The sequence below is a fragment of the Salvelinus namaycush genome, chromosome 31, assembly GCF_016432855.1.
Source record: "Salvelinus namaycush isolate Seneca chromosome 31, SaNama_1.0, whole genome shotgun sequence".
NCBI classification, from domain to species: domain Eukaryota; kingdom Metazoa; phylum Chordata; class Actinopteri; order Salmoniformes; family Salmonidae; genus Salvelinus; species Salvelinus namaycush.
This window is the reverse complement of record NC_052337.1, coordinates 39,636,917-39,707,984: the sequence shown is the minus strand read 5'-3', so window position 1 is coordinate 39,707,984 and position 71,068 is coordinate 39,636,917. Positions and strand designations below refer to the sequence as shown.

Here is a 71,068-nt window from a genome sequence, read left to right as displayed (position 1 = left end):
AGGCTGGTCACTGCCACCACGGGCAGCAGCACGGGACAGGCCGGCAGCCACTGCACCAACTCATCCATGACCGGTAGGAGACAGACTCACCATCCATAGTACTTTGTAACATCTGTTGATGTAAAATTACGATTGATTGATTGACCATCCACAGAGACTGGCAGGGGTAGTCTTTTAGGTCCAAACAGAGCCATAATATAGAGAAGCATTTACCATAGTGTGCTGGTATTTCATATGACCTCTCTTCCTTCCACAGCCAAGCCCATGGTGGTCAACACAGCCCAAGTCAGGATGTCTGTCCCCATCATCCCAGCACAGACCATGAAGCAGGTGAAACACACACACAGACACACACACACAGACACACACACACTCACACACACTCACACACACACACACACGTTACTTACAGATGGAATTGTTCCCTTACTCATTAATTCACTTGGCCACAACAGCTACAGACATGCACTCTCAATTAATATAGTGTAATTTAACCTTCATTACTCTCCCCCTCTCTCAGGTGGTGCCCAAGCCCCTGACGTCATCGGGCCAGGTGCTGACAACCCAGACCCAGCAGAGGTTGATCATGCCCGCCACGCCGCTGCCCCAGATCCAGCCCAACCTCACCAACCTACCCCCGGGCACCGTGCTGGCGCCTGGGTCTGGGAACATGGGCTATGCTGTGCTGCCCGCACATTATGTCACGCAGGTATAGGGCTGGGTTTTGTGTTGGAGGCATTTTAAATGTATGTGTGTGTCCGTGTTCTCACGTCTCTCTCGCTCCCGTTCAGCTCCAACAGTCTGCGTATGTGACTTTGGCCAGCAGCTCTGGGTTCCCCACCCCTACAGGCATCCAGACTCAGGCCAGACTGCCTCTCAATGGGTGAGCACAGCAAAGCATCACACAGGGGAAATCTCCAACTAGATATGACCTGTGTTTTGATTGGAAAGAAGTCCTTGTCAGTAAAAATGCGGTTTGCGATCAAGCACTTTGTTTTAATGTTTGAAATGCTATGTTTATTTATTTACAGAGCTCCAAAAGTGAAATGACACTGACTATGAGGCTAAAGTGTACTGTCAGCTTTAATTTGAGGGTATTTTCAAAATTACAATGCTTTGTACATAGTCCCTTCATTTTATAGGACCAAATTATTGGAACAAATTCACTTATGTGCATTAAAGTAGTACAAAGTTCAATATTTGTGATTCCATATTCATAGCACGCAATGACTACATGAAGTGGGGGACTCGACAAATTTGTTGGGTGCATTTGCTGTTTATTTTGGTTGTGTTCCAGATTTTTGATTTTTTTTGCCCAATAGAAATGAATGGTAAATAATGTATTGTGCCATTTTGCAGTCACTTTTATTGGAAATAAGAGTATAATGTTTCGAAACACTTCTACATGAATGTGGATGCTACCATGATTGCAGATAATCCTGAATGAATCGTGAATAATGATGATCATACCCCCAAGACATGCTAACCTCTCACCATTACATTAACAGGAGTTTGGCATATATTTTTTTTTTGGGGGGGGTGTATGATATTTGTGTGTAACTTTTTCGCTCTTCATTATTCAGGATTATCTGTAATCATGGTAGCATCCACATTCGTGTCGAAGTGTTTAGAAACATATTCTATTCTTACTTAGAATTTAGTCATTGTATCATTTCAAATCCGAAGTGCAGGAGTACAGAGGCAAAACAACAACAAATGTTTCACGGTCCCAATACTTGTGGAGCTCACTGTATTTCATGTTTTGTTGTCACATATGCTGGATAGGTGCAGTGAAATGTTGTTTTACAGGGTCGGCCACAGTAGTACGGCGCCCCTGGAGCAAATCGGGCTTAAGTGCCTTGCTCAAAGGCACATCGACAGGTTTTTATGACAACGTTGTTATAAAGTCAATGCGCTGACTAATCAATGCGCGTATTCCTTCTTCCCACAGTTTATCAACATCAGACGCTGCCTCCAGACCACGGAAGCCCTGCAACTGCAACAAGTCTCAGTGTCTCAAACTGTATGTACTATAACTTACCGGGAGCTCCAACCCACTCAACTGTTCATGTGTAACAGAATTCCTGCTTTAAAAAACGAAAAGTCCTGTATTTAGTGTAGACGTCATGGAGATGGGCATAACCTCAATGTGGTCTTGCTCTCTCTGCAGGTACTGTGACTGCTTTGCCAACGGGGAGTTCTGTCAGAGCTGTAACTGTACCAACTGCTTCAACAACCTGGAACACGAGACCGAGCGAGCTAAAGCCATCAAGGTGAGGAACGGGCCGCCACCACAAGACAAGTCAGATTTGACTCGACTCTGTCACCTTATTTGTCTTGGTTGTTGTGTGGAGAAAAGCTTTGCGTGGCTAATGTACTCCATGATTAGTGTTATCACTTGGTCTTGTGTTTAAAAGTAACCATCAGTTGTATCTGACTACTTGTGTAAAGAGTTGTTTTAAAAGGGTTGTATTATTTCCCCCAGGCGTGTCTGGACCGTAACCCGGAGGCATTCAAGCCGAAGATCGGTAAAGGTAAAGAGGGCGAGTCGGACCGCAGACACAGCAAAGGCTGCAACTGTAAACGCTCAGGATGCCTGAAGAACTACTGCGAGTGTTATGAGGTGGGCCTCCATCTCTCTCTCTCTCTCTCTCTCACCAACACGCCTGTCCTTCTACGGGTGGACGTTAAAGTTGTATTCTATACTGTTCTATTCCATCTTACTTTCACTTGTCCAATCTTTTGATATCACTGTAGATAAAAGGTAGGAAATAATGTGAAGACTAGTATTGTGGCGGTCATGACATTTTGTCAGCCTTTAACTGTCATGCAAATAACTGCAGGTCTCACAGTAAATTGACCGTTAATTAACATAAACGCACTTAGCATCTCCGGGCTTTCACGCATAGCCTACAAGTCACTGATGCAGACCTTTTTAGAACATATACATTTTAAGAAGTTGTAATGTTTTTTTTGGGGGGGGGGGGGTCGCATTGAAAGGCATGCGCTCTGCTCTGTTTCTTGCGCAAGCTGCACACACTTCCTCAGTCTCTCATTTACAATTTGACAAGCACTTGATAATATTCTCACCCATCAGACTATTCTTAATTGAATCTATTCTTTCTTTATTTTAGAATTGCCCACAAAAAAAAACATAATCCGTAACCTGCAAATGGAGGTTACATTTTTAATATACCAGGTGGTTGTAAAGCAGATTTATGTGCTTCATTTTAAGAATTGAGCCATAAATATAGCAGCACGAGAAAGCTGGGATGCTCTTTTAAATAGCGGCCAGTCAAAACTCTGTTTTCACACACGATTGCGCAATGGCTGCTTATAAGATCACATGTTTCATTAGGCTATGGGCTCTCCAACCCTGTTTCAGAGGTCCTGGGCAGCAGGTGATCCTATTCCGCTCAAACTCTGAATGCCAGGGCTCGCATGAAGTGTTTGGTTTGATTTTCGATGGCATTTGCATTGATGTCAGAGTAATTAGATTTTTTTTATTTAACCTTTTATTGAACTAGGCAAGTCAGTTTAAGAACAAATTCTTATTTACAATGACAGCCTACCCCGGCCAAACCTGGACGATGCTGTGCCAATTGTGCGCCGCCCTATGGGACTCCCAATCACGGCCGGATATGATACAGCCTGGATAATGGAGTGCTGAGTACGAGACCATTAGCGACTGGCCGTTAGCAAGTTTGGTAGGCTACTAATGACCATCAGCGGCATCAGTGCGCCTTGGAGTTGCCTGGTTATCGTGACTCAACGGTCACATAGAATTTGACTGCGGTCACGACTCGTGACTGGCGATAACACGGTCACTGTAACAGCCCGAGTGAAGACCTTACTTGTCGGTGTGGGCGCATGGCTTTTGTTCCAGCCAAGCAGTAAAACCAAGCCGTAACACACCTAATTCAGATTCCCCACCCCTGGTTGACCTCATGGAGACGCAGCCTTACTGTTTCTTCTTCTCTCTCTGCCAGGCCAAGATCATGTGCTCGTCTACCTGTAAGTGTGTGGGCTGTAAGAACTTTGAGGAGAGCCCTGAGAGGAAGACTCTGATGCACCTGGCCGACGCAGCTGAGGTCAGAGTTCAACAGCAGACGGCAGCCAAGACCAAGCTGTCGTCGCAGATCTCGGACCTGTTCACAAGGACCACCCCGGCCATCACCAGCGGAGGGGGGAGGTAAAGACTGACTCTGGACTCACTCTCTCCAGCCTCACCTTCCTAGATTCACCCTCTCGCTTCTCACTTGGGTTGCAAAGGAAGGGTATTTTACTGGAAACTTTCTAAGTTTACCAGTAAACTACCAGATTTTTGTTATCTTTCAAGGATTTTATGTAATCTATCGAAACATCTAGTGGCCCTTTTTGGTACTTCAGACTATCATAGTCTGTAATAGTCTCCGGCCCTCTGTGTAGTTTTATCACATGTAAAATATATGAAATAAGATAATTACGTACAGTACTAGTCAGAAGTTTGGACACATCTACTCATTCCATGTTTTTTTTCTTTGTTTTTACTATTTTCTACATTGTATAATAATAGTGAAGACATCAGAACTATGAAATAACACATGGAATCATGTAGTAACCAAAAAAGTGTTAAACAAATCAAAATATATTTTATATTTGAGATTCTTCAGATTAGCCACCTTTTGCCTTGATGACAGCTTTGCACACTATTGGCATTCTCTCAACCAGCTTCATGAGGTAGTCACCTGGAATGCATTTCAATTTAACAGGTGTGTCTTGTTAATGTTTATTTGTGGAATTTCTTTCCTCCTAAATGGCTCAAGTGCAATCAGTTGTGTTGTGACAAGTTAGGGGTGGCTACAGAAAATAGCCCTATTTGGTCAAATACGAAGTCCATATTATGGCAAGAACAGCTCAATTAAGCAAAGAGAAACAACAGTCCATCATTGCTTTAAGACATGAAGCTTAGTCAATTCGGAAAATGTCAAGAACTTTGAACGTTTCTTCAAGCGCAGTTGTAAAAACCATGAAGTGCTATGATGAAATTGGCTCTCATGAGGACCGCCACAGGAAAGGAAGACCCAGAGTTACCTCTGCTGATAAGTTCATTAAATGACCAGCCTCAGAAATTGCAGCCCAAATAAATGCTTCACAGAGTTCAAGTAACAGACACATCTCAAAATCAACTGTTCAGAGGAGACTGCGTGTATCAGGCCTTCGTGGTCGAATTGCTGCAAAGAAACCACTACTAAAGGACACCAATAAGAAGAGACTTGCTTGGGCCAAGAAACACGAGCAATGGACATTAGACCGGTGGAAATCTGTCCTTTGGTCTGATGAGTCCAAATTTGAGATTTTTGCTTCCAACCTCTGTGTCTTTGTGAGATGCCGAGTAGGTGAACGCATGATCTCCGCATGTGTGGTTCCCACTGTGAAGCATAGAGGAGGAGGTGTGACGGTGCTTTGCTGGTGACACTGTCAGTGATTTATTTAGAATTCAAGGCACACTTAACCAGCATGGCTACCACAGCGTTCAGCGATATGCCATCCCATCTGGTTTGTGCTTAGTGGGACTATCATTTGTTTTTCAACAGGACAATGACCTAAAACACACCTCTAGACTGTGTAAGGGCTATTTGACCAAGAAGGAGAGTGATGGAGTGCTGCATCAGATGACTTGGCCTCCACAATCACCCAACCTCAACCCAATTGAGATTGTTTGGGAGGAGTTGGACCACAGAGTGAAGAAAAAGCAGCCAGCAAGTGCTCAGCGTATGTGGGATCTCCTTCAAGACTGTTGGAAAAGCATTCCAGGTGAAGCTGGTTGAGAGAATTCCAAAAGTGTGCAAAGCTGTCATCAAGGCAAATGGTGGCTACTTTGAAGAATCTCAAATATGAAATATCTTTTGAAATGTTTAACACATTTTTGGTCACTCCATGATTCCATATGTGTTATTTCATAGTTTTGATGCCTTCACTATTATTCTACAATGTATAAAATAGTAAAAATAAAGAAAAACCCTTGAAAGGAGTAGGTGTGTCCAAACTTTTGACTGGTACTATATGTGTGTGTGTGTGTGTGTGAAAATAATACTATATATGAATACTTTTTGGGGTTATTCCTGTATAAATGACCAAAGTTATTGCTATAGATTTTCTTTTAATTTCCCAAATTACTGACGATTCTGGTAACTTTGGTAAATTACTGTTAGCTTTGCAACTTCTCACCCCCTCTCCTCCACCCATCCTCTCTAGATGTATTCTGTGTAGCCTCAACCCCTCTCGCCTCCCCCTCTTCAGCCTATCCTGCTTTGTACTCCCACTCTATGCTGTGTATCTTGTGGTAGAACAGTGGCTGATCTCATCCTCTCTCCACCAGGATGCCCTTTACGTTTGTGACGAAGGAGGTGGCAGAAGCCACGTGTGAGTGTCTGCTGGAGCAGGCTGAGCAGGCAGAGCTGATCCAGCAGCCCCAGGCCACCGCAGAGAGGATGATCCTGGAGGAGTTTGGACGCTGCCTCATGAGGATCATCAGCTCAGCGGGCAAGACGGACTGTCCCTCCATCAACTGCTAGGCCAGGTCCATGGGTTCGCTGTCTGTATGTCTCTCACCCAGCCCAGTGAAAACTAGTGCTGGGAGACTAGAAGGGAATAGTGGCCTCCTCTCTCCCCCAGCTTGAGAGCTAAACATTAGGACTGGTGAGTGGTAGTGGTCCTTGGTTTCTCTGCCTCCCGGGCTGGCTAGCTAGCCGCCCAGTCTCAGAGATGAGCAGTGGGTCTGGGAGATGAGGGGAGTCGGCCCTGGGCGCCGTCTCTCTCGCCCACCCTCTGGGCAAAGCATTGGGAAAGGAGTGGACTGTCTGTCTGCGCCACTTACTGCTAGCCATGCCCATGTGCTTTCTCTCCCATCCCCATAGTGCTAGCATTGGATAGGGTGGAGAGTGGTGCACAGTCCCGTCAATTGTTAGCTAGCTAGACCCAGCCACCACCAGGAGGCAAGGACAGTACTGAGCACTGCTTACCTTTTACCCACCCTCATAGATCTAGTGTTGGGAGGACATGAATTTCTCTGGAGCTGGTGCTTCTCCTTCACAGTTAGTGGGAATAGCCTTTGCATAGCCTTGGCTGAAGGAAGGGGCTGTCCCCATGCCCCCAGCCTCCGTGAAAAAGTAAGGATTGTGGGAGAGACTCGCCAGAGAAAGAGGTGCAAGGGGGAACAAACAAATGTTTTTGTGTTTTGTGAAGGGGAGTTGTTTTAGATAATAGGATTTTTAACATTTTTATCTTTTTTTATCACATTTATTTTCTCCATCTTATTATGGCTCTGTTTGCATATGTCCCTCTTTTTCACCCTCCCCCTCTGTTTTAATAATTTCTGAGGGTTCTGGATGCAGACGAGGAAAGAAGGGTCACATTCTGACTGCCTTCTACAGGTAGTAGCCCAGGTTCTAATCATGATGGCCATCTCTCTACAGTAACTACAGTAACTGGCTCTACAGTAACTAGCAAGATATGCTCATGTTACCCACTATTTATTTTCTTCAACCTCTGTTTCAGCTTGTGCTCAGAGCTTCGCAAAATATCTAGGAACAACTAACAAATTCCCACTTTGACTTTTATCACAGATTAGGATTCCATTTGCCATTTTTTAAACAACTAAATAGTATGTATTTTGGTATGGGGGGTTTGTTCAATTGGGGGGGGGGGTACTGTTTCTGACACATTCAGGTAGAGTAAGGTTTCACAATATCAAATCCAAGTTATTTGCGCTAGTAAAGTGCTTATGGTACTCTAAATTCATTGTCAGGGTATGAAAGTTGTCCACTTTATTAGGGAAATATGAATATTGGATGCTAGGTGCCCCTATTTTTTTTTTTTTACTACTTTGTGAATATCAATTTGCCTCTTTCCAAACGCATGGAGAACAGCACACACATACACGTTGGATAACCGTCAAGAACCAGCGGTAGATTGTTCGATTGGATAATTAATCTAGTCATAGTATCACTATGTCCGAAGCACTGCAACTATTTTAGCTTTGCAGAGTGCCTTTATGCTACAGTAAGCTGTTGCTTGGTAGCTTTGTGCTTTACTAAGTCATCACGGATTACCAGGCAACACATGATTTGGCCTCTTGTGTGTCGCACTGTAATGCTACTCATCAAGTGTGTGTGTTCAACAGCATTTGGGTAGTGTTTTGAATAAAGAAAGTGATGTTTTTAAGACCCTTTTGGGTCAGTTATTTCCCTACTCACAAAGCCAATCCCTTTCTATATGTGTTGAGTGTATTGGGACCGTGTGTTTTTAAAAATACTGTTATTAGTTATTGTAGCCTTATTTCCCCCCAGGATACCTTTGCCTTACGTTCTCCACTCTGCTCAGGGCATTGAAGGACTTTTACTACGTTGTCTGTCTATTGTTCTTTACTGCAATGTTATTGAAGACACACGTTTAAAAAAAAAAAAAAAAAAAGAAGAAGAAAAAACCTCCAAGCAGGCGTTTGACAAATGACCCTTGTCCAAACAGAGGACCTTTGTGTGTGTCATGTTTTTCACCATAAGAGATTGAGTAAGACCATGTTATACACCATCACACATGCTTTTCAAAGTTGTAATCATCCCTATGCACTGAAAATGTTGTTTATTGCATGGGTGACCTTGCTGGATGCTGAAGTATTACAAAATTGCTGTACAGCAGCATCAACAATTGGTCTGTGTGTTTGAATGACATGATGCATCCCAAATAGCTTTATTCATACGAGAAAATGAACATTTCTCATGCCTGTTCAGGAGGGTGCAATGTTACAGAACGTTCAGATAGAAATGGATCGTGTAGAAAAACGATACAATTGTATTTTAGGTAGAGGATTGGAATTGTATGTTCTGTTTTGCATGTCTATCTGCAACGTTTGTCTCACCTCATTGAATACACCCCTAGTATCTGTTGTCATCCCACAAAGTGGGACATTTTCAAAGGGCTTCCAATAGAGGAGCACAACCAGAACCCTGTGATGGTGCTAAACTCACTACGTCAATCTGATGGTGAAAGTTAGGGAATAATTTGTTTTAGATTGTCTTCTCACGAAGTGAGACATTTAACAGAATTAATCAATCAAGCTAAACTGCTAAATTGTGCTCTGTTGGAGAACAGAAAAGTTTCTAACAAATCTAGATATTTCAGGAGAAACTTAACCTAACCCATGAAACTTGGTAGTAATAAATGTACACTAAACAAAACAATGGACCTTAAAATGTTTGCAATAACAGGCTTTTTTTTTTACTGAGGGAGTCTGTACTGAACTGTGTAAATCTGCACCTCCATGTTTCAAAGACCATGTGCAATGGATCTGTAGTACTCCTCTGTATTCCGGTTGGTTGATTGTATATGTTACGTGACCATTACCTGTATTACTTTCTAGGTGAAATCAAGTTCTTAAAAAAAAAAAAGTTTTTTTGTTTTTGTCACCGTTCTGGTAAACATCTTTCTGTCAAGAATTATTTATCTCACGTTATCCTCATGATTATAACACAGTATCACACAGAATTAAAGTACTTTTTTATTTTCAGATTTAAAGATTTATATTCAGTAAAGCGTATGTAAGATGTTGACTGTAATGTAAGCGAAGTATGAAGCAAATTAAATTTATACATTTAAGTATGAATTTCCTTCTCAATTGGTACACTAAATTGCATTAATATTTTACAAACAAATGCATAAGCCTGTTGGATATTGTGTCAGATCTCTGATATAACACTTATTTTCTGATTTCAGATCAGTTTATTTTATTTTTTATTTTTACAGTGAAATTAGGTTGATTTGCAAGCGATTTAAACCTATACATTAACACTTCCTATACATTAACACTTTTGTAATTGTAACGCTATTATAGATGTCCATATTTGATATATTTATTTTATAAGTTGTCAGCAGACATCTTATTGAAGTCCTGCCTTTCTCTTGTATTTCCCACACTGCTTTGCGGTGTACATAAAAGGCGTGCGCAAATTACCACCACGAGGTCTGGTCATTTCATTTTGGTTAATAGTACAGCGAAAATCTAGCAAGTCGTGACATCGATGCAAAAAAAAATGATTATATTGAAGAATGTTTTGATAAAGAAACGACTTCGTCATTTGTTGGCGAGATGACGACTGGATATTTGATGCAGATCTTGCAGTAAGTTGTCTTCAGTCCTCTAATAGCATACCTAGCTACTGCTAACATATGCCGATAGTTAGTAGCTTGCTATCTTTAGCCAGTGTTAACTATTGGCTATCAATATCAGAGATTATTATCCCTTGTCCGATGATTTAAATCTTTGCTGTTCACATCATGAACCTCTGTGATTACATATTTTTTTACAACTATGAGGACTCGTAACTAGCTTAAAATTGTGTAAGTCTAGTCTGTGCACGTGGTCTGTAGCTTGACTCAATGTTGTAACAATGTATCAATTTGTTGCCTTTTCTAGTGTCTTTCGGATGCAATGTTGCAGGATGGATGACAAACTGATACAGGACGCATGGTAAGATGTCAAACAACTATAATTCTGAATTGCTTGAGGAATTCATGGAGTCCAACTGAGACCATTTCCTTGTCCTATGATTCAAATCTGTATCTGCTGTTCACATCATGAACCAAAGTGATTATTATTACATTAATATGAGGACGTGCATTAGCCTATAATTGGTATTATTTTGACTAGCTTTGATTGTACTGTATTTTAAGCTTACATTTTGGTGCTGATCCAACAGAATACTGTGGGGTGGTGGAAAGGATGTGACTTGGACCAGGAGTTCAGTATTTTTCCCTGGTGCAACATGGAGGCCTGCATGGGTCAGGCATGGAGAGGCTCTTGATTTCTTCAGTGCTTTGCAACAGCTCACTCTGTGGGTATTGGCTGACAACCGTGGTATATCAGAAGGTATACCAAAACTTTTTTATTTTTACTGCTCTAATTACATTGGTAACCAGTTTATAATAGCAATAAGGCACCTCGTGGGTTTGTGAGATATGGCCAATATACCAGCGACGGCTGTATCCAAGCACATGGTATATTGGCCATATACCACACCCCAGATTTTAATATGGATATGCGTGCAGGCTGTTTTAATGATTACTACCAATCTGACCTAGTCTTCCAAGCCTGGGGGATATTTTTTATTATTGAACTTGAATGAGGGTAGTGTCTTCAATGTTTCAGTTATATGGCCAGGTTATTGTGTAATTGTTATTTAGTATGCAGGCATGTTTTAAAATGGCTGTCAAAGGACATATCACTATTCACACTAACCATGAGTTTCTGTTTTCCCCCCAGGCTTCAGCAAGAAGAGTGCCCTAGAAGGTCTCATGTTTTCCATGGTGAAATTGACTACAAAGATGGCACCTTGTGAAATTGCAGCACAAATTGATATAAGCATTTACTATCCCATGTCCAATTCCAATAAATGTTTTGTGGAAAAACCCTATGTTAATGTATGTTAATTTGAATGACTGATCATTTCAGAAATGTGTGTAGTGTCTCACATAGTGCTGTCTTGGCAATAGAACATTGAAATGACATGTGAGGGTTGCACAAACTCAATTGAAATGCATGTAGGGAAATTGATTAACCTGGTTTTACTAGAATAGCTAAACCATGGTAGCATGAAGTTGAGTGGTTAGGACCAAAGCTTGGATACCCAATACTGTGCAATGAGAGGAAATTAAGATTCACTTACAATGATACTGAGGGATTTACTCACTTTATTCAGCGGTTGACATTTTGTCTGACGCAACAAGATGGAATGGGTTTTCAAATGTCAATGTAAATCCTATAATGATGTTGACACTTACGCAGAGGGTGCACTCCCTCTGCCGTAAGAAGTGAATTATGCAACCAATATGTGTTCGCTACAAATAACGTGTACAGTAGGGCTGCAATTAATTGAGTACATGTACGTACAGCACAACGTTCACCGGAAGTCCCTGAAGGAGGAGGAGATTATTGTGCCACGTTGATGGAGCCGAAGACCAGTGCGGACGTGGAATTTCATTGAATGTCCATTCTGCAGCGGAGAGCTGTCGGCTTGTTTAGTCTTGCACAATAAGAAAAGGGAACTTGCACGAGTGGTCAACGTTTTTGTCGCATATCGACTGTGTATGTATGTGTTATAAGAGCGAACAGAACTGAGAAGGTAAGCACTTTTTGGATTAGCTAGATGTGTGACCCTGTTGGACAGTACTTCGCTTAGCACTTCTAGCCATGTTGCTATTTCTAGCTCACAGATTGCTCTATAACTACAAGTTAGCTGGCTACTGAGTTCATTGTGTTAGGACAGAAACCATTTATTTGCAGCTGTCGGTTTTATTGTCTTACGGATCAAGTGCTACTATCACAACCATAGTCTCCTTGAAATCTCCTACGCATTTTTGGCATTAGCTTTGTGGCTTCTTATTTTAGCTAGCGTACCAGCGAAAAATGTAGGTTACTTTGCTGCACAAACATCTTGTCTGTGTCATCTCCTTTGAATGGGAAGTTCCTTTTGTGTGCCTTGGCGATCTATTCAGTAAAAATGGAACGGTAACTACACGAAATCCATTCAAAATGTCTGTTTCATTTGAATGCACCTTTGCCCTACCTACCCTATTTACAGCCTTATAAATCTATACCTAGTTCAGATACACCATATCCAGTCCCCTTATTCTGTTTTTGTGCACGTTGATTATCAGACGTTAGCCTACACATCTGCCTCTGTATAAAGTGACCGTAGATGAAGATTCGGTAGATTTTCAGGACCGTTTCATGATCTATTGTGATCCATTATTTCTGTGTGCTAGAAGCTTGATACATTCTTGCTTGGGTTGTTTTCTCCCCATCAGAATGAAGCTCAAAGAGATCAACCGCACGGCCATCCAGAGCTGGAGCCCAGCACAGCACCATCCTGTGTACCTGGCAGCAGGTATGTTTTCCTGTTTTGTACACTTCACTGAGAATCTCGGACATATTTCACAGTAGGAAGTAGGTATTTTCTGCATATGCGTTCTTTTGAAGGGCAAACCGGCCGTTCGTGTGCGTGGCCAAAGAGCTCTATTTTCATGTCGTCTGACCATAGCACTGCCTGGAGTTTGCTAAACGGCATTGGCACTTGGATTGGAATCGGTGCTATAGTCATACAAAAATAAAGGTATTTGGCCACGCACACCAGCAGTGTTTGACTTTGAAAGAGCAATGCAGAAAAGACCTAATCCCAACTGTAAAATATGTTGAAGGATCTTTGATATTATGGGGTTATTTTGCTTCCACTGGTCCTGGTGCCTTTAAGGTCAAAGGCATCATGAACTTGACCAAGTACCAGGACATTTTAGCCAAACACCTGGTTGCCTCTGCCAGAAGGCTGAAACTTGGCCTCGCGTGAATCTTCCAACAAGACAATACCCGAAGCACACAACAAAATCAAAATTTTTCAATGGCCATCTCAGTCTCAGGGCTTAAACTCAATTGAAAACCTGCGGTTTGAATTGAAGAGGCCAGTCCGTAAGCACAGACAAAGGATATCAAAGATCTGGAAAGATTCTGTATTGAGGAATGGTCTAAGATCCCTCCCACTGTGTTCTCCGATCTCATAAAGCATTTTATAAAAAGGCTCAGTGTCGTTGTCCTCGTAAGGGGAGGGTGCTGGATTATTGAAAACGGGATCCAATCATTTTTAACCCCCCCCCCCCCCCCCCCCCCCCCCATTATTACTTGTTACACAAAATCTATTTCTCTGAGCAATTTTTTGGTATCAAATATAATAATTTCCCAAAATGTGTTTGCATACAATATAGCTCAGTATTTGTGTTATTTATTTTATACAATCTTTTTTTGCTTATCATCAAGGGATCCCATAATTCAAGACCCCCAACTGTACATGTTGCACTGACGGTTGATGCGTCAATTTCCCAGATGCATTTCAGAAAGTGTTCAGCTGCAGGGGCAGCTATTCTCCTCTCTATGTTGGAGTCATAGTCTCGTCATGAGCCACAAAAGTTTTTGAATATCCTTGAAAACTATGACAACCGACTCGTTGAATATTGGTTTGAACAGCTGTCCCCGTTAGTGCGTCTACCTGGTCAGGTATTGCTGACCCCCTCACCCGTCTGTCTCTGTGTCCAGGTACATCAGCCCAGCAGCTGGATGCCTCCTTTAGTACCTCCGCCTCTCTGGAGATCTTTGAGCTGGACCTGGCCGAGCCTTCTCTGGACATGAAGCTCCGGGGAGCTTACTCCTCCTCTCACAGGTAGGGAAAACCCTAGCACTAGCCGTAACCCAAACCCAGTTGTATTTTTTTATTTAACCTTTATTTTACTAGGCAAGTCAGTTAAGAACAAATTCTTATTTTCTATGACGGCCTAGGAACAGTGTGTTAACTGCCTTGTTCAGGGGCAGAACGACATAATTACATTTTTACATTTTTACCTTGTCAGCTCAGGGATTCGATCTTGCAACCTTTCGGTTACTAGTCCAAGGCTCTAACCACTAGGCTACCTGCCGCCCCAAAAGATGCAGTGCCTTAGACCGATGCGCCATTCGGGAGCCCCATTCTTTCAACAGGATTCTTAGTAAATTATATTTCTTCAGGCATCTCAGGTAGTATGGTAAACCCAGGTAGGGAATAGTAGTTGTGAAAACTGTAGTGGTTAAAACTCAGGTTACTGGAACAAACAACAAGTATAGTCAATTAACAAAGAGTGGTGAAGGGTACTGACAAGGGTACAACAATAAGCATCAGAGCAAGTCAACTCTTGGGTAGGTTTAGAAAACGTACGTCATAGCTTAGACTGCTTTTATCACACTCAATCAGATACCACAAGCTGGCGTGGGGTCCCCACGGCATGGATGCACAGGGTCTCCCGTCTGGAGTGCTCATCGCAGGGGGAGAGAACGGCGACGTCATTCTTTACGACCCGGCCAAGATCATTGCTGGACACAGTGACGTTGTCATCGCTCAGAGTAACAAACACAGCGGGCCAGTCAGAGCCCTTGATGTCAACTCCTTCCAGGTAGGTACACCGAACTAACTGTAACTATGCTCTCACTAACCGCTTTGGCATTATACTGTTCTGTGCATAATATGCACGTTGAGATATTTCTCAACTCACTTGATCTTCTTGCTTTTGTTTGACCTTTGTTGACTGGTCCGCCAACTTTGTCAAGTGTATCTCGTTGTGTTTGTTACTGTACTTACATTGTCACCCCATGTTAGCGAGTGATGATAATGCATTACTTCCGTCTCCCCTTCCCCAGACCAACCTGGTGGCTTCAGGAGGTAATGAATCAGAGATCTACATCTGGGACCTAAACAACTTTGGCTCCCCGATGACACCAGGCCCTAAAACTCAGGTAAGACCCAATGGCACCAAAACATGTCTCTGCATGGTTAATTAAGAAATCCATAAGTATTGACCTTTTTTTTTTTTTTTTTTTGAGTGCTTTCCTTAAAAATGTTCGTAGGTTATCTAGTCTACGAGGATCCAGCGCCAAGGTCATTTGATAGTAGAGGAACATTTGAGTGAGCAGGCTTTTTGTTTACTTCAGCCTCTAGAGGACATCAGCTGTGTGGCGTGGAACAGGCAGGTCCAACACATCCTGGCCTCGGCCAGCCCCAGCGGCCGCGCCTCCATCTGGGACCTCCGCAAGAACGACCTCATCATCAAAGTCAGCGACCACAGCAACAGGGTACGTACCGGATGGCACGTCTGCTGTTTAGGGCTCAGTCTGCCACTTATGACCACAGCAACAAGGTACCCAGAAACACACGTTTGTCCGTGTCTGTCTGCTGTTAAAGCCTCAGTCTGTAATTTGTGACCACAACAGATGGTACTCTAGATGCATGTCTGTCTGCTGTTAAAGGCTCAGTCTGTCACTTTCATCTCTAGTTTAAAAGTCCTCTCCCTGGCCTGCAGCTTTCTGTAAACTGTGGGGGTGGGTGGGAAGTATTCCTAGCTCCTTCAGTTAAAAGCTCGCCACTTATTTTGGGGACAGACACAGGATTGGCAACCGAATAGGTCTGAGGCTTTTGACATTAGTACAAAACGGGTTGGAACCAAAATTATTTTCCAGAAGTGTTTTTTTTAGTTTCGTTCCACTGGTTCCGATTTACATTGTTTCTTTTTTAAACCTCTGAAATATATTGATATTTATTTTTCCATTTACCTCGACATTTAAATTACTTCACCAATCAGTGTGGATAGAGAAGCTTGCTGTGATTTTTTTTTATCTCTATAGGAAAGTCGTTAAGAGTAAATTGTATTTTGCCATAACCGCATGGTTTAATAATAATAAAAGACACACACACACACTGTGCTGCCAGCAACAGTGTAGGGTGTGAGATGCAAAATACATTTTGAGGAGAAAGGATGTAGGAAGCTTGCCTTGAAGCGCTGGGTATCTTATTGAATCAGGCCCACAGAATTATACCTACGGAGGAGCGGCTTCTATGGAGGAACTTTGAATATCTTTCAACTTCGGCATTGGTTAAACATTGGACCAGAGCAAACGTTAGCTAACTAGCTTGTGTGTGCAGAGCAGCACTAGAATTAAATACACGCCTTACCTTTTTTGTAGTTAATAAATGCCGTGTGAAACGTGGTAACTGTAGTGTCCTTAACTAGCGTTGAAAAAGTAAATCCATTCTCTAATTAAACACCTCTCCCTAATTTCTGAATTACGCTTGCAATGTCGTCAGTAGGCTACAGTAACCTATGCTTCAGAGGGCAGGTGGCCTACACGCGCAGACACTGGCAAAGATCTCCATCTGGCGGGCACTGGAATACATTTGAGTGACAGAGTGAGGGCTTTGCATAGGCACTTCGTTGGGATTTTTGTGAAACTGGGAAAAAAATGCCCAGAACGTTGCTTTTAAATTAACGGTTCCGTTCCGCAACAGTATAAATCACTTTCGGTTCGGGTTCTGTTCCTCAAATCATAAAATTGTTTTCGGTTCTGTTCCCTGAACTGATTCCAACCCTTGGTACAAACATAGTATTAACACCACGTGACAGATGGGCAGAGAGAGAACCACACATTCATTATTATAAGTCAATTAATAGGTAACTTGTGTGTGTTCAGATGCATTGCTCTGGGCTAGAGTGGAACCCTGAGGTGGCTACTCAGCTGGTGCTGGCCTCGGAGGATGACCGGATGCCAGTGATCCAGATCTGGGACCTGCGTTTTGCCACCTCCCCTCTCAAAGTCCTGGAGAACCACACACGGTAAATGATGACTTCAAATGAATCTGGTATCCAGTCTTGGGAAAAGTCATGTCAAAACACTGACTGTCATGGTCCAAACTTTTGTATTGAATGGAATCATGTTCAGCCATTGAGGCTGAACTTTGTGGGAAAACCATGTAGGAATGTGGCTGCGGTATGAGTTTGTTCTTGGTTACTAGAGGTCTCTGGGAGATGGGGAGGACTGCTATTAAAGGAGTGATCAGAACACGCTAATCTGGTGTGACAAGCTAACAAAATAATGGCACACCCAAGACATGTCAGAACTAATTGCAAGTGTTCATTAGATCGAATGTGATCGGATTACATTATGCTAATTAAGTCTGCGGGGTGTGTGTGTTCGTCAGGGGTGTCCTGGCCATCGCTTGGAGCCTGGCGGACCCTGAGCTGCTACTGAGCTGCGGGAAAGACAACAGAATCCTCTGCTGGAACCCCAACACCGCCGAGGTGAGTGTGTGTGTGTGGTCTCGCATACACAGAGCCGCTGTCTCTGTGCTATTCTTAGCACGGTCCCTAACTACAAACTAGTACACTGCTACTAATTATCATTACGGGGACATGTAACCAAAAAGGCATTCCTGTCTGCTCTTTTATCTCCAGGTGCTGTATGAGCTGCCTACCAGTACCCAGTGGTGCTTTGACATCCAGTGGTGTCCCAGGAACCCAGCGGTGCTGTCGGCTGCAGCCTTCGACGGACACATCAGCATCTACTCCATCATGGGGGGCAGCAGCCAGGCTTTCAGCCAGACACAGGCAGACACGGTGGGTAACAGTTTCACATATGAACACTGTTGAGGTTGGAAACTGGCCTCCGTGTTGGTGGTTACATTCACGGTTCCAACGAATTCTGAGATTTGGAGTGGAAACTCGCTTCAATTTTAGCCCATCATTGGAGACACTTTATATGGATGAATGCATAATCTGTAAAAAAAAAAAAAAATGAATTTTGCCGCTCTGTGGCATGTCTATGTTCTAGATCAGCACGTCATTTGGCAATATGGATCCATTTGGGATGGGACAGACCCTGCCCCCCCTGCAGCTTTCCCAGGCCCCGCCCGCCTCCACCACCATCACCCCCCTGAAAAAGCCCCCCAAGTGGATCCGCAGGCCCGTGGGGGCCTCCTTCGCTGTGAGTCACTATCTTCTCTGCCTGCATTTCTTTGCTGTGTTTGTCAAGTCGGATGTATGATGTACAGTGTGTCATCTCTCCTCCTGGCAACTCTTTGCTGCTGGTTCCTGTCTCTCTGACCAAAGATATTCTATCGATATGTTGAAATGGTGCTAATAAGTTCACCCCCCCCCCCCACAATCCAGTTTGGTGGTAAGCTGGTGTCGTTGGAGAACATCAAGCCCAACCCCCAGCAGCCTACGGCCCATGTGGTTTACATTAGTCAGGTGATTACGGAGACGACCTTCCTGGAGCGCTCTGCCCACCTGCAGGCCACACTGGCTGCAGGCAGCTTCATTGACTTCTGCCAGGAGAAGATGGACTCTGCCCAGAACGAGTTTGAGAAGACCGTCTGGTCTTTCCTGAAGGTAAGGATGGGAACTTGGACTTGTATTGTTTAAACAGAAGTGTGTTTCTTGCTGTACTTCACAGTATTGCTGGTCTTTGACTACCAAAGTTAAATTGTGTTCTCAGGTGAACTTTGAGAGTGACGCTCGCGGAAAATACCTGAAGCTTTTGGGATACAAGAAGGAGGAGCTAGCAGCGAAGGTGTGGTTTGAAATGAACTGTCACTGAATGTCTTCAGGCCATGTCAGTCTGTTGTCTGTCTGGTCCTAATGCTGTCTCAGCCTGGTTTAATTCTGCTGGTGTTGTTCGTTTGTTCACAGATTGCAGCAGCATTAGAGGGAGAACCTATTCAGCCCGAGGAGGTAAGGACTTTGTGTGTGTGTGTGGAAGAAACATATATAATTCCTTAGTTGTGACAATTCGATGAACAACATGGAATGCGGTCCAGTATGCGGTAAAGTTGATGGTAATGCAGAGCAAATATATCTGCTCGTTCACTCTCTGTAGCTTCGGTCTCATTGCTCAAACAGGAAGTGGTAGGGGCGTTGGGAAAGTGTCCGACTTCACTAACTCTAGGTTTCACCATGCAGTTTATGTGAAGTAAGAAAAAGATGCGGTTCTTATTCATGCGCTGAACATCGTTGAATTGCTTTCCTGACTTTTGTCATAGATGTTTTGTGACATTGCTTAACCCGGGCTCAAAGGTAACGGTACTAATATCTCAATGGACACAATCAATGACATTTTTATGAATATTGTTGGGTTTCCAACATGTCAGTGATTCTGTTGATAATTTATCTACGACTCTCAATTGAATGGCTCTATCTGCTGAACTCTGTGTGAATCTGGCTCTCCTCTCCTACTCCTTTCCCCTCCTGCTGTATGAATGTATGCAGCCCGCCCCTGCTCCTGCCCCCACCTCTGATCCTGAACCAGGGGTAGTGCCCATTCCCGCTCCCCAGCTCAACACGGAGCCTGAGGTCCTTCCTCCCGTGCCTGAGGCTGCTGCTGTTGAGCCCACCCCCGAACCGCCGCTTGAGCCCGCCCTCCAGCCCGAACCCGGACCCCAGCCAGAGCTTGCCCCCCCACCCAGCGGTGACCTTTCAGCTTCTGATCCTATGCCTGTCCTCCAATCGGAGCCTGTCCTTACTCTTGACCTCAGCGCAGAACCCCAGCTTCTTGCCCCTGTTGCTCCCGTTGCTCTCCTGCCAGAGTCTGACCCTACTCTGGCCCCTACTCTGGCCCCCCCAGCTCTGGCCCCCCCAGCTGACCTGCAGCAAGCACCCATGTTTGATCCCACTGCCTCCTTTACCCTCCAGCCTCCAACAGAGTTCAACCAAGTGAACTCACTGCCTGTATCTGAATTTGACCAGGTAGCTTTGCAGCATGTATCTGAATTTGACCCGGTGGCCTTGCAGCCTGTATTTCAGTTCAACCAAGTCGACTTACAGCCTGTTTCTGCGTTCAACCAGGTGGACTTAGAGGCTGTATCCGACCTCACCAACCTGCAGCCAGTACCCGGCTTCGACCCGACGTCAACAATTCCCAGTCTGCAGTCGGCAGTCCAGCTGGACCTGGCTCCTCCTGTCCCCACCTTGCAGCCTCTAGCAGACCCTGGACTCCCGCCTGAAGACGCATTTGACCTCATCGCTGCTACAAATCTCCAGCCAGCAGCGGAACTGGAACTCACACCTGCTCCGGAACCAGAAGCGGAAAATCCATTTGACCTCATCGCTGCTGCAAATCTCCAGCCAGCAGCGGAACTGGAACTCACACCTGCTCCGGAACCAGAAGCGGAAAATCCATTTGACCTCATCGCTGCTGCAAATCTCCAGCCAGCAGCGGAACTGGAACTCACACCTGCTCCGGAACCAGAAGCGGAAGATCCATTTGACCTCATCACTGCTGCAAACCTCCAGCAAGCAGCGGAACTGGAAGTGACAGGAGCTCTGGAACCATTGGCAGCAGAAGTAGACCTGACAGAGGCCCTTGGAGCTGAGACCATCACCCAGGAAGAGATGCCAGTAAATGAAGAGATTCCTCTGGAGGAGGTACCTTCTTCTCATCCCGTCAGTCCATCCCAGAGAGAGAGTGGCACATCGTACTGTTATTGCTTTGTCGTTATCGTTGTTCATCCCTAAAACTGTAAACCTATTACATTGGTGCTGCTATGTCATTATATTGCTCCGGTTATGTTGTGACATTGCTTTCACATAGTGTCTAATCTCTAACTATAAGTAACTCGCCCAAATTTCTTTTATCCCCCTATTTTCCTACAACTTCAACTTTCTCTCTGGGCTAGACTCACACCCGTTCATTTTGTTTCCCTTTGTTTTATGGTTATATGTAAAGCTCTGAGGTAGATGGTATAGCGGTACGGAATAACAATTGTTTTGCGTCGTTATGCTTCCGAGTAAATCTCCCGTTGACATCAACAAATTTACGCAGTAGTTGGAATTGTACTGAAACTCCAGGGACGGTACTGCTCTCGGTCAAATAACATTGATCAACTCCCTCTCTGGTCTGTCAGGAAGCGGCTCCACCAGTAGAGGCCAGCCTGCCAGGGGAGACCCCAGTCCCAGAGGGCATTAAACTCCGCGTCAGTCAAGGTAAAGATCCGTTAATATCAATCTGAATCTATATTTGTAGTCGTTCACAGTTTAGGTTGACTGCGTGCTGCTGTTTTTTTGTTGTTGATGTTTTAAAAAGCAAACCGTTGTTGGTTTGTCCCGTCAGGCGTGGATGGCCTGATCACCCAGGCCCTGCTGACGGGGGACTTCCAGGGCGCAGTGGACCTCTGTCTCCATGACAACCGCATGGCTGACAGCATCATCCTGGCCATCGCCGGAGGGGCGGAGCTTCTGGAGAAAACACAGAGGAAGTACTTCACCAAGACTCACAGCAAGATCACCAAGGTAACCCAGCACTGGTCACTGCAAGATCACCAAGGTAACCCAGCACTGGTCACTGCAAGATCACCAAGGTAACCCAGCACTGGTCACTGCAAGATCACCAAGGTAACCCAGCACTGGTCACTGCAAGATCACCAAGGTAACCCAGCACTGGTCACTGCAAGATCACCAAGGTAACCCAGCACTGGTCACTGCAAGACCACCGAGGTGACGAGCACCGTGACCATCATGTCAGTCAGTGTCATGGTCATGTGATAAGGTAGTTGTTGATCCGTGGTATTGGCTACTGTTCTGCTACTGATTTACTGTCGGTGTATCCCGCGGCAGCTGATCGGTGGGGTTGAGGAACTGGCAGAGGGACGTGGACAGTATTGATTATGGCCGTTATTGGTTCTCGCAGCTGATCAGAGGGAGGTCTACGGTATTGCTGATTGTGTTTTTTTTATTAACAGCTGATCAGTGCGGTGGTGATGGGGGACTGGCGTGACGTGCTGCAGACCTGTGAGCTGCAGAACTGGAAGGAGGCTCTGGCTGCAGTCATGACCTACGCTCAGCCCGGGGAGTTCTCCTCTCTGTGTGGTAGGAACTGACACACTTTCTCTCTCTCTCCCTCTTTCACGCACTCTCCCTTAAAGCCAATTTATGCTTGCTCCTGCATCGCCGGGCGCCTCCCAGATTTTGTACATTTGTAACAATGCGGAGGAATCCGTATAGCGTCGCGTTGACGTGATAGGTTGGTGGCGGGAGGTCCTGTATAAACACAAGCTCACTTCCTTCACAACAGCTCTGCGAAGCGCAAGAAGTATGAATGCCCTGCCTTCTGCAGAGGCCGGATCACAGTAAATGCTGCATGGTCAATGCAGACGACGGATTGACCATACGGGGCCTTTCACGCTCTCCCTCACTGGCCACCCCCTTTCAACGTTTCTTTCCATTTCTGTCGCGTTTGCTGCCGTGTGAACCAGTTGGGATGTGAATTTTGAACCCAACTGTGCTGCTGTCTCTGTAGACCTGCTGGGCTGCAGACTGGAGGCTGTGGAGGACAGCACGCTGCAGGCTCAGGCTTGTCTGTGTTACATCTGCGCTGGCAACGTGGAGAAACTGGTGTCCTGCTGGACCAGAGCACAGGACGGACACTGCCCTCTCTCTCTGCAGGTACGCGGGCGTGTGTGTGGAGTGTGTACGTCCGTTTTGTGTGTGCGGCTGCCTTCGTCTCTCTCAAGACATGGTTGTGTGTGTGTGTGTGGGTCTAACTCTATGTAATGTTTGTATTGCGGCAGGACCTGGTCGAGAAGGTGGTGGTGCTCCGCAAGGCAGTAGAGCAGACCCAGGAGTCTGGTCCCTCTGCTGTGGGGCTTCTACTGGGAGAGAGGATGAGTCAGTATGCCAGCCTGCTGGCCTCGCAGGGCAGCCTCACCAACGCCATCGCATACCTGCCCCAGAACACAGAGCAGGTCAATGATACACACGATACATTTGCCCCACAATCTGCCTCGGATTACTCGTTCAGAACCGGAATGTAATGTCCGTTCTACCGCTTCTAATTCGGTGGTATTTTCTCCACGGCCAGGTTGAGGTGCAGCAGCTGCGTGACCGTCTCAGCAGAGCTCTGGGTCAACAGGCTCCTGCTGCAGCCCCGGTAGCCCAACCCCAACTCCCATCCCCTCAGCCCACAGCTGCCCAGCCCAGGCAGCTCTTCACCCCTGCCCAGCCTTCTATGGTGTCCCAGCAGCCCGCTCCAGCCCCTGTGCCTGCCGCTGCCACCGCACCGCAACAGTATTACCAGCCGGTAAGTGACAGTCACTCACACAGCCTCCTCATTAGCCCCTACGTGGTTGATGATCCTCTCTTGATTCTGACGCTGTTCTGGGTGCCCTTTTGGTCTTGTTCCTACATGTTGTGTGGCCGACGGCCGCTGACTCTGTTGGTGTTGAGTAGAGGTCGACCGATTATGGTTTTTAACGCCGATGCCGATTTATTGAAGGACCAAAAAAGGCCGATACCGATTTTTTTTTACAACAATACTGAATGAACATTTATTTTAACTTAATATAATACATCAATAAAATCAATTTAGCCTCAAGTAAATAATGAAACATGTTACATTTTGTTTAAATAATGCAAAAACAAAGTGTTGGAGAAGAAAGTAAAAGTGCGATATGTGCCATGTAAAAAAGCTAACGTTTAAGTTCCTTGCTCAGAACATGAGAACATATGAAAGCTGGTGGTTCCTTGGATGGTCTTATAGGCACTTTAGTATTGCCAGTGTAACAGTATAGCTTCCGTCCCTCTCCTCGCCCTACCTGGGCTCGAACCAGGGACACCTGGACAACAGCCACCCTCGAAGCATCGTTACCCATCGCTCCACAAAAGCCGCGGCCCTTGCAGAGCAAGGGGAACAACTACTTCAAGGTCTCAGAGCGAGTGACGTCACCGATTGAAACGCTATTAGCGCGCACCCCGCTAACTAGCTAGCCATTTCACATCGGTTACACCAGCCTAATCTCGGGAGTTGATAGGTTTGAAGTCATAAACAGCTCAATGCTTCAAGCATTGCGAAAGCTGCTGGAAAACGGAGGAAAGTGCGGTTTGAATGAATGCTTACGAGCCTGCTGCTGCCTACCACCGCTCAGACTGCTCTAACAAATATTAAATCATAGACTTAATTATAATATAATAAACACACAAATACGAGCCTTAGGTAATTTAATATGGTCAAATCCGTAAACGATCATTTCGAAAACAAAACGTTTATTCTTTCAGTGAAATACGGAACCGTTCTGTATTTTATCGAACGGGCAGCAACCCTAAGTCTAAATATTGCTGTTACATTGTACAACCTTCAGTGTTATGTCATAATTATGTAAAATTCTGGCAGATTAATTACGGTCTTTGTTAGGAATAAATGGTCTTCACACAGTTCGCAACAAGCCAGGCAGCCCAAACTGCAGCATATACCCTGACTGCTTGCACGGAACGCAAGAGAAGTGACACAATTTCCCTAATTATAAGAAATTCATGTTAGCAGGCAATATTAACTAAATATGCAGGTTTAAAAATCTATACTTGTGTATTGATTTTAAAGAAAGGCATTGATGTTTATGGTTAGGTACATTGGTGCAACGACGGTGCTTTCTTCACAAATGCGCTTGTTAAATCATCACCCGTTTGGAGAAGTAGGCTGTGATTCAATAATTTAACAGGCACCACATCGATTATATGCAACGCAGGACACGCTAGATAACTACACATGGTTGATGATATTACTAGTTTAACTAGTGATTATGTTAAGATTGATTGTTTTTTATAAGATACGTTTAATGCTAGCTAGCAACTTTCCTTGGCATCTTGCTGCACTCGCGTAACAGGTAGTCAGCCTACCACACAGGCTCCTCGTGGAGTGCAATGTAAGGCAGGTGGTAACCGGAAGGTTGCAAGATCGAATCCCTGAGCTGACATGGTAACAATTTGTCGTTCTGCCCCTGAACAAGGCAGTTAACCCACCATTCCTAGGCCGTCATTGAAAATAAGAATGTGTCCTTAACTGACTTGTCTAGTTAAATAAATAAAAAATTCTTCAAACGTCCACAATATGTGTCCAAAAATACCGATTGTTATGAAAACTTGAAATCGGCCCAAATTAATCGGCCATTCCGATTTAATCGGTCGACCTCTAGTGTTGAGCTGGGGTTGTTTTTGTTGGGGCTCCTCTGTTGTGTGTTCATCATTGGTGTGTGTGTGTGTGTACCATGCGGTCTGTGTGTATGTGTGTGTTCTCCAGGTGAGGTCTGCCTCTACAGTTACCTCCTGGAGTAACCAAACTCCCACAGCTCTCCCCAGTGTCCCTCCTCATCTAGGCCCTGCCACCACAGAGCCCCAGGTACACACACACACACACACTAGCCCTGACTATGGCTGTGACCACACACACACACACACGTGTACCACACCAGCAACTGTGCTTCAGCTTTTTGGGCTTACGTTCAATATTCCTCAATCTTGACTAACTCAATCTAATTCTAGCAGCTAAATAAACACACAGATCACTACGTAACAGATGTTGTTTAAATATTTTCCCTGCTTTCTTTGCCGGTCACTACCTGCTGTAGTTAGTACCAGTAGCTTTCCTCTCAAACTCTTTTCCCCTGGATGTTTTATACGTCTCTTTGATCGCTTTGATCTTTCCTCTGGTTGACTGTCGTCCCATTTTGGTTTGGCTGGTTGACAGTGAATTGATTAATTACATTGATTCAAATGGGATTTAAACCAATGAATTGATTTTCCAATGGTCTCGTTACTAAGGTTTTTTTCTGGACATGCTTTGGTTCTACTATGGGTCAATACGTTGCTACTCTCTTCTGTTGCAAGCGCTTCTCTTGCTATTGTGGTACGACGTAGACCTGACACGTATACGGGTCACAGCCATGTACCCCTGACCTCTCACCTCAGGGCCACTGACCCCCCCCCCCCCCCCACTACTGCATGCCCCTAGTCTGTCTCTCTACCTGACCCTTTACCTCCACAGTCACAGCTCCAACCCCCGTTGTCGTACGTCAGACAGCGCGGCGGCTTTCTGCGCCGCTCCTTGCAACACGCGTCGCTTCATCATGGCGCCGTCTGTTGGATGACAAATCTCCACCCCCTGTTCCCATGATCCCCACACCAGCTGGTCACTTACTGCGGATGCTGTAGTATGCATGTCACCCTGTTGATACCCCAACCCACCCTGGATGCATGTCACCCTGTTGATACCCCAACCCACCCTGGATGCATGTCACCCTGTTGATACCCCAACCCACCCTGGATGCATGTCACCCTGTTGATACCCCAACCCACCCTGGATGCATGTCACCCTGTTGATACCCCAACCCACCCTGGATGCATGTCACCCTGTTGATACCCCAACCCACCCTGGATGCATGTCACCCTGTTGATACCCCAACCCACCCTGGATGCATGTCACCCTGTTGATACCCCAACCCACCCTGGATGCATGTCACCCTGTTGATACCCCAACCCACCCTGGATGCATGTTACCCTGTTGTTACCCCAACCCACCCTGGATGCATGTCACCCTGTTGTTACCCCAACCCACCCTGGATGCATGTCACCCTGTTGATACCCCAACCCACCCTGGATGCATGTCACCCTGTTGATACCCCAACCCACCCTGGATGCATGTCACCCTGTTGATACCCCAACCCACCCTGGATTCATGTGTGGTTTGTCATGCATGTCCGTGTGGAACACCTGATCCAACCGTGTTTCTTAATCCTGGTTCTGGAGACCCAAAGGGTTTGTGTTTTTGCCCTAGTACTACACGGCTAATTCAAATGATCAACCCATCATCAAGCTTGAATGATTTTTAAATTTGGTGTGTATTGCAAAAACAATGAAGTGCATCCCTTTGGGTCCCCAGGACCAGGGTTGAAGAAGCACTGCTCTAAAACATGTCTCTTTCTTCAGTCCGTGTCCTGTTTGTCTCTTGTTTCTGATTCACGCACAGCTCTTGTGTTACACTATTTTGTACATCTATCTAGTTGTCTTGAATATAACTGCCCAGTGTTTCCCCCCCCCCCCCCCCCCCCCCCAAAAAATCTATTTTTTTCCTATGAAGTATGACCTATAATTACTTACAATATGAGTGAAATATTTTTCCCCCGACTAATTGTATTTATGTTAAAATGCAGCTTTTCTGTGTTTGGAATGGTGTGGGCGTACTCCAACAACAGAATGTTGCGGGCATATATCGGTCATAAAAAATATTCATGCAAGTAGACCGCTGATTGGCCAGAATTCTGCTCTAGACCACTGATTGGCCAGTTCATCCTCCTTGGGGAGATGACATGTTCTATGAGGGAATGGCAAGCATTTTTGCAACAGTCTAAGGTGGATTTTTGAAGTGGGTTTTTTCCCCCTTCAATTTATGCTTTGGCCACATACGAGTATAAATACAAAAACGGAGTCAAAAACAGTATTTGGACACAAGTTAACAGAATATGAACTTATAAAAGTGACATTATTACTGGGCAGTTACTTTAAGATCTGAGAAGGGGAGATTCTCTCTGGAATGAAAGCCAGCCCTAGTCGTGGTTATGATCCTGGCTGCTTCCCAAATGGAAGCTTATTCCTTATATAATGCACTTTATAAGCCAGAAAATAAGGCTCTGTTAAAGAATAGTGCAATATATAGGGATTAGGCTGCCATTTGGAATGCAGCCTCCTGAGTCTGTGATGTCATCTTTTGTGTCTGTCCTGTCGATCATTGCAGGTTCAGCCGACACCCCCCATGTATGGGATGCCTCCCTCTGGGTCAGCTGCTCCCCCAGCCTCCTCGTCTGCTGCGTACCCCCCCATGTACTCACATCAGTACCAGCGTAAGTGTCTCAAACATCACTACCACTTCCAGGTTATAGGTACTCTCTTCTTCGTGTCGGAGGAAAATGGCAGCCTGAACACCTGGAAGTGTGTGTCTGCTGCCACCAACCGGTTTGGAGTATACACTGTGTAGTTTCAGGAGCTAATCGTGGCTTCGCACATACAGATGAAAGGGGGAAACCTAGTCAGTTGTACAACTGAAATGTGTCTTCCGCATTTAACCCAACCCCTCTGGATCAGAGGTGCGGTACAGGTGCTAGCCTTGGGTATTCTATATACAGTTAGTCTGACTTCGATGCCCCGTTATTCTACATTTAAACCGTCAAGCATTTTCTGGCGGAGAATGTTTGCCTAGTGTTCTCCCTTTCGAAAGTTATTTGCTAATTAGCTCGGCCTTGAGCCTTCTATGTTTCTAAACCTGAAATATCGCCCTTAATTGAGAATGAGAATGTTTGGCTGTTAACTATCTCTCTGCATGCTGTCCCGTTCTGAATAACAAATCTTTCATGCCCGATAGACTATCTATAAACGTCTGCATACTTTTGAATGAAGTTCTAACAAAGTTGAAGCATTTTTCTGTAACGTTACCATATTGTAATTATTAAGAGGAAATGCTTCCGTTTCACATTTCCTGAACTGCTAAGAATTAGAATGCATGTTACTACTGCTACAGGACCCCAGAGAGCACTGTTCCAGTTAAAGTCTTTAACGTAACTACGTGACTAATGCATGCTGTTCTCTCTCCTGTGAACCCCCAGCCTACCCTCCAGCCAGCCAGTACAACCGTGGCACTGGTGGCCCAGCTATCTATTCGCCTCTCCAGTACTCTGCTCCTCCTCCTCCTTCCTTCTCTTCCTCCTCACCCCAAGCCCCAGCTCCAGGCTTCATGCCCCAATACACCCAACAACCCCTTTACCCACCTCCTTCCATGGGCCAGCCTGTGTCCTCCGCTCCTCCTTTCTCTCCTCCTCCGCTGTCATCTGGAGCGTCTTTCCAACATGGCGGACCGGGGTCACCCGCCTCGTACATGCCGCCGCTCCCACCAACCGGATCCTCAGGTACACAGCCTGATCCGGCCTCTGGGAGAACAGGTGTGACTGGATCTGTTCAGGATCCACACTACAATACCCCTCAGAAAGAAGCAGTGTGTTGGACCTGTATTCTAAAGTGGTATGCTAGTGTGGGTTTTGGAACATAGCCATAGTTCTGTTTGAATGGCCGGGCCAAATGTGGACAGGGAATGTTAAGTGTAGGGTCAGAGACCAGAATAGGAAGTTAATGGCGGATATTGAACTGGTCTGAATGGAGTAAGTGACCGAAAGCAGCTGTTTAGACAGTGTCCACCTGTAAGGTCATAGCGGAGCCAGGAGTCGGTGTGTGTGCTATCTATCTGCTTAGTGAGCACAGTGCAGCCGAGCAGAGACGGGCTTCAGATTAGTCAAAGGCTGCTGTTGTTCCAAGCCTCTCTCTCCCTGGGTGGGGAAAGCGGAGGTAGCACTTTAACTGAGACACTGTTACTCCTCTGAAATATGGTGGTTCCTTATTAACAGGGTCACGTCTGTTTTTTTTTGGGGGGGGGGGGGGGGGGAGATTGTGTGAGGGGTGTTAATGTTATTAGCATTAGCGCATTGTTAAAAGAAATGGGACTTTATTAGTTGTAAACATTTACAGGTATAGTAACACTCACTAATGACACATTTTGAGTATGCTATTATTAGTTCCCTAGCTATCAACTTCATTAGCATCTCTCACATCTGCTCTGTTGGCTCAGTGAAGTATTCTAGAGTGTATTTTTTTCGTCCACAGAGGGATATAATCCAGACACTACCTGTTTCATGGAAGGTGAAGGTGAATTGAAAGACCGCTCTGCTACCTTATGCAATTACTGCCTGTAAATGACCGTCACCGGCCTGGCCAGATCATACTAATCAATTTAATCAAAAGCGCTCGCCAATATCCCCGATGATCAACAATGTGATGCATTACCGCTTCTGTTGCATTGCCGCCTCTGTTTTCATGTTTTCAGGTGAATGTTCAATCAAAGAATCTGCAGCCATTTTTAAAACCAGCTCATTTTAACGGGCGCTATCACACAATCAACTTTTTCATAGACCTGAAGTACCAAGGACATAATCATCATCGTTGCTGTCGATAGAAAGGTAAACATGGATATGAGTGTCAGTTGGTTGACCCAGATGTGTGGTGCTCTGGGCAGGAGCGTAAGCGGGAATGATTGGGTTGGTAAGTTAGTCAGATTGGTCTGATTTCGGAGCTTTGCTTGGCTATCTAGGGCAGGCAATATCCTGATGAAAATGGCAGGCAGGGGGATCATGGTGATTATATTTAGGGGTCAGCCCAGGCTACACTGCACTCAAATACCAATACATTTAGCCTGGAAGAGCTGTTTTTGGTCATTTGCTCAAATGGCAAGAAAATGATCCAACCGTGGCAGGGTAGCCTAGCGGTTAAGAGTGTTGGGCCAGGAACCGAAACGTTGCTGGTTCGAATCGCCGGGCCGACTAGGTGAAAAATAAATTGATGTGCGCTAATTGCTCCTGTAAGTACCTCTGGATAAGATGGTCTGCTAAATGACAAGAAGAAAACATTCTTTGCTCATTGTCGTGCTGATGCAGTATGAAATATGTAGTGTTGTGCTGCGAGTAGCCTAGGTGCCAGTCGAACTGGGGTTGTGTATCTTGCCCAGCTAGAGTTAGCGAGGCTAGCTAACAATGTAGCAGGTGTGAGTGCAGAGACCGTGGCACCCAGACTGTAGTGAAGAGACAGGTGTGTGTGATGGGTTTATCTGCTTGTCAACAGGCCCTCAGAATGGCTGGAACGACCCGCCTACCCTGAACAGAGTGCCAAAGAAGAAGAAGGTGAGACCTATCACACAATCAATTACACTTATACATTGTCATGCTGTGGTCACTGCTCTATAGCTCTCCAGGACACAGGAGCTGTTGATTTAAAAACATTTTTTTTTTAAATGGTCCATTAAAATAACATCAAATTGATCAGAAATACAGTGTAGACATTGTTAATGTTGTAAATGACTATTGTAGCTGGAAACGTCTGATTTAAAAAAAATATATATATATATATATAAAAAATAAAAATTTAATGGAATATCTACATAGGTGTACAGATGCCAATTATCAGCAACCATCAATCCTGTGTTCCAATGGCACGTTGTGTTAGCTAGTCTAAGTTTATAATTTTAAAATGCTAATTGATCATTAGAAAACCCTTTTGTAATTATATTTGCACAGCTGAAAACTTGTCCTGAATAAAGAAGCAATAAAACTGTCCTTCAGACTAGTTGAGTATCTGGAGCATCAGCATTTGTGGGTTCGATTACAGGCTCAAAATGACCAGAAACAAAGAACTTTCTTCTGAAACTCATCAGTCTATTCTTGTTCTGAGAAATTAAGGCTATTCCATGCGAGAAATTGCCAAGAAACTGAAGATCCCAGAGTCGCCTCTTCGCTGTTGAGACTGGTGATGGGTACTATTTAATTAATGAAGCTGCCAGTTGAGGACTTGTGAGGTGTCTGTTTCTCAAACTAGACACTCTAATGTACTTGTCCTCTTGCTCAGTTGTGCACCGGGGTCTCCCACCTCTTTCTATTCTGGTTAGAGCCAGTTTGCGCTGTTCTGTGAAGGGAGTAGTACACACCACCACAGAAAGCACCGAGCTAGGCTGCCTTTTGGAGCTGCCTTACTCAAGAAAACAAAAAAGAGACTGTTTGTATGCATCTTTATTAATTCAATGATATACATTTTTATTTACATAGTTTGCAAACTGATGTGACACGTATTAATGCCAAAATAACATGCACATTTTTTAAAAATACATATATTTTTATTACAGCCTGTAATCAAACCCACAAAAAATATGTAAATGATGTGGGGCTCAAAACAGGTGGGGCTCTGCCTTATCTTGGCAAAGGAGAAATGGTCACTAACACGGATGTAAACAAATGTATGAACAAAATATGAGAGAAGTAAGCATTTTGTGCGTATGGAACATTTCTGCTATTTTTTTAAATTTCAGCTCATGAAACATGGGACCAACACTTTACATGTTGTGTTTTATATTTAGTTCAGTGTACATTACACACATTATACACCACTGTTGCAGGTTCCAGAGAACTACACGCCTCCTTCCCCCATCACGGCCCCCATCTTTTCTCCCCTCGGTGCCGGGGACCCCCAGCAGCCCCCTTATATGCCTCCAGGCCAGGCCCAGAACCAGGCCCCCTACCAGGGCATGCAGCAGCAGACGGCCCCCCCACCCATGAACCCTGGCATGCTCAAGACACGTGGAGGAAGTGTGGAGGGAGCGCCCGGAGCCCCGACCGGAGATATCATACAGGTGCTGGTCTAGTCCTACATAAATTTGGTCTATTTATTGAAATTACAAGAAACATATTGCTAGTGGATTACATTACTGGTAGTGCAATATGGCCTCAAAGCTCTTAACATGGGACAATTTGCAACTTGGAAAGCTCCACAACAATTCCTAAGAGTTAGTCTAAAACCCATGTGCTGTGGTTCTGTTAACCTTCCAGCCGCTGCAGTCCATCCCTGCTGAGAAGATCACCATGAAGCCCATCCCTGATGAGCACCTGGTCCTGAAAAACACCTTTGAGGGCCTCATCCACAAGTGCTTGGCTGCTGCCACCGATCCTGTGAGTGCGGCGTGTCTATCGAGTCAGATTAGCTACGGAGTTCATAAATCGTCACGTACAACTACTTCTCCTTAAGTTATATAATTCGTGTAAAATTGTTCACACTTCCTCTTCAAACACTCCCTCAGCTTAGGGCTGTTGATATGCGTGTGTCATCATATTTCTATCTCCCCACAGCAAACCAAGAGGAAGCTGGATGACGCCAACAAACGCCTTGAGGCCCTCTACGACAAGCTACGAGAGCAGACCGTGAGTTGGAACAATTCTACGTTGTTACAATTCAAAAATTCTGTGTTAAAATGTTGCATATCATTTTGAGACGTGCGCTTACACCGCACATCTCTCTCAATTTCTCTTTCTCACGCTCTCTCTGTTTCCTTCTAGCTCTCCCCAGCCATCATAGGGGGCCTGCACAACATGGTGCAGTGCATCGAGTCTCGATCCTACGTGGAGAGCCTCAACATCCACACACACATAGTGAGCAGCAGCAACTTCAGCGAGACGTCTGCTTTCATGCCTGTGCTCAAGGTGGTGCTGACACAAGCCAACAAACTGGGGGTCTGAGCAGGAGAGACCCTCCCCGACTCCTCAGTCTGAGGTGAGATAGAGAAGGATTGGTCAGAGATGACGTCATAAGAGGCCAGGAAGTAGACGGAGGGAGCCAGGTGTTTTAATCAGTGGGAGTTCCATGTGGCTCCCAGTGCAGATATTACACTTCCTGTAGAATCATGAGATTTTATGACATAACTGTCCGATCAACTTCTTCATCCCATTCCGGACTCAAGAGACCCCTCCCCCTTCTCTTTTACAACTCAAACACAAGCCATGTCACCAGTATCAATACAGTATAGTAAACACATGCGGGACATAGGACCAAGATGTATTGATATTGCCAGTCTTATCGTTGTCACTGGGATAATATGTTAAAAAGCCAAACAACCCAGTTTTGAGGATCATATTTTGTTTTTAGAATATTTCTTTTCATTCTGTTTTTATTTTCTTGTTCATTTTTAGTGTAATCATGATTTTGACAGAGCAGAGTGCAATGGGGGTTGCTCCCCTTTTAACCAGACTGTACTTTAAAACACAGAAACCAGAGACTGTACTTTAAAACACAGGAGGAATCCATGCTAAGATAATATGCCAGGGATCATCATCATCAGACTGGTTTTAATTGGGTATTATTGTCAGGTTTAATAATGAGGGAACTAGCTTTTTATAATGGTCGTCATGCCATGAATTTCACGCCACAGCGTCCATTTCCTTTCCCTCAGTTGTCTTCAGTATGATTTAGGCTTTTGATTAAACAGTCTATTTGTCTCTTCATCCTGGTAAGATCAGAAATACACTTATGTTGCAAATGGGACATTTTTAAAATCGACAACATGCAATATTTTCAATAAATAGTATTTATTTAAAACCTGCTGCTTCATTGTTTTAATATCAGTTGCTTTCAGATGTCACTAATTAATGTGTGTCATAAACAGCTTGGATGCCATGTTTTAATAGACTAATTGTCTTTCCGTTTACAAATACTGGCCAATTAGTTGGTACTGGACATTTAACTAATCTGATACTGGATGCAGTGTCTGAATGCAATGTGAGTGTGTTGGAACGGAGAATGAAATGCATGTCTTGACTGTCTAGATCCATCTTCAGCCTTGACCTTGGAGTTTTTAGTATCTTGAATTTGTAATGTTCTTATGTATTTACAAAATAGTTACAATTAGCTTTTATAACAATCTCTGCCTGCCCTCCCTCATATGTACTAGGCCTAATATGTATGTACATTAGATTTAACTATGTAACTTGTAAAAAAAATAAATGCTTTCACAAATCATGTGCAGTCTGATCTTTTTCCTCAGATCTCCAATATTCTATCATGATACATTAGGCTACTGTAACATATCGAGCCTGTACAGATGGACTTTAACTCACAGAATATTTTCACACAACACCTACTTTAATCGTCTTGTGGCAAATATGCTCGTCTACAGTCCTGTTGCTTGAAAACCTTACGGTAAAAAGCTAAACTGTACACGGAAAGTTATTTTCTTAGATCATCATCCTTGCACTCAGCTGGTCCTGATTCCACGTGTTCTTACATCAGGACCACCTCAGCTGCGGCACGCTATTGGCTGCGCCACAGTAGGGCTTTCAACGCTCTCAGCCAGCGCACCTCCTTATCCTCACTGGCATTGAGGTCAGAGCAGAGGAAGGCGAGAGATTCAGTGTGTGTGAGCTTTTACCTGGAAATGTATGCGTTTTTGCTACATAGTTTGTGACTTTATATTTTCCATTGAGGTAACATCGTTTTAGCCTAGTCGGACTGATCATAGACCGTATTCCCACATTGTGCTGTGGAGATGGTGAGTGTTCCGGACGCAGTTGTTCTTCAGGATGGGGAGACTGTAGTCGAGGAGCCAATGGGACCTGAGGACTGCAGCGAGATGGCGATGGAAGCTCGGTGTCGGGCTGGAGATGAGAAGGCTGACCGGTGGCGGTCTCTGGGAATCGTATGGAGAAACGTTATCCTCATGGCCCTTCTGCATATCGGGGCGGTGTATTCCATCCTTGTTATCCCCAGAGCGAAGCCCCTTACCTGGGTCTGGTGTAAGTCTTATCTGCCGGAGATAACTTGCCGTGTGGAGGCTACCACTCATAGCGTGCTTGTGCAACTTCTGGAAATTACCATTGCAGTCGGTCGGTGCAAGCAGATGCCACTGAATACGTGATGAGATGCATGTTATATGTAGCCTACCCGACTCCCAAAGTGTATGCTATTTATGTTAACACATTTATGAGTAAACAAAGGAGATGCCAGCACTATAAATAATGATTAGTATTGCGCTTGTGAATTGAATTACTCCTTAATGCGCCTGTGAATTTAATTTGACCTAAAAAAAAAAAGGCATATTGTGTTTTTTCAATGTTATAGAGCAGAGTAACCTGTCTTCTTACTCTGTAACCAACTATTTTAGAGACAGTAATTCCTCTGATTTCATAACTGGAAAGGTATTGTCATAGACGCTTAATTCACGTAAGCTAATATGTAGATTTTTTAGAGTACATATGTTTTTTTGCTGTGAGAGCTTTCAGTGAGATAATTGAGATGACAACTGAACATCTTGAACAGATTGTTCCTTCAAAATGTAGTGGCGTCAAGTACGCACCATGTCAGAAACAGCAGGCATCTTGTTTTATAAGGGTTTCTAAATTAAACCTGTTTAAACGATTAAGTGAGAAAGTGTGTTGATGACCTAAAACATGAATATATGGTAGGTAATATCGAAACGAATTAAAAATAATCATTAAAAATCAAGTGTTATCATCTACCAAATTACCATGTTATAATTATTAGCTACATCATAATTTTGCGCTATTAAGATATTAATTGATGGATAACCATAATCTGTCATTTTTTTATTTTCTTGGAAAACGTTGAAGCTGAACCATGTCCAGTCACAGTGTGTCTGTACCACTCTGGGTGGGTGTTTACCATGCCCCAGTCACAGTGTGTCCGGCCCTGTACGGGCAGTGTCTGTACCACTCTGGGTGGGTGTTTACCATGCCCCAGTCAGTCATCACAGTGATGCACTGTTCCTGGAATCAATTCCACAGAGGCATCAGACAGCACAGCTCTCCAAGTGGAACCCTTTTCATTAGTCTAGTCATTAATCGTTTGAACAGGAGGGACACTATTTATAGCTGCACAGCCTCCGGTCTATGAGCCTTCATTATTCAAAAGCACAATTTTTTTGTGGAACTGGGTGCCAAACAGGGAGATTTGGATGAGCATAAACTCTCAGCCTGGTATCCACCTGTAACATTTACTAACCTGCTCGCCCTGCTGCTATCCTGGACCAGGCCTCTCTTGTAAAATAAATGTAATCTCAGTGAGACTAACCCAGATAGATGAATGTCAAATAAAAGAGAGGAATGTGTTTTTTAAAGATGAAACTGTTGTGTGCTCAGGTGTGTAACAGGAGGGTATTCACCTATATGTTTATTCATATTTTTTTTATGACTGTCGTGTCTTCTGGTGTGTTGTTGTTGCAGCCTATGTGTGTTTCATCGTGACAGCCCTGGGGGTGACAGCAGGGGCCCATCGGCTGTGGAGCCACCGCTCCTACAGGGCCAAGCTTCCTCTCAGAGTCTTCCTCGCAGCCGCCAACTCCATGGCCTTCCAGGTTAGTTCATGTCCTCCATCCCTCTCTCTCCCTCCGAACTGTTGACATCCCCTGAAGATATTTGTTAATTAGTTCAGGTGGGAGTCACTCATTAGAAAACCTTCATAAAGCACAGGGGATAAATATACAACTTCAATGTAGTATCGTATTGCTGGTCTTTCTGCCATTTCAGACACATAAAAGACGTCAGAGTTTTTGAAATACATTTCTAAAACAAGTAGATATTAATTGTTTAATATCTGTACTCCTACAAATCAAAAGCTATTTCTTCCGAAGTCTCTCTGCGGCTCTGTTGCGTCATGTCAGCATTACCTCTGAGGAAAGGACCAAAACACAACCCAACAGACAAACTGGCAGCTATAAACCTGAGCTGAGTTTCTTCCCTCTGGAACACATGACCCCATTTGAGTTTCAGCTTAATGAATCTAATTAAGTGGCTGACCGTTGTGCTCTCAGTCTCCTCCCAGGACCTGAAATATATTACACCACTGGTTTCTAAAGCAGGGAAACAATGGCTGCTGTGGGAAGTCTCCTGGACAGAAAGAATAGTGGTGTCGTCATGACTACCCAGGTGCACTGTGAGATACTTTTCTAGAATAGCAAACTGTAGATGATGTCATGTCTCTCTTTCACAAATAAATCATGAATGTCCACCAGAAACTGAATGTCCTCTTTATGTAAAACTTGCCTGAATGCAGGATTCAAAATGTTCACTTCGCACATTTTCACACATCGTTTTCCTCCTCTCTTCCCCAGAATGACATCTATGAGTGGGCGAGAGACCACCGTGTGCACCACAAGTTCTCAGAGACAGATGCAGACCCCCACAATGCAACACGAGGCTTTTTCTTCGCTCACATTGGCTGGCTGTTTGTGCGTAAACACCGCGATGTCATCGAGAAGGGAAGAAAGCTGGACGTCACTGATCTCTTGGCTGACCCCGTGGTCCAGTTCCAGAGAAGGTGGGTCCACTGCCCCATTTCACATTGACCATTAGCCCTAGCTCTAGCCCTGTTTGATTGACCAGAACACAACACCCTAACTCTGTGCTTGTTTTACTGTAAGTTGAATACAGATATCACAAGTTACTCTGAATAAGAGCTAAGATATACTCTCCTCTCCTCTCTTCCCTCTCACCTCCTCTCCCTTTCTACTATTTCATCCCAGGTATTATAAGACCTCAGTCCTGATCATGTGCTTCCTGGTTCCCACTGTGGTTCCCTGGTACTTTTGGGGTGAGACACTGTGGAACTCCTACTTCCTGGCATCCATCTTGCGTTACACAGTCTCGCTCAACGTCACCTGGCTGGTGAACAGCGCCGCCCACATGTACGGGAACCGGCCGTACGACCAGAACATCAGCCCCCGCGAGAACCGCTGGGTCACCTTCGGAGCCATCGGTGAGTCTGGCTATGACCTGTTATAACTCCTGTACAATGTCTTATACTGTAGTGACTGATAATGTTGCTGTATCTAGGGTCACTCTTCATTACTGCTTTGACTTGTCTGATATATTGTCTGATGTTTTACGATTCAGATGAATGGACTGAAATGACTGGAACTGTATGCAAAATAATACATGACATTTGTACTTCCACTCCCCACCTATCCCCTATACACATACTCCTAGGTGAGGGTTTCCACAACTTCCACCACACTTTCCCCTTTGACTACTCGACCAGTGAGTTCGGCCTGCGCTTCAACCCCACCACCTGTTTTATCGACCTCATGTGCTGGATGGGCCTGGCCAGCAACCGCAAGAAAGCCTCCGTGGAAACAATACAGTCCAGGAAACTAAGGACAGGGGATGGGAGCTACGGAGCGGTCAACAGCACACAAGATAAAGAAGCATGAGTGGTGGTTCTCACTGAACCAAGTCGTGGTTGAGAAGTCCACGGTGAGACGTCAATATATTCTTCGACCGCCACTGCATTATGATTTCTCATCATGTTTCATCTGCTATATTTTGTACTTTGTTCTTTTGGATCCCCGAATTGTACATTATGTTCTGACACAAAGGTGTCGTTTTTGACTCACTGGTTAGTTAATCCAAGGTTTAGTCTGGAAACCAAGACAACCAGACACCTTTTGAAATCAGAAAATCAAATCCTAGCATTGTTACTTACCTGTTGCATGAGCTTCCACAAGCCAGGCTCTGCAGTACGTTACTATGTGGAGAAGGGTTTCTAGTGCAGGGTGACTGGCGGTGAGGCATTATAAAAGATGACTCCTGCATTCAGGATACACATGCTGTTTATTGTCAACGTTTTGGTTGTCGTGTCTTGAAAAAGGTCACCAACCAAAACGTGGATGGTAAATGTCAGTCACATGCAGAGGTAATGGTGTATGGGAGTTAACTTTAATATGTTTCGACATGTTTACCAGAACGTGACGTAAGGGAGAGAGGAAAGGTCCCTGGTGTGTTCCCTCTAGCGTGGAAACTCACGTCACCTGTACCAAGTCCCCACCCCCCTTCCATCCTTCATCACATCGAGATGTCATTAGGCGGTGTGAAATAGGGCCGCTGGTTGCGGGGAACATTTATTTTATTCCCTTGCCTTACCATCAATCAGAATGTATCGCCTGTGAAGTATAACTTGTCTGTTTCCCTCCACGTTCAGCTTGTCTGCGAGACACAGACATGCGGAATAAAGCAATGTCTAAGTAGACGTCTGAGAAGCAGATAGATGACTGAAGAGGTCAGATAGATGACTGAAGAGGTCAGATAGATGACTGAAGAGGTCAGATAGATGACTGAGGAGGTCAGATAGATGACTGAAGAGGTCAGATAGATGACTGAAGAGGTCAGATAGATGACTGAGGAGGTCAGATAGATGACTGAAGAGGTCAGATAGATGACTGAGGAGGTCAGATAGATGACTGAGGAGGTCAGATAGATGACTGAAGAGGTCAGATAGATGACTGAAGAGGTCAGATAGATGACTGAAGAGGTCAGATAGATGACTGAAGAGGTCAGATAGATGACTGAAGAGGTCAGATAGATGACTGAGGAGGTCAGATAGATGACTGAGGAGGTCAGATAGATGACTGAAGAGGTCAGATAGATGACTGAAGAGGTCAGATAGATGACTGAAGAGGTCAGATAGATGACTGAGGAGGTCAGACTGAGTGGATGAGTATTACTGGTCTCTGACTGATTCAGTCTTTAATGATCATAGTTCACCTCTATGCTTTCAGAGAATCTAACGGACCGTGGAAGAAGTGGCGGGTAGATATTCAATATATCAGTCAAAGCAAGGCCGTACTGCAGCTTCCATGGCGACAAAAACGCTCGCAGGAACATTTCAGCGTTATCTACTCACTATGCTGAAAGTTCAGTCTCCACATTTACACGACACCACTACTCTCAGGTATACAACAGAAGTCGTTCGGTCACGATGTACTTCGTAGTGGGAGCGATTCAGATTTGAATTCAATACAAGACAGAACACGAGAAAAAGACGTGAGGTACGAGAGCATGTACCGAACTTTGATCTATCCCTTTGATGAATTGATTCCACTCTATTATTATGTGTAATGAGAGATAACATTACCATAGGACTTTTATTACTACTCTACTGTACTATATAGTATTGTTGAGAGATGAGCTCGTCTGTTATATGCCTGTGTTTTCCTCCCCCAGTGGTGGAATGACTGTATTTGTTTGTATTCTGTACCTGTCTTGTGTGGGTTTTATACTGTGTCGATATCAATAGCCTATATATTATTGATTTGGTTGTTTAGTTCTTATTGGACACACACATACACACATACAGTTGTGTTTTGCTAACCTTGTGGGGACACACAATTGATTCCCATTCAAAATCCTATTTTCTCTAACCCTAACCTTAACCCAACCTAACTCCTAACCTTTAACCCTTAATCCTAATTCTAACCTTAACCCTAAACCCCTAAAAATAGCCTTTTTCCTTATGGGGACTAACAAAATGTCCCCAGTTGGTCCATTTTTTTCTTAGTTTACTATTCTTGTGAGAACCCCTGGTTAAACTCATACACACACACACACACACAGTCTTGTATAACTAACCTTGTGGCGACACACAATTCAGCCCCATTCAAAATCATGTTTTCCCTAAACCGCTAACTTTACCCGGATCCCCAAACCTATCCCTAAAACTAAACCTAGCTCCTAACACTAATTCTAAACTTAACCCTAAACCCCCTAGAAATAGCATTTGACCTTGTGGGGACTAACAAAAGATCACCAGTTGGTCAAATGTTCATTTGTTTACTATTCTTGTGGGGACCAGATAAGTAAACACGTCCAGATGGTGGAGTTTCCTTTGTAGATGACTGTATCCGGCTGAGAGGATACATATGATTAAACTGATGTGTGGGTAACTGAATGTCTATAGAGTATCATCGTGCCATTATTATAGCTTAGAGAAATGATTTAATACAGATGCTTTATGTGTGCGTTTGTTGACTTTGTGCCATGCGTTGGAGAGGGCTTTTTCAATAATCAACTATAGTATAGGGGAGAGTGGGGTAAGTTGAGCCATTTTTGACATTCAGCATCACTCCATCAAGGGAAATATAGTATTGTTTCTAACAAAGATACCGACATACACTGAGTATACAAAACATTAAGAACACCTGCTCTTTCCATGACATAGACTGGCCAGGTGTATCCAGGTGAAAAGGTGCTGGGTTTTTCACACTCAATAGTCCCCCGTGTGTATCAAGAATGGTCCACCACCCAAACGACATCAAGCCAACTTGACACAACTGGGGGAAGCACTGGAGTCAACATGGGCCAGCATCCCTGTGGAACGTTTTTGACAGCTTGTAGAGTCCATGCCCTAACGAATTGAGGCTGTTCTGAGGGCAAAAGTGGGGGTAAGGATATTGTGTATCTATGGAAAAATCTGAATTAATTTTAAACATTAGTTTTGAAAGCAAAGCTTGTCCAAAAAAAGTGGTATCTTGACACAACTTACCCTGGGTATGAGGTAAATTGAGCCGCGGAACAGGGTAAATTAAGCCGTCTACAAACTTCTGTACTGAATTAAATATGACCACTACCTTTTTAAAACCATTGTCTTTTAATCATTTTAAGCAGATTTGAACACAGGCTTAACACTTAACAAAGACTTTGTACTTTAAAAAAACAAACACTTTTAACATAAGCCAAGCCCTGTTGTTACCTCATATCCCAGTGATAATGTCTTGCGTTACGCCTGGGACCAAACATTTCAATTGGCTCAACTTACTCCATAGCCATTGGCTCAACTTACTCCATAGCCATTAGCTCAACTTCCCCATAGCCATTAGCTCAACTTGCCATTGGCTCAATTTACCCCATTGCCATTGGCTCAACTTCCTCCAAGGCAAACATTTTCATGCTGGTTTAGGACCTCATATTGAAGCTTATAGAGACCCTAACTGATGTATAGAACAATCTTTAAATTATCTATTTTGGCTTAGATACAAGCATAATTAAACCTCTAACACAATAAATTCATTTGACCTGGTGAAAATATGTTTTTTGGACCTAACTTGCTCACCACTTTTTCCATTTGGTTACTTCCTTCAGACTTCATGAAACGATGACCTCTTCCTAAATATTGGGTCCAATGATACATTTTGTGTATGGTTTTCGAGAACTTTAACGCAAATCTTCCCCGTGTTTATGTTTATTGTCTGGAAAAGCAGCTGATGTCCCTCCCAAGTCCTCTGAGGATGGAGTAACGTTTGTGTGCATTTTATTTTTCATTTCAAGTACAGAAGATCTATTATGGTTTTACTCTATACCCATTGGCAATATGCCAACATAACACGATTCCATTATAATAGCATAGTATGCATTAGCATAATTGAATACAGCAGAAACCCACATACTTGGGAGACGCACCACAAGTGGCCTGCTCTCACGTCACACAGGCTATAGTGTAGGATAAGACAGCTTGCGTGCTGAAAACAAGAGGCGTACTGCTATTACTCTTTCCTACGGAGCATGGAAAAGATGTCACGGGGTTGACAGGTCAATACATTGTATTTAATGGGAAAATACGTGTCACGGGGTTGACGTGTCAATACATTGCATTCAATGGGAAAAGATGTGTCACGGGGTTGACGCGTCAATACATTGCATTCAGTGGGATGATTGTCACAAGGATGATGCTTATGCCAATCCATTCCAGTCAATGGGAATAGATGAGTGTCAACCAGTTGACGCTTATGTCAATGTATTGCGTTCAATGGGAAAAGGTGTTGTCACAGGTTTGATGCGTATGTCAATACATTGCATTCAATGGGAAAAGAGGAGTGTGACAGGGTTGACATATGTCAATACATTTATATTCAATGGGAAGAGAGCCACAAGGATGATGCTTATGTCAATCCATTCCAGTCAATGGGAAAATATGAAATGACGAGACTCACAGACAGACATACATGTCTCTTTCTCTCTCTCTCTATTCTCTAATCCCCCTCTACCTCTCTCTCCTCTTTGATTCACTCTCTCTTTCTCTCAAGCTCCTCTTTACCTCCCTCCCCCTTCTTGTACCACCTATCTTTCCCTGCTTCTCTCTCTTTTTCTTTTTCTCTCTCTCTCCTATCTCTTCCCCCCCCCCTCCCTCCTTGACCCTCTCCCCTCTATCTTCCCTCCTCTCATCTCTCTCTCTCCCTACTCTGTCAGTTGACTCTCCCGCTCCCCTCCCTCCTTCACCCTCTCCATTTCTCTCCCTCCTCCCCCTCCATTATCTCTCCCTCCTTCATTCCATCGCTGCACCTCTTCTCATCTCTCTCTCCATCTCCCACCTCCACACAGGACATTGACGCATAAGTCAATACATTGCAATTAAAGCAAAAAGGTTGGTGATACAGCTTCAATTGATGAAAAACTCAGACAGAGACCGACAGGCAGACAGATCGGTAGACAGAAAGACAGGCAGGCAGGCAAAGGCTGACAGACACACAGACAGACAGATAGACAGAAATGCAGGCAGACAGACATAGGCAGACAGGCAGACCGAAAGAAAGACAGACACAGTTTCGAGTCAATCTAAACTAATGTGAACAATATCCTCTTCAGAATTCATTCTAAGAAGGCTCTTAGCTTCTAGAACTGTAAGACCATTGTGTCCAATGGAGGTCAAAAATGCTATTGGGTTGATTGACTTCAAACTTCATATGCCAGGTCATGACGGTCCCCTGGTCACAAATATGTAAAATTTGAGAAGATTCAACCGCTTCTAGTCTTTACGTTAAGAATTGACTGTCCTACAGAGGATAGAAGAGAGTGTTTTTGTGAAACTTCAGGGAGAGTTTAAAGCACCATGTTGAGGATAAATTTAGCTATTTCCTGTTGCCACGGTGAGCTGAGCCATCAACACAGGGCATCCTTATAAAGTCGCAATGGGTTGTGCGGAAGGACGGTTAGCTAGCGCAATTGCAGACCACGGGTGCGTCATGGTTATATGAGGGCTGTAGGAAATGCTTTCCTCTATGGAAGAAAGGCCTTGTTCTCTTGGGAACAAAGTTTTCACTGTTGAAGAGTTCCTTTCACATGGTCCGGCTTGCAAAAATATACATCTCACACTCATGGTTATGGGCTTAAAAAATAAGACAACGGTACCATGTCAGATATAGAGTTGAAATATATTCAATTATGAGTTTTCATCCCAATATTGCACATCATATACACATCACAGAAGACTGAAATATAACAAAACCGTTCAACATAAAAACACTGGATTTTCATCAGTCTTTATTCATTATGAAAAATATTAATGACATTCCACCCATGAAGCCAAAGAGGGCGCTTTTGGTCATTGACTGCAGGAAAGGGCTACATAGGGTTATGTGTAGGGTTAGTGGACAAGAAGTTAGGGTTATGTCTAGGGCTAGGGTTGAGACAAAATGTAGAGATGAAGCAAAAGTTTAGGGTCAGGGTTGAAGCATAAGGTTTGAGCAAGTAGTAGATATGAAGCTAGGGTTAGGGTTGATGTAAACTAAAGTAGCAGGCGTTTAATAAATGCCTAAGCGAGGTTGAATATAGGGGAAAAGGAAGCTAGGTTGAATATACTACATCCCTGAAAACTGTCTGCCTGTCTATCTGTCGGTGTCTGTCTGTCTGTCTGCGTCTTTCTGTCTGTCTGCATTTTTCACCAATTTATCCATTGCAGCTGTATCAACCAACTTTTTTGACTGGAATGCAATGTATTGACTTGTGCGCGAATACCCTCGATGCATATTTATGTGTCAAATATCCTGTCTGTGGAGGAGGGAGAGGAAAAGAGAGATGAGAAGATGGGGAGGGAGGGAAAGAAGGAGAGAGAATGGAGGGGAGAGTAAGGAGAGAGAAGGGGGAGAAAGGGAGAGGGTGAAGGAGGGAGGGGGGAAGAGAAAGAAGGGAGGGGAGAGATAGTCAACAGACAGAGGTGGGAGAGAGATGGGAGGGGAGGTAGGGGAAAGAAAGAGAGATAAAAGAGAGGGAGGGAGAGAAAGGAGGAGGGCGAGAGAGAGAAAGGGGGAGAGGGTGGAGGGGGTGTAAGAAGGGGAAGGGAGAGTAGAGGAGATAGAAAGAGATGGAGGCAAAGAGAAGGAGATAGAACGAGTGTATGTAGAGGTGTGTGTATTGACATAACCATCAATTGGTTGACGCTCATCTTTTCCCATTTAATGCAATGTACTGAGATAAGTGTCAACCTTGTGACACTTATTTTCCCATTGAATGCAATGTACTGAGATAAGCGTCAATCTTGTGACCCTTATTTTCCCATTGAATGCAAAGTATTCATCTAGTGTGTCAATAGGTTGACACTCATTTTTTCCCCATTGACTGCAAATTATTGCTGAGCGATTAACCAAAATGTAGGTTATTTTTTCAGTTTTTAAACAACTCATTTTTTCCCCTGTGACCTGCTCCGTTTTTTCTAGAGATAAATCAGATCAAGTCCGAACTGTGCGATGTAGTACGGAGTTGTATTTTCCGACAGGCCAATTTTATACATAGTTTAGCGCAGAAAACATGGTAATTAACTACAATGACCATAATCCATTAGGCGCCGGTCTGTGTGCGGCACACCGGAGAGGGAGAGAAGAGACAGAAGACGCACATTCGAGAGGGATAGAGAGCAGTTGCTTCGGGAGGTATCTCTACCTGAAAATACATGATTTAAGTGACTGATAGTTGGTATACAGCAGTCATGAAAGTATACATTATTTACCTTGAAGAACTTCTAAAATAGTGATTTTGTCAGACAGCATAGGCAGCAGCTCTATAGAGATGAGATGATGACTTGCGCAACAACTGAAATATTTTATCAAAGTAAAGTAATGTGAAAAGATAGTTAATAAGTGATAAGCGGTAATGGGCAGTCACTACCATCATGGGACTTTTATTAATTGTTTTATTCTGTGTTACAGCATTCAACCCACATAATGCATAGTGCATTTAATGTTTATTTTTTAATAATCGAACCGACCTCAAAAAGCACTAATCGCTCCGTACTACTGTAAATGTATTGACATAAGCCTCTATCCTGTGACACACATCTTTTCCCATTGAATGCAATGTATTGACATCACAGGATGTTGTTGGCAATTTAATTGGGGAGAATGGGCTTGTGGTAATGACTGGAGCAGAATCAGTGGAATGGTATCAAATACACCAAACACACGGTTTCCAGGTGTTTGATGCCATTCCATCTGCTCCGTTCCGGACATGGTTATGAGCCATTCTCCCCTCAGCAGCCTCCTGTGATTAACATAAGCATCAATTGGTTGAGAGACATCTTTTCTCATTGAATGCAATGTATTGACATAAAGCATTAATTGGTTGACAATCATTTCCCCCCCATTGAATGCAATGTCTTGACAGAAGAGTCAGTTGGTTAACCTTAAATTTTCCCATTGACTGCAATGTATTGACATTTTGAAGCAGATAATGGGCTGATAACAGAGAGAGGATCACCCATGACCTGGTGGGGACTGCACTTTCTATCACACTATCTTTGGATTTAGTGCTCTCTAGCACGTGTTTATCCGGCGCAACGTTTTGTCTTGGTGGCGGTTCAGATTGGCCTTGATTGCAACGTCCACATTTTTTTTTTTTAACCAATCATAGACGTCTATGTTTGGTTCAGATTTGGTCCGGTTTCAACGTCCCTAGACGTCCAGTCCTGACGGCCTTGATTTGGCCCAAACATAGACGTTTATGATTGGTTCAGATTTGGTCCAATCATAGACATCTGTTTATCATAAGTTTGGACAGCACAGGACGGTACATTACAGTACAGTTATGAAAAGTAGAGTATAGTACAGTACAATAAAGACGGGTAAAGTATAGTTCAGTACGGTATAATGTACTGTATTTGACCCTTTTTATCTGTTTTTGCTATCTCACACACCATTTGGCTTTACAGCTGTGTGTGTGTGTGACATTAACAAAATGGTTCTCATTGGTTGCAGGTATTTCATAGCTATTGAAGATGAGAAGATAACACCTCTGAGTTCAGAATACAAGTAAGGACTATTAATAACTTAGCAATATGTTATTCCAGTTATTATGACCACGCACCAGTTTCTAAATATTACATGTATTTTTTTCACAGGCGATCTGGCCCTAAATCCCCTCCATTTATAAGGTACAGTACACACACCCTATACTAGTACCAACCTTACTGGTTACTAATCTTTACCTAGGTTTTGTGATTCCTGTCAATACAATTGTATCTTTCTCTCTCCCACCATCTTCCCCCTCTCTCTCAGCTTTGCAGGCAATGCTCCCCCGGCCAGTTGTGTATTTAGCCAGGTCATGAACCTGGCTGCCTTCGTAGGTAAGACTGATGCATGTTCTTCTGTTTATCTCCTGTATGAACATGGAAACATAGTCAACATTGACCACTGAACCAAAAATAAATGGCAGGACAGAGACACTAATAGAAACAACGGGATGCACATTATAAAATGGGGAAGTGCTGTCTATTGCTTGGCATGCATTTAGTCAGTAGTTCCAATGGCAGACCATGTAGTGCTCATTATAAACAGTTGTTGAGGATGTTAGTATTGAGTTAGAACAAAAGCCTGCACATCCTGTGGGTTCCCAGGACCAGGAATGAAATGGTTAGAGACCACCAGACCAGAGATAGATCCCTTATGGGTCTATCATTGGTGTCCTCAGATACCTGCAGCTGAAGCCCCAGGTCCACAAACCCTGGCTCAACATCAGCAGTCTGGTGGCCCTGTCCCTGGCCTGCTTCAGCATGACACTGGTGGGGAACTTCCAGGTAGGAGTCACTGACCCTGTCCTACACTTCCCCCTAACTCCTAGACTGTCACTGCCTACTAGCCCCTACCGCCCAGACCCAAGACATTTGGGAACCACTGATAAAATAGCCAAAAACCTCAACCTGGTTTGCAGTGATAATCAGATGTTTGCCAGAGGTTGTAGGGTCACAGTAAACATAAAACAGATAAGAGCCATGTCTGTTTTGTCTTTGGTCCAGTTGTCAAATGACGAGGAGCTCCACAACATTTGCACGTACATGACGTTTGGCTTGGGAACGTTGTTCTGCTGGGTTCAATCTGTCATCACCCTGAAAGTCAACCTTAGGAACGAGGGTCGGAGGGCAGGCATCCCTCGCTTTCTGCTGTCTGGGGCCCTCACCGCCTGCATGCTTTTTTGTATCCTTCCTCTGGCTTGCACCAGGGACTCACCCTCATCACTTAGCAGACGCTTTTACAAAGTTACTTGCGACACAGTTAGTATAATATTATGGGTATGTGGGCTGGATACAGCTGTAGAGGTGGAAACCTTGCTTTCACTTATTCAACAGTTCGATCAGTGTTCACCTCGAAGGAAGCTAGGAATTTTATGTTTTGTATAGTGTTTGTTTGATACTTAACTCCCCCGGTTCAGACATTGCCCTGATTGTGCAGCGCCTTCCCATCCATGCGGCGCGAGCGCAGTGGGCGCTGGTCATGTTCTTTCTGAGCTTCCTCGCAACCGTCGCCATCGAGTTCAGACACAGCCACTTTGAGATCGTCTGCACCGACAACCGCGACCCGCCTCTCAGCCTGTCAGAAACCTTCTCAGAGGTGTCCGAGTACCAGTCGGACCAGCTACAGAGCTTTGGAGTACTACAAAAAACAGTTAAGTTGCCTGTGGTGTGTCAGTTTGGGGGGGGGGTGTACAAATGAACATGAAGTCTTTAGGGGGTCAAGGGCTCCAGTGGGTCTCTGTGAGTTAGTCAACCACTACTGCATGTCTGAACGTAATAACCAGTGAATGACTGTCTACTACTACTGTACGTCGAGGTGATCTTTCAAAAGCAACAAACTCTTTCCATAAGCAACCTTTGTCATCTCCTCAGCAGGGGTGTTCACTAAAATATGCTAAACGATTCCATTGAAGATATGAACATGGTTGTTTATCATGTAGCTGTGAGTTGTAGGAGAACTCATGTCTCAGATGAATAGTGACACCATACCTCACTGACTTTCAGATGAATGTAGCAAAGTCCTCAAAATGTGGGAGTCATCACCCTCTCCCATTTTTGATTCTACCAAACTTCCTCTACCGACATGAGGTTTTCTGTTGTGTTCACTCTCTTTCCTGTCTACCTCTATTTTCAACCTGACTTAAGACAGACCGTTTGTGAGGAAGTCTCAGCCTCTGAAGATTAGTACAGTAGTAATACTTTAGGTCATCACCCAGGTACAATGATGCCATTCTGAACCATCACTGTTGCGCCCATTAAACAAGTCATGGGAATCTTTTTCAGTGTTCTCTCCATTGCATGTGATTTAGTACAACAATTGGCTTTGTCATTCGAGCATAACTGACACATGCATCTCAGTGTTGTACTGCTGTTGTTTGTTAGAACATTAAATGATTTTACACAATAAAATCTGTCTTTGCATTCTGATTAATGCACTGTACAGGATTGGGCTACTCAACATGTTTCAAAATGTGACTCACAATGGAAACAAACAGTACAGAAATGTAATACTCAAACTTCCAAGTTCAATCAGCATGATTTTGAAACACATTAGTTAAATACAAATAAAGTGAACAACTTAAATATGGTTTTTATTTAAAATGCTTAAAAAAGGCGAAAGAAACCCTGGGAGGTCCCTTAAAATGTGCAGTCTGCAGACTGGTACGACTCTTGGTGCCCACCCGTTGTGTAGCCTAGATACCCGACTGTTTCTGTGTTCAACAACGCTACACTGTTACCTGGCTAAGACAACGACATGTTGGCTAGAGCAGAAACAGACTGGCACCCAGGCTCCCCTTTTAGTGCGCTCCCAAAATCCTTGGATCAATGGCCGACCCTCCCATTCCCCTTGGACAAACAGTTCTTATGAGAGTGGCCCGGTTCAATTTCGGTTAGTAGCTTCTTCCCATAGCCCACTCCCCTTCAGTCTGTAAGGACCAGATAGGGGAAAGCAATAGCTCCACCTGGCTCTCCAATAGGCTTAAAAAGGAGCGTCAATCGCTTTGCTTTTACCATTCCAGTTCTTTGATAAGACCCAAGGGGCACCAGGTGCTAGGGGAAGAGGCTAGGGAACATGATTGAACGGGGCTAGTGAGGAAGTGTTCTCCCTCTCTCTAGCGGTGTTCCGATTCTCTCAAGTGTACGCTCATTACTCCCCCTCATGCATTTAAAAACAAAAAGGTGTTAGATATATGGCAAAACCTCCCATGCGTACACTTATCCAGTACCTTTACATCCACAAGGGGGGGGAGTCAATGAGTGCACACTGAGGAGGAAAAGGGCAGAATTCGAACGGCAGCATCTCTCCCCTCCCCTCCAGTGTTAAACGCCGCCCGTCACTTCCAGTTGGCTGAAAGTTGTAATGAGGTTATAGTGTGACCTCTCCTCCTCCGTCAGCTCCATGTTCCCCGGCCGCACCACCACCGCCACGTTCACACCCGCATCCTCCGCTGCCTTGGCCTCTGCAGGGAAGAACAAAAACACAAATATCCTCCTCTCGATCATGTTCCCTGAGTCACACTAGGATCCCAGTACAGCATGCTCACCCAAGTCCCAGTAACGGTGTAACAGAGGCACTAACCCTTGGTTGTAAGCTAAGCTAACAACCTACACAACAAAGGAAGGTAGAACATTAAGGTGATTGTGGGGCCAACCTGAGGCAGCCGTGTGGCTCTCCATGAGATGGCATCTGCTTCCCCTCAGGGTAGGGTGACCACATTTAAAAATACCCAAATCGATGAGTTTGAGGGACATTCGCACCCCTCCACTAATGTAGCCCATTGAATATCATTATACAAAACGCATCCTCCAACTGCAACGTCTGCCTATGAAATTAGTATTTGTAATACCCTCAAAACACCAAGTCAGGCTACCTAATATCTAAAATGGACAATTCTTCACGTTTTATTGTGAAATATCCAAACTGCATGCCAATCATTTGATCTCAAATCGGTTTCATGGGAATATTCATTTAGATCTTCTTGAATTACTGTTTCGTGAGAAAATGAGAAAAGATGGTATTACACTATATAAGCCTTCGTTTTCCCCCCCAATCAAAATCCCATTCTGCCTTGTGGCGCACGCTGTGGAGTTTTGACCACATTGGATTTATTTTAATTTTAAATGTACTATTCAGCTAACCATTCTAAAATCTCAAGAAATTAGTAACAGTAACGTTATACTATACTATGCTATTATATTTGGTTATATAGAATACTAATTCAACCGTGTGATCTTCCGAGACATTGATATATATGTCAGCTTTGATCCAACTTGACTAGATGAGCACCACTAAGAAGTGGCGGCGTGACACTGCTCCTGCAGCACTACACCCCTTCTCCCGCTAGCCTACTCTTTTGGTGATGAAAAAAAAAGAAAAAAAAAAAAGACACCACATGTGGCTTGTTTTATGAAAATCTGGGAATGTGTGGCCAAGGAAACATTTCTGGTTGGTCTCAGAATGTATAACAGTTAGGAAGGTAGACTTAAAAACAGGATTGAGTGAAGTAGTAGAAAATATGATGAATGAGCAACTAATGAGCATAGAGCCTCACTAGTTTGACGAAGTCACCTTATAGCCCATCTTTCAGTCTAATACGGCTGTGGACTTACTCTTCATCAGCTTTTTAAAAGTAATTAGGCCTAACTGTCCTCTCTGAGTTTAGCTGGAATTTAGCCCGAAAGGATTTGAGAAATGTCATTGGTTGACATTGGCCTGTGTCTCGTCTTGCACAGAATATCAGATCTCAACAACGATTGGAGAAGTGTTCAACACCCCTGTACCAAATCCTAATGATATAGGCCTACATCTTCCATAAGCCTAACTGCAAGAGACCGGTTCGAATGAAAAACAGGACAAATGTTTAAAAAAACACAAAAATAGACATTTGTTTGAATTTGTTGATAAATTCTGCACTAAAGCAGGGCTAGCTACATGGCTTCAGTTATCAAAATCTGGTAAACGTATCATTTTCCTTCATGTTACCCAGTAGGTTATTGAGAACATGCGTGTCCATAAAACAGTCCATAACATAGGAAAATAAATACAAGTTAAAATATGCCCATTTGATATTCTATAAGCAGCATATGTACTTGTCTAATGCAGGCTGGGTTGTTGTAGTTCAGGACAAGCCCTTTGACAAATTCCACTGTGGAATTCAGTCATAGCTAAGTTTGGCAAAGCTTCTGAGGCTGATCCTGCTAGGTAGACAGGCTCTGGTCCAAACAACATGTAAAGAGCATTCACCGTTGAACTCATTTGCCTGCTACAACACTTACCCCGTGTGATATCTGTCAGGAACATGATTTCCTCAGACAGGCAGCCCATTCTCTCTGCAATTCTCTCATAGCTCTTACTTTCTACTTTAGCGCCTATGTTGGTGTCGAAGTGGCCATCAAATAGCTGAAAGGATAGAGACAATCTGAAGTTAGCTGGGAGTAGGACTACAAAATTCCAGTAAATTTCCCCAAAATTCCAATGTTTTCCAGAAATCCTGGTTGGAGGATTCCCCGATTTCCTGCTTATTCCCTCCTGATTCAAGGAATCTTCCAACTGGGATTTCTGGAAAAACTGGATATTTTGGGAAAGTCAGGATTGTATTACAATTAGGGATGTGAAAAATTGACAATTTTCCTTAACGTTTAAACTGTTATTTTCTCTCTCGATTAATAAAAAAAAAAAATTGCATGTGAATTCACAAAGCAAAATATTGTGCTGCATATGACTGCTAGGGGGAAATGCAGTTCCATCTACCGCAGTCATGGCTACTCCGTTCCCTTATCACAGTGCTTTCAGGTCTGTTGTTGGGGGGCCTGCGCTGCTGCCAGCACCAGGTTGGGTCTCACAGTGCGTCCCTTTCAGATGGTTAAGCATTGCACCTGTACTACAATTACTGTAGACCTACCTCAATTCCACAGCGCAAAGTTTGAATTTCACCATCTTCTCATAGCATTGCAATAGAGGACGCTGCTGTCGCTTGGCTTTCTCTGCCATTTTTCCCAATGATGATGACGTAGTGGTGGAGAGTCGACTCCAAAATAATCAATTCCTTGACAGCTTGCACTTTCAATTCCTATTTCTGAGTGTCAAGACTCAGTATTTTTGGAACGGAGGAGACTGATTTGTTGCCGTACCCTACTTCTGAGAACACAAAACACCCGCATCTTTCATAGCAAGCTAGCAAGGGAAAGAGAGGAGAGGGGCACAGTATAGGCAGGTCAGCCACTAGGCAGACAGTCAGAACCGTGCACTTGGCCTAGCTATAGGTAATTAAAACCTGTATCTCAGAACTTTAGTAAAGCAGGGCCTATCAATGAACAGACTAGGATATTCTACACACAACAGACCAAAGACTGAACACACTCGCATCATTAGCAAAGAGAAGGAGGTGAGCCAGGGGAGGGGGCAGAAAGAACCGTGCACATGTGTCTTGGTAACCTGTATCTCACATATTCACTAAAGTTCCTCTTCCTCCCTGGTTTTATTTAAAATTACACAAATTTCCCCAGGCCTTTATAGCCTATCGTCTAGTTAGGCTATAACACGGAAAATAAAAATTGTGATAACTGCACTGTGATTCTAATTTTGTGAGACCGCGCCCCCCCCACACACATCGCTTTTTCGGTTGACTTTTTCTAAACGTTAACAATCCCAACTGCGTTTAAATATTCACACCCCTAATTACAATGAACCAGAGAGATGTGTGTTCTACACAGTTTATAAAGAGAAGAGTTCCTTACATCTAGGACGTCTCCCTCTACAGAGTATCCAAACAGTAGTTTCTGGGCTTCCACGCTGCCAGAGGAGTAGATATAGACCTTCAGGCCCTGCCGTCTCCACCTCCTGATGGACGGAACCACGTCCTGGTACACCCTGGTTCACACACACACACATATATTAGTAATACTGTGTGGATAAGTCAACAGGACTCCAGACAATGATGGTCTGAAGGTGACATTTGGAATAAATGCAGCAGTACAATAGGACTTGATCCTCTCACAGGCGGTTTAGAAACCATTAATACCACTACATAAGACTAAACAACCTGTAGATCTACATTTCTGCAGGGGGGGGGGGGGAATCATATCTTGCAATCTGTGCATACAGTTGTACACTTGCACTTCCCTTAAATAATTCCCCATTTCTTCTAAAATAAGTTGAACTGGAAAATAAACCAACGACATATGGCAACGTAGTATAGAGCGTATCCACACGTCATTTTACATAAAATTATGGGCTCGTTCAGTTCAAAAGTGTTGCACCGTTTCCATTACTCAAATGACAGGCTGGCAAGAATCTATCCAAATTTCAACCCCAAGTGTTTGTGATTCAGCGACTGTTTTGGTCATGCCAATCTCTGAGCGGCTTTTTGGGACCCTGAGACATTTTCACATACATGTAACAAAACAGTTGACCCCAATCTGCTCACTGCCATTTTTCATCTACCACCTTTAAAATGTGTAATGTTACCACCCATCAATAGTATTTGCCTCACTTCTCGCTCGCAGTCTTACTATCTTTATCATGCTGCTGCTCCCCCTATGCTCTTTACCTGACTCCCTTTTCAAAGAGGTCTAGAAATGTACACGTTTTGTGCTCTTGTAGTAAGCAATCACTCCCTTATTACACTACAAATGATCTAGAACTGGGCTAATAACTCACTAACTAGCAAAGGATTTGAACAAAATGTGCACACATGGCTACATGCAGCACTCGCTTTAATCTCAAAACAAGCTCATCTACTCATGCTGTAAACGGCACAGATCCATATATGGCAATGTTCTACTTGCACAGATCCATATATGGCAATGTTCTACTTGCACAGATCCATATATGGCAATGTTCTACTTGCACAGATCCATATATGGCAATGTTCTACTTGCACAGATCCATATATGGCAATGTTCTACTTGCACAGATCCATATATGGCAATGTTCTACTTGCACAGATCCATATATGGCAATGTTCTACTTGCACAGATCCATATATGGCAATGGTCTAATTGCATAGAGGCCTACTGCAGCTCTGATTGTTTACGCCGCACCGGTCTGTGTACACTAGAGTACGGGCGGAGTCGTGCGTGTCAACGCAATAGAATCCTACTCTGATGTGTTCTGCCTAGAACAAAATCGTTTGCATAGTTTTTCAGTATGTTGCATTGAACGTGGCTAATATTGTGTTGATTCTATCACAATTTCCACAGTAAAGGGAAACGTTGATAGGGTTAACAGGGAAAACTCTAGAACAGTGGTCACCAACCTTTGAGTCAAAATACAAGCCAAAATCTACCACTTTTTATTTAAACATGACTTTAAAAAAACATAACCCTATGCAACATGAACTAATTAAAAACAGAACTGTAGCAATGAGGTTTGTGCAGCAAGTTAAACATTATCACCGCATATTAGCTTTGCTTGAATTGCCCTGCCAATGCATTGTTGGTCAGGTCATTTTTAGGCTATATGATCACACCAGTAATAGATCGGTTGTTGTATTACTTGTGAAGCACAGCTGAGTGAGCATACATTTAAATCATTTGCTTTTTATTAAAAAAAATATTGGGCTGATGGGGCCTGCATCTGATGGTCAGTCAGTGGAGGGAGAGAGCATTAGACTGAGGGTCCACCTCTCAACATCTCTCCGCTGACACTGACCAAAAAGGGACACAGTCTTCCAGATGATGGCGAAACTCAAGTCGCACCGCATTATTTCTGCCTAATGCACAAATTCATGTTGTTACTCCTATGAACAGAGAATCCTATGAACAGAGAACAAAGAAAGACCCAAACCGCTAATAACAACGCAAGCCTATAGATACATTTTCCTACTCATATTTCTGCTGCAGTGCTTGTTGTAGGGCTGAGTGCAAATAGGAAGAGCGCACATTTTATGGCTTATAAAATTGTTGAATACAAAGTGTTGACAGTGCTGAATAAGAATTTAAACATGAACTCAGTCATAAAAACAGCAGCTCTTTGCTGTATTCGTTGACAGTCTCTCTCTAGTCATGGTTTTAAACATTTTGAAATCTCACAGTATCAACTATGCTGTAGCTTTCTTTTATGCCTGCTACGTCACTGCAGACACAGTAATCTGAGCCATCCGATTGGCCAGCGTTAGGCCTATAGTGCACTTGATTTGCTCTCTGGGCTCACCGGGAAGGCAGAGTTTGTACCTTCAGACACATGAAATGGTTCAACTTATTAGCCTCCGATTGGAGTCGGTGTGTTGGATGCTGGGGCGAGTATATGCACCCCTCCGGGTCCCTGGGACCGAGCTTGGGGGACGCTGTAGTAGGCCAAACATGGTAAGAGGCATTCTTAAAATGTCAGCATTGGTGTTGTAATTACCATTGTTATTACTTATTGCCATTGTTTTTTTGTGCCATTTTTGTATGATGCCTTGGTGGGGTGGGTGAGGAATATATTATTGTCAATGTCTTAATTTGAAAAATGTCAAAATAAAGTATATATTTTTTTTTAAATACAATAACTTTGGATCTCCACACCTTGTTACTGGAATTTTAACATTGCAAAACTAATTAAAATTGTTATTTAAAACAAGTGGCATGGACAAAATGATTGACACTCCGGCCAAGATAACTGCCGACAAATCCTTCTTGCAGACATCAATGAGATAGCTGCACCTTTAAAACTGGCAATTTGGCACTCGTCAGCAGCAAAGCAACCCCACAGCAAACATTGGTGAGGTTCGATAATGATTGTAGGGAGGGTGTTCTTTTCTTTGAATGCTTAATTTGGTCATTGGTAAACATAGGAAGACCCCACTGCTGAAGGAGACAAGAAAGCCTAATTGAACTTCTCAACAACCCAACTAAACAAGCCTAAATCCTAGGAAACTGTTCTGTGGATCATTGAAACAAAATTAGAGATCTTTGGCTATACAGATCAATGACGACCAAATGAAGTGTTCAATGAAAATAACATCCTCCCTACAATCAAACATGGGGGAGATTTGATAATGCTGTGGGGTTGCTTGCTGGGACTCCCTAAAAACACACCACTTCGATACAGCTACAACCGGAAGCGGCTTTTCATAGCAGGTTAGGAGAGCATTTTCGCTAACCTCATCCTAATTCTCCTAACCTGCTGCGTAAGTCACTTCCGGTCGTAGCTGTATCAAAGTGGCGTGTTTTTAGCGAATCTCTTGCTTGGCTGCCTCTGCTCCTGGGGGCCTTGAACGTGCGCAATGCATCATGAAATGAGCAGATTATCAGGTGTTCGGCGTCTAATGTTCAACCCAGTGTGAAAAAACTGGGTCTCCGTTGAAGGTTCTGGTTCTTACAGCATGACAACTCCAAACACACATCAAAAAGCACTAAGTAATGATTCAAGAAAACGCTGAACTGTTCTGGAGTGGCCAGCGAAGAGATCTAAATCCCATCCAAAACCTATGGCGAGATCTGAAAACAGCAGTTGGTCGAGGGAACCCCTCAAACATGATAGAATTATAGCAGTTTGCTGCTGAAGAGTGGCCCAAATTGCCAGTAGAAAGGTACAGCAAGCTCATTGATGGCTATAAGAACCAAAGGCTGTGAATGTCTGTAACTAACAAGTTTGCCAAAAGGCACCTAATGACTCTCACACCATGAGAAACAAGATTCTCATGATGAAACCAAGATTGAACTCTTTGGGCTCAATGCCAAGCGTCACATCTGGAGGAAACTTGGCACCATCCCTACAGCGATGCGTGGTGGCAGCATCATGTTGTGGGGATGTTTTTCAGCGGCAGGGACTGGGAGACTAGTCAGGATCGAGGCAAAGACGAACGGAACAAAATACAGAGAGGTCCTTGATGAAAACCTGAACAGAGTGCTCAGGACCACAGACTGGGGTGAAGGTTCACCTTACAATAGGACAACCCGAAGCACACAGCCATGACAACGCAGAAGTGTACTTGAGTGGCCCAGCCAGAGCCCGGACTTGAACCCGATCAAACATCTCTGGAGAGAACTGAAAATAGCTGTGCAAGCAACGCTCCCCATCCAACCTGACAAAGCTTGAGATAATCTGCAGAGAAACTCACCAAATACAGGTGTGCCAAGCTTGCAGCGTCATACCCAAGAAGACTCGAGGCTGTAATCGCTGCCAAAGGTGCTTCAACAAAGTAGTGAGTAAAGAGTGAATACTTACGTAAATGTGATATTTCCGTATTTTGTTTGTTGATAAATTAGCAAAAACTTCTAAAAACCTGTTTTTGCTTTGTCATTATGGGGTATTGTGTGTAGATTGATGAGGGGGAAAAAACGACTTCATCAATTTTAGAATAAGGTTGTAACGTTACAAAATGTGGAAAAAGTCAAGGGGTCTGAATACTTTCCGAAGGCACTGTATTTGGCAGGAACTGTATCTCTGTCTTATGTTAACCATGAAATTATGTCTATGGGATATTTGCACTAAAATCGATTTAGGATTCATCCCTCATACAGTACCCTCAGTGCAATAGAAGGAAAACTTCTGGCTACTTACTCGCCTTTGATTCTCCCAGCAGCGTAGGCCGCCCTCCACATGTGTCCCTGCAGCTGTTTCAGGGCCGTGGTCTTCCTGTCCGAAGCCATCTGCCACAGCACGTTGTCCACCACCTCCCTGATGGCTTTCTCCTCGTCCGTGTGCCCAGACTGGTCCAGGGCGTGCTGCGCACATGCTCTGTTCAGACGCAGGTCCTCCTCAACCTAACATGATGAAAGGGTCAGCACAGGGTCAAGGGTTAATCAGGGTCATGTTCATTAGGGAGCAGGGTTGGAATTAACCAGACAACTCTTGGGGTTATCCAACGTTGAAGACAGACAGCTCTTGGCCGACAGGAAACTGTTAATTCCAGTAAATGAGATATTATGGTAGCCGCCACGCTATTATGAGAACTTATCACTGTTCTGCATTCTGCAAATCAATAAGCTCATTGGAGGAGGAGAACTCATTAGCTCCATTCACAGACCTGTCTGCATCCCTTATTGAAGAACCCAATGTTACAGAATTTACTGTAGTCAAGTGTTTCTCGGATGTAGATAGCTTTCCATTAATTATGTCAGTGTTCCTCAACCCCCCCTTGTTCTGGTCCGTCAAATGACCGATCTAGTCAGATTTCAAGTGGTAGTTTTGATCTAAAGCAGTCAAGTGGTCCTCAAAGGAGTTCAACCACCCTAGTTTGCCAGTCCCTCCCTGGTGTAATAAAAACAAACAAAGAGCTTCCTGCAGTAGGTCTGCTATACTTAACCAGCCAGTGAACGTGAGTGCAGCTCTGAACGCTCGTCTCATCGCTTGCACTCATGTCATCCCATCTGACAGGATGCAGGGCACTTAAGGCCGGCAGCTAATCAAATACACCCATTAATCCATGACCTACATAGCTAAACTCAGGAAAAAAAGAAACATCCCTTTTTCAGGACCCTGTCTTTCAAAGATAATTTGGAAAAATCCAAATAACGTCATAGATCATTGTAAGGGGTTTAAACACTGTTTCCCATGCTTGTTCAATTAACCATAAACAACTAATGAACATGCACCTGTGGAACGGTCGTTAAGACACTAACAGAGGCAATTAAGGTCATAGTTATGAAAACTTAGGACACTAAAAAGAGGTTTTTCTACTAGAGGTCGACCGATTATGATTTTTCAACGCCGATACTGATTATTGGAGGACCAAAAAAAAGCGATACCGATTATTGGAGGACCAAAAAAGCCCGATACCGATTAAATCGGCCAATTTTTAAATTGTCATTATTACAAATAAAAATTACAAAAATACTGAATGAACACTTATTTGAACTTAATATAATACATCAATAAAATCAATTTAGCCTCAAATAAATAATGAAACATGTTCAATTTGGTTTAAATAATGCAAAAACAAAGTGTTGGAGAAGAAAGTAAAAGTGCAATATGTGCCATGTAAAAAAAGCTAACGTTTAAGTTCCTTGCTCAGAACATGAGAACATATGAAAGCTGGTGGTTCCTTTTAACGTGAGTCTTCAATATTCCCAGGTAAGAAGTTTTAGGTTGTAGTTCTTATAGGAATTATAGGACTATTTCTCTCTATAAGATTTTGTATTTCATATACCTTTGACTATTGGATGTTCTTATAGGCACTTTAGTATTGCCAGTGTAACAGTATAGCTTTCCGTCCCTCTCCTCGCTCCTACCTGGGCTTGAACCAGGAACACATCGACAACAGCCACCCTCGAAGCAGCGTTACCCATGCAGAGCAAGGGGAACAACTACTCCAAGTCTCAGAGCGAGTGATGTTTGAAACGCTATTAGCGCGCACCCCGCTAACTAGCTAGCAATTTCACATCGGGTTACACCAGCCTAATCTCGGGAGTTGATAGGCTTGAAGTCATAAACAGCGCAATAGCTGCTGGCAAACGCACGAAAGTGCTGTTTGAATGAATGCTTACGAGCCTGCTGCTGCATACCATCGCTCAGTCAGACTGCTCTAACAAATCATAGACTTAATTATAATAAACACACAGAAATACGAGTTTTTGGTCATTAAAATGGTCGAATCCGGAAACTATAATTTAGAAAACAAGACGTTTATTCTTTCAGTGAAATAAGGAAACGTTACGTATTTTATCTAACAGATGGCATCCCTAAGTCTAAATATTGCTGTTACATTGTACAACCTTCAATGTAATAATTATCATAATTATGTACAATTCTGGCAAATTAATTACGGCCTATGTTAGGAATAAATGGTCTTCACACAGTTCGCAATGAGCCAGGCGGCCCAAACTGCTGCATATACCCTGACTGCTTGCACGGAACGCAAGAGAAGTGACACAATTTCCCTAATTATAAGAAATTCATGTTAGCAGGCAATATTAACTAAATATGCAGGTTTAAAAATATATACTTGTGTATTGATTTTAAAGAGACGCATTGATGTTTATGGTTAGGTACATTGGTGGAACGACAGTGCTTTCTTCACAAATGCGCTTGTTAAATCGTCGAAGTAGGCGCATCGATTATATGCAATTCCTTATATGCAATTCCATTCCTAGGCCGTCATTAAAAATAAGAATGTGTTCTTAACTGACTTGCCTAGTTAAATAAAGGTTATAAAAAAATATATACTTAAAAAAAGAAAAATAATAATGTGTCCAAAAATACCGATTACCGATTGTTATGAAAACTTTAAAAATCGTCCCTAATTAAAAATCGGCCATTCCGATTAAATCGGTCGACCTATACTTTCTACTGACTCTGAAAAACACCAAAAGAAAGATGCCCAGGGTCCCTGCTCACCTGCGTGAACGTGCCTTAGGCATGCTGCAAGGAGGCATGAGGACTGCAGATGTGGCCAGACCACGTGTAACACCACCCGCACAGGACCGGTACATCCGAACATCACACCTGCGGGACAGGTACAGGATGGCAACAACAACTGCCCGAGTTACACCAGGAACGCACAATCCCTCCATCAGTGCTTAGACTGTCCGCAATAGGCCGAGAGAGGTTAGACTGAGGGCTTGTAGGCCTGTTGTAAGGCAGGTCCTCACCAGACATCACCGGCAACAACGTCGCCTATGGGCACAAACCCATCGTCGCTGGACTAGACAGGACAGGCAAAAAGTGCTCTTCACTGACGAGTCACGTTTTTTTTTTCACCAGGGGTGATGGTCGGATTCACCTTTATCGTAGAGGAATGAGCGTTACACAGAGGCCTGTACTCCGGAGCGGGATCAATTTGGAGGTGGAGGGTCCGTCATGGTCTGGGGCGGTGTGTCACAGCATGATCGGACTGAGCTGGTTGTCATTGCAGGCAATTTCAATGCTGTGCGTTACAGGGAAGACACCCTCTTCCCTCATGTGGTACCCTTCCTGCAGGCTCATCCTGACATGACCCTCCAGCATGACTATGCCACCAGCCATACTGCTTGTTCTGTGTGTGACTTCCTGGAAGACAGGAATGTCAGTGTTCTGTCATGTCCCGCAAAGAGACCGGATCTCAATCCCATTGAGCACGTCTGGGACCTGTTGGATCGGAGGGTGAAGGCTTGGGCCATTCCCCCCAGAAATGTCCGGGAACTTGCAGGTGCCTTGTTGGAAGACTGGGGTAACATCTCACAGCAAGAACTGGCAAATCTGGTGCAGTCCATGAGGAGGAGATGCACTGCAGTACTTAATGCAGCTGGTGGCCACACCAGATACCGACTGTTACTTTTGATTTTGACCCCCCCTTTGTTCAGTGACACATTATTCAATTTCTGTTAGTCACATGTCTGTGGAACTTGTTCAGTTTGTCTCAGTTGTTGAATCTTATGTTCATACAAATATTTACACATGTTAAGTTTGCTGAAAATAACCGCAGTTGACAGTGAGAGGATGTTTATTTTTTTTTCTGAGTTTATATATTTGGGCTAAACCCAAACCCACTGTAGACACCGAACTCTGAATTGCTGATTCATTTAATGTACTAATCTGATGCATACCACATAAGCAATCATTAACAGGCTCAACAAAGAACAAGGTACATGCTTTCACCCAGAATGTATGCATGAGTGTCTGTCTGATTGTGTGCAGTCACTGCTGACTGATCATCATTGTCCACGGTTTTCAGAAAACCAGTTACCTGTTTCTTCAGGAGATGCACATCTTGTTTGCATTCATCTTCTTCCCAATGCGCAGACAGATGCTCTTCAAGATGATCTTTGATGTATGGGAATAAAATGTCCTACAGGAGAAAATAGCACCATTAGCATATAGCTATCTAGCTGTCATTCATTACCCAGTGTGCACCATTTGACTCCCCTTGTTCATGGATGTTGAAAAGACATTGAAATTTGGTCTGTCCACCCTGTCCTTGATTTCAAGGTCTACAGGTGTTTTTGGACGTCTATAATTGTTTCAGCTTCGGCCCGGACCGGCTTAGATTTGGCCACGTCTATGATTGGTTCAGATTTGTCCCGGTCCAAATCATAGACGTCCATCTTTCACAAGTTGAGAGCACAGTACAGTTGAGTATAGTTCAGTACAATACAGTAGAGCAGCTTAGCGTAAACTACAGTATAATGTACTATATTGTACTGTAAGGAATTAATCTACTGTGCTCTACTGTACTTAGCTCAAATTTAGACACCTTTAATTATTTAATTTATTAATAAACTGGGTCTGAAGGGCAATCCATAGCGACAGCTTGCGAGATATCACCAAACCCGTTGCTGTACCCGTTGTAGCATCACGTGCCCAGTGTTGGGGATGCTACCCCCACCCCCTCCAATCTAATTGAAAGATTCCTAAACTGTGCACTCGCATGGCACGCTTTCACATCTAGACAGGTAAACAGACTGCCTACAATCATACCAAATCCTGCCTGTGGTTCACGAGCACTAGCCAGAGGCTGCGACATACATTGTTATTTTATTGACTGTATCAAATCGATGTAAAGCAAGCAAGCTACGCTAACGGTGTTAATTTTGGCAGCTATTTTAGATTTAAATCTTAAAACACCTTTTAGTCTTCTACACCGTTTGATAATTTCATCCTTCGTTAGTTTTAGTTCAGTCGACTAAACCTCTGGACAATTAGTCTATTTTTAGTCACAGCCATTTTAGGTCAATATAGTCAGTGAATATTTTTCTATTAAATAATGAATATTTAGGCAACCTCTAACTTCCATCATGTGCACATTCAGATAGGCCTAGACGGACAAGGCTATTATCCCCTTGTATACCTTCGCTGGCAACATTGATATTGTGGCAGATTGTAACCAATGCCATCCATAATTAACCATGTAGGGTATAAAGCCTACAGGTTACACAATTTACAACTGATTTTCTCCCCATCATAACTATCAAGAGGTTAAATAACAGTGGTTTCCTTGAAAATGGGAGAATTTTTGCTTTCCAAAAATGGCAGAAGTATTACTGTACTACTAATAAATCAACAAATATTCATTTTTCCCCATTGGAAAAAAGCAACCGCAACTCGCTTTTGTCGACCGCGGCACGAGAGCGGCCACACAGATGAATGCAAAAATATCCTACATTAAAGTAAGAGGGAGAGAGTGTAAACATTGTTTCTAGTTGAGGTTAGTTACAAGTCAAGTGTCTTGGCTTCAGATCAGTTCAAAAGATTGACGAGTAACTGAAGTGACCACCTGGGAGCTGTTTGGGAGACCACGCAACTGAAACATTTTAATTCTGCCAATGAGAGGATTGCATGAAATATTCTGCATGCATGAAGGTTTAGGAATAGACAAAACAGATGAAAAGGAGCTTGATGTCAAATTGATTGTCCATTACTGTCACATGGAATTTGTCTCGTCACATTTGTCAAATAAAATGAAAAGTTATTAGTAATAGTTTGTCAAGAAAAATAGGTTGATGAGTAGTTGATGAAATTAACACTACACCAGCCAACTACCTAGCTAGCAAGAATAATTGTGGCCATTTTTCCGCGCTTCCTGTCCTTTTCTACAACAAATCAATTTAGATTTAACAGCCTACTTGTTGTTCGCTAGTTGTAGTCTACTCCTCATTAAAGTAACATATTTCCGTAATTTTAATTCCATTTTGCGTTCCACTTCATCTGCTAGACTACAACTCCAGTCCTCGGGGCCTGATTGGTGACATACTTTTGCACCAGCCCCAACTAACACACCTGATTCTAATGATAAACTAATGATCTTCAGGTTTAGAATGCAATTAGTTTAGTCAGCTGCATTTGCTAGGGATGGGGAAAAAGTGTGACACCACTCCGGCTCGCTCCCCGAGGACTGGTGATGCCAAATCCCTGCTCCAACTGTACTGTCGCTTTAACAAGTGGCATTTTATTTTATGTGTTGCACATCATAACTACATTCAAAAGTGTGTCAAATATGCCATCGTACATTACATAGTAATATCATATGAATAATTGTATTTAATTCAGACAAAGCCCTTTAAATTGTGAAAAAGAAAAATAGGCCTATATTCTTTTGTTAAAAGAAATGTATACTTTCGCAAGTAATCAAATACTGACATCCATTCGGATATTCGATTAACCATACCCATCTGTAATGCAAACGACATCTACCAATTACGGATACCGTCCAACACGGCACACGTGCTGCTAAAACAGGTAGTCATTGGCCGAGTACTAATCTTGCACACTTCTATGCAATGCACAAAGACCAAACATTACTGTTTAAATAACTGTATTTGCGGTTGTAACTATGTGACGGCAAGCTTCGTAGGGTTATACTGTACTGTACAAACTTGAGACATAGAATTCCGCTCCAGCCCAACCAAATTTGCTATTGTTTTGGGGCAGAGCTCATTAGAATAACACCCAGCATGCTTTGCAAGTGTTCCTTCTCACATATACATTTTGGGCTTTTAGCAGACACTTATCCAGAGCAACTTAGTCAGTGCATTCAACTAAGGTAGATAAACAACCACATATCACAGTTAGAGAAATAAACTTTTCTGTAACCATTACTGAGAATGAAAGTTCAGACAAACATGATCACTGACAGTTTCAAAGCTTTTGAGAAAGCTGTGATGGGGAGAAATAATAAATATTCCATACTGAAATCTTCAGCTTGCTCCATTTTCCTAGGAATAAAAAAAATAATGTGATAATGCTTTCTTAATTGACATGTAGATAAGTGAATGTGTACGGTTGAAATTTGGCCATAGAAACATTGTCTGTAAAATATTGATTTTCAATTTCCATTCAGAACGGAAATTTAACCAAATTCCAACGTCTGGATAAGACGTATTTTCAACGTCAATTTGCTCATTGGGTAGCAATCGGTCTAGCAAAGAACTCCCTTGTACTTGCAAGCTACAGTACACACCTCAAATGCCATATATTAGTCTCAGCTTTTTGTCCTACCTTTACAAACGTTATTGGTGTCGTGGTTCCTTCAATATCCAGCAAAAGTGCGGTAGTATTAGCAGGGATTGAAACCGTAGCCATGTTTCTGTCTAAATCCGCCTAGTATAGCGATTGTTAGCTTAGCTATCTACTCGGCTATTCAGGTTGGAAAAATACGCTAGCAAACCTAAGAGAGAGGACAACCAATTCCTTTCCAAGTCGTGTTAGATTCCTTTTCAATTAGCTAATGTTGGGTAGTGGAGGCTCGTCACGTCAGCAGACATGTAACAGCCAGACAGACCCATTTGAACGTTCTCAACACATGGAGCGTGCATAATAATAGCCGAGTGCCCAGGAAGTGTTCTGCTTCTTTGGTATCTTCTTCTTTGATGAGGCTTAACGGCGGTTGGCATCCAGTAAATGTTGCATTACCGCCACCTACTAGACTGGAGTACAACTCCCTTATACTTTGCTTGAATATAAATTAACAAATACCCTACCATTTAACATTACACACACACACAAAAAAAATACCACCCTACTCCATGATTCAAATCTATTTATTCCTACCTCAGGCCAACAACCTGAAAGGGTGGGACACCACCACTTAACACACCTTGTAACTCCTCTGATGACAAGTCTCGCACACTCAAATACCTCTCTGCAGCTGCCACCACAACCTCAATTTTCGGCCACCTATGTTCCATTCCTGCAGTACAGTTGATAACCATTGCTAGAAATGCAAAAAAATCCAATCTTACTGAAACATCTACAGTTGAAGTCGGAAGTTTACATACACTTACGTTTGAGTCTTAAAACTTGTTTTTCAACCACTCCACAAATGTCTTGTTAACAAACTATAGTTTTGGCAAGTCGGTTAGGACATCTACTTTGTGCATGATACAAGTAATTTTTACAACAATTGTTAACAGACAGATTATTTCACTTATAATTCACTGTATCACAATTCCAGTGGGTCAGAAGTTTACATACACTAAGTTGACTGAGCCTTGAAACAGCTTGGAAAATTCCAGAAAATTATGTCATAGCTTTAGAAGCCTCTGATAGGTTAATTGACATCATTTGAGTCAATTGGCGGTGTACCTGTGGATGGATTTCAAGGCCTACCTTCAAACTGAGCGGTATGACGCAGCCGTCATACCGCTCAGGAAGGAGACGCATTCTGTCTCCTAGAGATGAACGTACTTTGCTGCGAAAAGCGCAAATCAATCCCAGAACAACAGCAAAGGACCTTGAGAAGATGCTGGAGGAAACAGTTACAAAAGTATCTATTTCACAGTAAAACAAGTCCTATATCGACATAAGCTGAAAGGCCGCTCAGCAAGGAAGAAGCCACTTCCAAAACCGCCATAAAAAAGACAGACTACGGTTTGCAACTGCACATGGGGACAAAGATCCAACTTTTTGGAGAAATGTCCTCTGGTCTGATGAAACAAAAGTAGAACTGTTTGGCCATAATGACCATCTTTATATTTGGAGGAAAAAGGGGGACGCTTGAAAGCCGAAGAACACCATCCCAACCGTGAAGCACGGGGGTGGCAGCATCATGTTGTGGGGGTGCTTTGCTCCAGTAGGGACTGGTGCACTTCACAAAATAGATGGCATCATGAGGAAGGGACAATTATATGGATATATTGAAGCAACATCTCAAGACATCAGTCAGGAAGTTAAAGTTTGGTCGCAAATGGGTCTTCCAAATGGACAATGACCCCAAGCATACTTCCAAAGTTATGGCTTAAGGACAACAAAGCCAAGGTATTGGAGTGGCCATCACAAAGCCCTGACCTCAATCCTATAGAACATTTGTGGGCAGAACTGAAAAAGCGTGTGCGAGCAAGGAGGCCTACAATCCTGACTCAGTTACACCAGCTCTGTCAGGAGGAATGGGCAAAAAGTCACCCAACTTATTGTGGGAAGCTTGTGGAAGGCTACCTGAAAGGTTTGACCCAAGTTAAACAATTTAAAGGCAATGCTACCAAATACTTATTGAGTGGATGTAAACTTCTGACCCACTGGGAATGGGATGAAAGAAATAAAAGCTGAAATAAATCATTCTCTCTACTATTATTCTGACATTTCACATTCTTAAAATAAAGTGGTGATCCTAACTGACCTAAGACAGGGAATTTTTACTAGGATTAAATGTCAGGAATTGTGAAAAACTGAGTTTAAATGTATTTGGCTAAGGTGTATGTAAACTTCTGACTTCAACTGTATCAGTTGCTGATCCCTCTGTACTGGTACAGATCTACTACTCACACCACTCCTCTCAGGATCCCTCCACCTTGACCCTTCTTCCTCTACTTTCTTCACTGTCTCAGCATATGACAACTTCTGCACTACTTTAATCCTGGAAACCTCAACCTGCCTCTCTCACACCTGACATTTCTGATCCCCAGCCCCATGAGCACCCCTACAATTAACACATACTGTACCACTACTTTCCCCAATGCTACACATTCCTTTGTCTCATGTTCTTCTGCACACTTCTAACACCTAGGAACCTCCCTCCTACACACTGCTGCCACATGCCCATAAGCTTGACACCTGTAACAACGGAATGTATTCAGCACAAAAGCTCATACAGGATAACTTATATATCCTAACATCACTTTGTCAGGCAAAAACATCAAAACTCAAAAGAACAGACAATGACTATTCTATTTCACCACTCACGCCCCCCTGTCTACGTCGGACCAAACTACTAGCATCACAAACCTTCTTTGGTATAATGGCCTTTGCAACAATTATATGTGCATTCCGCCACCTACTGTGTGGCTGGATAATAAAGATCCCAAAAAGGAAATAATGCAGGGTTAAAAAAGTTTTTTAAAGTATATTATATTATATATATATATATACACACACACACACAAGCTATCAATAACGAAATTTAAATTAAACAATCCGCCTGCTTTTCGCACAACATTTTAATCAGGTCCCTAACACAGGCTCAGACGGATCCTGTGAGGGCGGGACATTTGAGGCCCAAAAACGTATCGGCTGCAGATATAATGATGTCCAGCTTCTTGTAATTCTTAGACATGTGCAGTACAATTAATAACTGTGGCTATAATTCTACAAAATCCACTTTCTTCACAACAAGTGTATCCAGATTACTTGATTGACTTCTAACATTTGCAACTGGTTGTGGTGCATCAGAGGAAGGCCCTAAAAATTGGACAAAAAGGCTTCTCAACAGGTTTTACCCCCAAGCCATAAGACTCCTGAACAGGTAACCAAATGGTTACCCGGACTATTTGCATTGTGTGCCCCCCCCCCGCTGCTGCTACTCTCTGTTTATCTTATATGCATAGTCACTTTAACTATACATTCATGTACATACTACCTAAATTGGCCCGACCAACCAGTGCTCCCGCACATTGGCTAACCGGGCTATCTGCATTGTGTCCCACCACCCTCCAACCCCTCTTTTTACGCTCTGTTCATCATATATGCATAGTCACTTTAACGATACCTACATGTACATACTACCTCAATAAGCCTGACTAACAGGTGTCTGTATATAGCCTTGCTTCTCTTTTTTCAAATGTCTTTTTAGAAGGCAAACCGCTATTTTCACAAAGGAGATTTTACGATTTTTTTAGTGGGTGTGGGACAGGCATGGGGCATGCGCAATCAAATGTCCCATCCCAAGTATTCCACAGTCCACATATTGTAGAATGCGTTCTTTTCCAAACCAGCCAAGCCTAAATGTGTAAAGCATTGCATAATTAACCATATCAAGAGATTATCTGCTCTGGCGTAACTAATTATGAGGCCAGAATACTTGAAGAGATCACAAAAAGTGAAGTTACAGTGCTTCAGCATCTTTGGTACCACAGAGTTTCTAAACCCACAGGTACAACATCGCGAGATTTCCGGGAACGCTTGTAAAACAGACCAAACAGAAGTCAATGAGAGAAGTGAAATATTCGTCCTTAGTTGTTCATTTTCTAGAAATCTAAATGCACAACCTAGATTCGGGATAATGTCTTAAGTAGCTGAAGATGTTACTACTCCAACGTCGCGAAAGTGACAAACTGACACGTTTTCATTTTCGTAAGAAATTACTTTATATCGAAGGAGTACCTTTGAGTTGACGGCTTGCACATGCGCAATTTGGCGCCAGACGACCGTTTAGACCCGATGACATGTTTCTACGCATGAGTTTATTTAGCAAGCCAACGTCGCCATGACATCGCCTACAAGTGTGAGTGGGGATTTCTATTGGATGAACAGTTTTAGCCTATCGTCATACTGTACTGTATTTATTGGTATTTGTATGAGGTCAAAGCGCATGTGAGGTCTGAAAATAAACACTAGATGGCGACAGAAATGCTTGCTTTGGCTATCTCTAGCTGTGCAGATACTGTGTCTCCAACTGTGCTGCTCCTAGTGCTGCTCCTGGAGAAATATTACAGTATCTGTCTGGCTGTTGCAGAGATGTTTGAAACTTCTTTTCAGTTTCTTTGGTGTATGTTGAATGTTGATTACAATGGAAATCATATGCCGCATTTCGTTTTGACGCAACAAAAAAAGGCATTTACTGTGCTGACAATTTTACCACAAAAACTCTATTTTGCCAAAATATGAGATTTTAAAATAAATTGCATCTGGTAAAATGAAGAAATATTAAAATCAGGAAGTTGTTTGTAATGATGATGATCTAGGATCAGCTTTAACATTCCCAATCATAACCATAGTCCTTTACGTAAAAACTCAAAGCTGAGGTCGGACCAGTGCTTGTAGCAAAGATCACAGCGCCTCCCCCACTGAGAACGCCAATGGAGACAGCTAGTCTTACTGAGGTCTGACATATAACGAAAAAAACAT

General features: G+C 43.5%; 5 protein-coding genes across 12 annotated transcripts in view; 4 read left to right on the top strand and 1 right to left on the bottom strand.

The window, feature by feature from the left end:
- lin54 (lin-54 DREAM MuvB core complex component) overlaps positions 1-11,456 on the top strand; it is a 16,855-nt gene extending 5,399 nt beyond the window's left edge. Inside the window, exons 6-17 of the mRNA XM_038970556.1 lie at positions 1-73; positions 257-330; positions 521-709; positions 792-883; positions 1,952-2,023; positions 2,171-2,273; positions 2,486-2,623; positions 3,990-4,192; positions 6,362-10,158; positions 10,454-10,507; positions 10,737-10,906; positions 11,300-11,456. The exon at positions 1-73 is cut by the window's left edge and continues 120 nt beyond it. Of these exons, the coding sequence (XP_038826484.1) occupies positions 1-73; positions 257-330; positions 521-709; positions 792-883; positions 1,952-2,023; positions 2,171-2,273; positions 2,486-2,623; positions 3,990-4,192; positions 6,362-6,557 (1,140 nt within the window). The 3' untranslated portion in view covers positions 6,558-10,158; positions 10,454-10,507; positions 10,737-10,906; positions 11,300-11,456. The remainder of the gene's footprint in view (positions 74-256; positions 331-520; positions 710-791; positions 884-1,951; positions 2,024-2,170; positions 2,274-2,485; positions 2,624-3,989; positions 4,193-6,361; positions 10,159-10,453; positions 10,508-10,736; positions 10,907-11,299) is intronic.
- Positions 11,457-11,963: 507 nt separating this feature from the next.
- On the top strand, positions 11,964-34,572 carry sec31a (SEC31 homolog A, COPII coat complex component). Of its 8 annotated transcripts, XM_038970911.1 has the most exons (31): positions 11,964-12,158; positions 12,844-12,923; positions 14,120-14,243; positions 14,808-15,006; positions 15,251-15,346; positions 15,542-15,682; positions 17,075-17,217; positions 17,583-17,682; positions 17,836-17,997; positions 18,212-18,364; positions 18,550-18,771; positions 18,878-18,952; positions 19,072-19,113; positions 19,648-20,124; positions 20,224-20,410; positions 20,495-20,802; positions 21,282-21,360; positions 21,488-21,666; positions 22,116-22,242; positions 22,673-22,818; positions 22,944-23,117; positions 23,234-23,452; positions 25,445-25,543; positions 27,935-28,040; positions 28,800-29,099; positions 29,848-29,889; positions 30,859-30,917; positions 32,183-32,416; positions 32,613-32,732; positions 32,910-32,981; positions 33,117-34,572. In XM_038970911.1, the coding sequence occupies exons 2-31, from the start codon at positions 12,845-12,847 to the stop codon at positions 33,294-33,296; spliced, it is 4,644 nt and encodes a 1,547-aa protein (XP_038826839.1). In that variant the 5' UTR covers positions 11,964-12,158; position 12,844; the 3' UTR covers positions 33,297-34,572. The 8 variants fall into 8 exon arrangements, 7 of the variants coding, with proteins under 7 accessions (XP_038826839.1, XP_038826837.1, XP_038826843.1 ...); XM_038970909.1 differs by having other exon boundaries at positions 20,224-20,802; XM_038970915.1 differs by lacking the exon at positions 19,648-20,124 and having other exon boundaries at positions 20,224-20,802.
- On the top strand, positions 33,304-38,803 carry LOC120025616 (stearoyl-CoA desaturase 5-like; the record flags this gene model as incomplete). The annotated part of the gene is made up of 6 exons (XM_038970164.1): positions 33,304-33,322; positions 35,238-35,345; positions 36,792-36,922; positions 37,679-37,884; positions 38,090-38,322; positions 38,553-38,803. Coding segments are annotated over 6 exons (921 nt in total), but the record flags the coding sequence as incomplete, so codon positions are not given.
- An 8,536-nt stretch (positions 38,804-47,339) lies between these two features.
- On the top strand, positions 47,340-49,090 carry LOC120025615 (transmembrane protein 150C-like). The gene is made up of 4 exons (XM_038970162.1): positions 47,340-47,359; positions 48,072-48,177; positions 48,397-48,574; positions 48,810-49,090. The coding sequence occupies exons 1-4, from the start codon at positions 47,340-47,342 to the stop codon at positions 49,088-49,090; spliced, it is 585 nt and encodes a 194-aa protein (XP_038826090.1).
- An 875-nt stretch (positions 49,091-49,965) lies between these two features.
- Positions 49,966-66,569, bottom strand: LOC120025960 (enolase-phosphatase E1). The gene is made up of 6 exons (XM_038970717.1): positions 66,230-66,569; positions 62,982-63,083; positions 58,880-59,082; positions 54,130-54,262; positions 52,669-52,792; positions 49,966-50,852 (listed from the first exon to the last, which is right to left on the bottom strand). The coding sequence occupies exons 1-6, from the start codon at positions 66,311-66,313 to the stop codon at positions 50,713-50,715; spliced, it is 786 nt and encodes a 261-aa protein (XP_038826645.1). The 5' UTR covers positions 66,314-66,569; the 3' UTR covers positions 49,966-50,712.
- Positions 66,570-71,068: the final 4,499 nt, after the last annotated feature.

Bases quoted from the DNA above. Each gene is read 5' to 3' on its own strand.
- sec31a (XM_038970909.1), top strand. From the start codon at position 12,845: ATGAAGCTCAAAGAGATCAACCGCACGGCCATCCAGAGCTGGAGCCCA. The intron at 15,007-15,250 runs GTAGGTACACCG...CCCCTTCCCCAG, and splicing joins TTGATGTCAACTCCTTCCAG to ACCAACCTGGTGGCTTCAGG. The intron at 21,667-22,115 runs GTAACCCAGCAC...TTTTATTAACAG, and splicing joins CTCACAGCAAGATCACCAAG to CTGATCAGTGCGGTGGTGAT.
- LOC120025615 (XM_038970162.1), top strand. From the start codon at position 47,340: ATGGTTCTCATTGGTTGCAG. The intron at 48,178-48,396 runs GTAGGAGTCACT...TCTTTGGTCCAG, and splicing joins CACTGGTGGGGAACTTCCAG to TTGTCAAATGACGAGGAGCT. The intron at 48,575-48,809 runs GTATCCTTCCTC...CCCCCGGTTCAG, and splicing joins CACCGCCTGCATGCTTTTTT to ACATTGCCCTGATTGTGCAG.
- LOC120025960 (XM_038970717.1), bottom strand. From the start codon at position 66,313: ATGGCTACGGTTTCAATCCCTGCTAATACTACCGCACTTTTGCTGGAT. The intron at 63,084-66,229 runs GTAGGACAAAAA...TTTCTCCTGTAG, and splicing joins CACCAATAACGTTTGTAAAG to GACATTTTATTCCCATACAT. The intron at 52,793-54,129 runs GTAAGGAACTCT...CTATCCTTTCAG, and splicing joins TAGAGGGAGACGTCCTAGAT to CTATTTGATGGCCACTTCGA.